Below are 60,948 nucleotides of genomic sequence, written 5' to 3' on the forward strand. Positions count from 1 at the left end.
TACACAAGATGTGCTTTAATTTTTAAATTCTTAAATTTTTAAATTTTTAAATTCTTTTTAAACTGTGTCAACTCCTTTGAAAGTGAAAGTATTTAAGTATTTAAAAATGAAGTCCTGCAACTTCCTATTGTTGTCTCTATTTGTGCCCTTAAAGTCCAAACCTTAATATACAATATCATTTCATATATATTCAAATATTTCATCTCCAGTGATGTCACAGTTTTATGTCATTATTCAGAAGGTTTTATGAATGCATTGTCATCGAACATCTAATTAGTTGAAGCATTTGCTCTGAGAAAAACAAAATAACAACAACAAATATTACTGATTTTATTCCTGATCTAATTTTTTCCTGACTCTATGAGCTGGAATATATGTTGCTTATCATACTGTCATTATACTGAGATTTAGAAAAACAATCTGAATTACATCATTTGCATCACACTAAATCATTAAGAAGCTCCATTTACAATTCCATGCATAACCTCAGTCCAGAACTAACTGAAGAAATTTCAACGGGAAACAAATAGATGACTGTAAATTTTACAATTCTGTAAAATCAATAAATCCAATGAAACATTAAAAATACCTGAACGATGAATGTATAAGGTAAGCAAATCTGATAGAAGTCAAATATACTGACAAGTTGAACATCTAAAATTGAAGATAACGTTTACCTGTTGTTTGGTGCTCTGTTGGATGGGGAAGGCTGAAGAAAATGGATCCTGTGTTTGTGCTCAGGGTGCTTTTATTATCTTTATCTTTGAATTGGTGACGTGCATCATTGCTGCAGTATCACTACATCTATCAGTAGCCTTTAACCTCATTTGACTGGTTGGTCCACTGTTAGATTTCTTGTCAACGTCGTATGAACATTTCCAGGAAATGTAATTTCTTCGCTTTGTAAGTGTGTTCTTTTGTTGGCAGCTCCAAGAATAAGTCCTGATCCTTTTTGGTCTCATTTTTATAATTTTATTGTTGACTTGATCTGATCACAAACAAAATATAACTCAGCTGAGGATCCACACCCCAAGCGGGGAAAATGGATCCCGAACATTGCAATGCACATCACTTTTATAATCCTTGTAAACTGATCTTCAAACTCTGGGCTGAACCCCTCGTGGGTTGGATCACAGAAAATGGACTGGTGTCATCTTACTCTAAAGTTAAGCAGATGAAATTCCTCAACTCAGTGGAAAAAATCCCCATAATGACCATGTTTACCTCTTATCTCTTGTCTTTTACGATCATCTGGGGGCATGTGTATTTAAAAGTGTGTCTAAGATAAAACCTAAGTCCTGTAAACATAAATCTGTCAGTTTAGTATGTGACCAAGATGTGACCTATCCTAAAAGCTTTACGACTGACCAGTGAAACAAAGAAAATCTAGTGACACAAAAGAATCCTGACCAATACTGACTAACATGTGATTAAACCCAAGAATTCAACCATTCAAATTAAAATATTTCAGTTCCCTCCTTTGACATGATTTTATCATGTCAATGACTATATGAAATGTCTGTTTTTGTTATCCCGCCTTTTATGTCTATCATTACTATAACAACCATAAAATTACCTCTATTTATGCCATATGTGTAAGCTGAATTACTTCATAACATACAAACAGCAATTCTTCATAACACAGATGTTACCACCCATAGGTGGGTCGTAGTGTCATTCCGTGGGTGTGTCCTTTTTTTGTGTGTGTGAGTGGATAATATGTTGCAGGTGCCAAGCCGGATGCTCCCCCGTGATTGGAGCAGCAACGGGAGGCAGACCTTTAAAGACCGCGGAGCTGGGCCGGACCGGTGTCGCTCTTCCTCCTCTCCCAACCCTGCCTCCATTCCGCCAGCAGTCCTGTTCAGAAGTAGGGGTGGGCTGCCCTGTTGTGTTATCTCGTTTTCTCCTGTTTTTGGTAGGAAGGTTAGACCTTGTATTTTGGTTTCTTTTATTTTGCAGGTCAGCCTAATTTCTCAGTGCAGTTTTGTTTGTTGTTTTGGCCAGAGCCCACCCTGATAGTTTCAGTTACCTTTCTGTCTAGTTTTCAATATCCTTATGTTACACCTTGTAAAATAAATCACCTTTTTGTTAAACTTGCAAAACCCGTGTCCAGGGTTTTTTTCTCTATGGCTTGGGAGTGAGGAAAAGTGATCAAACTTCATGTTGCACCCTAGGGTCCCCTAGCCGGGGCGTAACACAGATCAATGGAATTTGTGAATAATTGTTATACATTAAAGAATATCACATCATAATATGAGCATATCACTCTTAATCAAGAGTCGATTTTATCCATTATACTAAAAATTTCAAACCATCTATATTCTACTTGTTCACATTTCAGCAATAAACCACATAAATCCTCTAAATCTTACCTCCATACATGTGTGTGTGTGTGTGTGTGTGTGTGTGTGTGTGTGTGTGTGTATATATATATATATATATGAGTATATCTTAGCTTTAGCAGAATATATGAGTAAAGTACTAACCATCCAAATTAAAATAATATTTCAGCTTGTTTCAAATGGTCAGCTCAAAACAAGCTTAAAGCTTCCTCACTAACAGCATTAACCCCTTGTGTTTGGCATGATAGACTCAAACCTTTTGTTCATGTGAAATCTTAGTATCGATGGTAGGGTGTAAACATGTAAATATATTTGTCTTGTTTCATGTATGCACAGAAAAGACCAATAGGACTTGTCCTCCATGGCAACAGATCTCATATTAACTCTTGCACTTCCATGCACCAAAGACTTTTATTTTGCACAATTCAAATTAGCGTTGTTCACTGAAGCATGAAAACTGACCCAGGACACTGGTGTCAATCAAGGGAGAAGTACATGGTCAATAAACACAGATTTTCAAAATGTCTTCGCATTTTGGTTTTATGTTGTTTTTCTGATGTTATGTTATTTTTTTCTGATACACACAGTACATTTAAGCTTTCCTAAGTGATCTCTTGTCTTTTAATATAATACTTTTCTCTACATTTTGCTGTAAGGGACTTTTTCAGCAAAGCATATCATTAGCTGATCATTAAAACAAGCATCTATAACCACTGTCATTTGTCTCAAACTACATATGTTGTGTTTTAGAAGCTTCCCCCCCTTAACAATGGAGCCTCTGAATGTCCAAATGGGTCATATCTGATACCACTGAGAAGCTGAGAAACTGCATTTTCCTTGAATTATTTAAAAGAATTGCTAGAATTTGTGGTTTAAAAATGATTATACATTTTATCTCAGTGGATGCTTGTGGTCACTGGTGGTTTTTAGGTCTTTGAGGGTTAAATTGGATCATCCTGACTCTTCCTGATAGCACTAAAACATCACAAACTGTTCACTTGAGGTTAATCTCATTAATTACACTGGTCTACAATTTTTTAGAAATGATTTGCTTCAGAGATTAAATGTGCTAAATGTTATGTATTTTAATAAGATTAATTGGAAAATAAATGACAAAAGTGCAGGTTTGCTGATGTTTTCAAGCTATATGATTGTTAGTACACATATATATTGGTTTATGTACATTTATATAATAGTTTTATAAATCTTCCACTAAATAGAACCTGTAAAGTGAATGTATTCTAATGTGCAGACAGTGTTTTGAAGTAGCTCTTGTAGCTCTGAGACAAATATTCCTTTTGAGTCAAACCCATTCTCGTTAATTCTTGAATTTCACATTTTGACCCAAGGCTGTATCTTGGAAAGTTCAGCCAACCAGCATTTTTGACTTGATTTTTCTTTATCAGTGACTCTCATGTGGTAAAATTTCATTACTTTTATTCTGGAAGCATTTTCCTTGTAGACCAGTGTTATTAATGAATAATATAATATATATATAATATAATTATTATGTTTATTTTGTTGTTTTACTTGGCATTTTTACTTCACTGTTTTTAACTGTACAGCTGTTTTTATGTCTTTCTAATCTATTGTTTTTTAGTCTATCATTTTTCTTTTTTATTCTTCTGTACGACACTGTTTTTAATTGTACAGCTGTTTCATGTATTTTATTTATTCTTGTATTTTATTCTTTTATTTTGGTTATTCCCCTGTAAATTACTTTGGAAAAAAGCATCTGCCAAATGCATAAATGTAAATGTAATGTAATTTTTAATATGTGAAGAAACACACACAAATATGATTAGTTGCATACACATGAAGCTCAGGTTCCTGCAGAGAAACAGATGTAGACAGTGATGTGTTAGTTTCAGTCCATCAGCAGCGGGGCTTCTCATCCTCAGTACAAGTCTTGGTGTTGAAGAGTCTTTTGAGGAAGAGGAGCTGCAGGTATCCACAGGTGACGATAAGGAGGCAGAGGGCTGCGGACCACCTAGTGATGTACTGCGAGTTGGACAACAACAGGAAGTAGTCGGTGCTCTTCCTCATACGGCCGAAGCTGTAGTAGCGGAACATGTGGAAGACGTAGTTCTCCACTTTATGAGTCGCCTCCTGAACAGACACAGACCCAAAGATAAACGTTAGCATTACAGATACTGTTCAGGAATGTGTGACCAGTGGTTAAAATAACTGACGGATGAGTCAAAAATAAAAACAGGTGTTGGAGTGAACAGCCACTTCAGTACCACACACATGAAATGATCAGAATAACTGAGTTTAGTTACAGCCTCTTCCATCTTAAGAAACAAATCACATCAGATTGTTTGACTGTATCAGTTTCTTATCAGATGAAGAAGGTGTAATTATAACGTCATAGATGATTTTACTTCTCAATAACAGTGAGAAGTGATTAGTTCACTGACAGGGAAAAGTGATGTAAAAACCAACCGTCATCCTGCTGGAACTAACAGGACTAATATCAACCCTTTCATGCATAGTGGTCACTACAGTGGACAGTTATTCTCCATCTGTTCTCTAATATTCATGGGTTTTGTTGTTTTAGTTCAAAATGAGTTAACACAGCGGACACTTTTGCACCATCCCATACACTGACATTCAGACCATTACTGTAACTTTGCTGTTCTTGATAAACCTGATCTGCAGTGACATGTCTGAGTGTAAATCAATTGCTAATAAAAATTGTGCATATGATAAATGTGAGAAAACATCAGATTAGCTGCATTAAAAATGTTTTGATTTTGTATATCACTTTCTGATATTCAGAAATTAAACACATGGTGTCCAGCGGAGTGGACATTTTTGGAACTCCACAAAAAGTATGAAGGTAGATTTGTTTCTTTATTGCTTTAACCAAAAAAATTTTTTTTTTCATTAAAAAAAAAAAAAAAAAAAAAAAATCAATCAATTAAAAAAAAAAAAAAAAAATCACTTCAATCAAAGAAAAAAAGTGTTCAAATATAATTTTTTGGATCGTAACTTTTTTTTTTTTTTTTTTTTTTGCATTCAAACACTTTTTTTTAATTGAATTTTTTTTTTTTTTGTTAAAGCAATAAAGAAACAAATCTACGTTAATAAAAAAAAAACAGGTTTATTAAAAAAATTCAATTGCATTGTTTTTTCATGCCTAAAGAGGAATAAAAACCCTCAGGAAAAAAAAAATCTCAACTAAGATTTTCATAATTCATGCAGGAAAGGGTTAATGCATTCTAACACTATTAATCTTTTTTATTTATATTTGGATTGTAATCAGATTAGATTTAGTACAGTTCTAAAACTAGGTGGACATAAAATATAAAGTGAAATAATTTTTATCCATTTTGGTACTTTTTTTTTAATGTTGCATTGAATTTATTTATTTCTGTTACCTTTCATCCATGAGTTTGATTGTCTTGCAATAACAACTGTATATATTTATGCTAATATTTGAAGTTTTCCCCAATAAAAATAGGTTGAATAAGATGCTGTGATTTGTTTCTTAAGAAACAAATCACATCAGATGGTTTGATTGTATCAGTTTCTTATCAGATGAGGAAGGTGTAATTATAACGTCATGGATGATTTTACTTATCAGTGCCAGTGGGAAGTGATAAATTCACTGACAGGGAAAAGTGATGTAAAAACCATCATCCTGCTGGAACTAACAGGGCTAATATTAATACATTCTAACACTATTAATGTTTTTTATTTATATTTGGATTGTAATCAGATTAGATTTAGTACAACTCTAAAACTAGGTGGGCATAAAATACAAAGTTCAATAATTTTTATCCATTTTTGTATTTTTTTAAATGTTGCATTGAATTTTTTTATTTTCTGTTACCTTTCATCCATGAGTTTGGTTGTCTTGCAACAACATTTGTATATATTTATGCTGATATTTGAAGTTTTCCCCTTTAAAAATAGGTTGAATAAGATGCTGACACCTTCTGTTCCATGTTACTTTTCAATTTCACCATGTCACTAATTGACTTATTGATACTCACGAATATGTTGTGTGTTGCCTTTAATCCATATTGCATCAGTTTCTTCAAGGGGATCGATAAACCCCCAAAATATAATGGTTCCAGTTCTCAGATTTCTTTATTTTTGTGTAAGTTCTCATTTCTCTGGGTTATCATTCATTCTTAGGTTGTTTTCAAAGTTCAACTGGAATGGTTTTGTTTCTGGTGGGAGAACTTCAACTTCAACTTTGACATCAACCTAAAGATGAACCTTCGGTGAGTCCGTTGGATCTGTGCTCACCTCAATGATGCCCAGGGTGTTGTTCAGGTGTTTGCCGGCTTCCTCTTTCTTCTTCTTCTCTTCCTCCTTCTGCTTGTTGGGGTCTTGGTAGCCGTCATAGTAAACACCAAAACTGAGGAAGACCTGCATGGTGCCGAAGTGGTTGTGGAAGTTGCTTAAACACATCTGGTAAAAGCCTGGATGGATACACAACAGAGAAGTTCAGGGAGATTGTGTGAAGGGTTCAAGCTGGTTCAGTGCAACAACAAATTTAACCCTTAGGGGTCCACAGTCACGGCCCCGTGACTGAATCACATGACATTTTCAACATGTTGTAGAGTCGGAAGTCAGTCATGTAGACCACTGGGAATAATTGGATTTGAAAGTGCGGATTTGAAACACTCTCCCACTTTTTTATTTGATGTTGATAGAGCAAATACAACTGGAGATATGACGTTTTGAAACAGGAATAAACAAACGTGAGTAAAAGTATTAATATGAGGTGGGGCAGGCGTTATATTTCTGACCATATCTTCGTCATTTTTTGTCCTTTTTTAAAACGGAAAAAAACTGTCCAAATCTGTGGATTCTAATAAAGAAACTGCATTAGCATTGTAGGTAAGGGAATGACCCCACCTGAACCGGAGGGACAGGGGACTGGGGACCGGGGGGTATGTAAAGATATGCTTATGTCAAATATTTGAGTATAGTTTTCATTTATTACAATTTTGATTTTATATACCTAATATTTTGAACTAATATTCACTTTTAAAGTCTTTGAAAAGGTTCCTTAAGTATCTTTCTGTTATTTATGCAATAAATTATATACATTTTTCAAAATGTATTTTATATTTTTTGTCTGTTTTTTGGCCTTTTATGTTAATATAGTAGTTTAACCCTTTCATGCATAGTGTTCGCTACAGTGGACATCTATTCTTCAGCTGTTCTATTGTATATACATGGGTTTTGTTGTTTCAGTTCCATATCAGCCAACACAGTGGACTCTTATGCATCATTTTATAAACTGCAATGCATACAATTACTGTAACTTTGCTGCTCTTGATAAACTTGATCTGCAGTAACATGGTTTAGAGTAAATTAATTGCTAATTGTTATTAGACTCTAACAGTTTTCTGAAACAATTTTTTATTTTTATTTTTTGGCACATCCTCCTGAGACCCAGAAATGCATTTTGACCTCTGTAGGGGACAAAAATTTGACAGTTTAACTTAAAAAATACTGTCCATTGCAAAGGACATTCCATTAAAAAAAAAAAAAATCAGTAAATAAAAATTATTTTTTAAAATGTATCTGAAAAAACTGTTGCATTATGCATTTTCCAATCAAGACATTTTTTAATGTAAAAAAGCCAAAATTGTCAATTTCCTGGGTCTCAAGAGGATATTATCTTCATGAATTGAGTAATAACTAGTATTAGAGTATGATAAAATGTGAGAAACATCAGATTAGCTACATTAAAAATGTTTTTATTTCATAGTTTTCACACGGTATATCACTTTCTGATGATGAGTTTTTAAATACATGTTTCTTTGCTTCAAAAATTAAACGCATGGTGTCCAGCTGAGTAGACATTTTTGTAACTCCATGAAAAATGGGTTCATAAAAAAATTCAATTGCATCGTTTTTTTAATGCCTAAAGAGGAATAAAAACACTCAAGAAAAAAATATTGACTAAGGTTCTCATAATTCATGCATGAAGGGGTTAAAGTGTAAAAATAATAGGCAGATGATATGGATGAAGTTGTGCTAAAAAAAAAAAAAAGATACCAAACATGGGTATAGTAAGCATTTCTGTATATAGTATATAAAGGCAAAATCAAAAGTACTCAAAAACGGCCAAAATAGGCTCAGACCTCTGAGAGTTAAAGGGTACCTGTAGTGAATTTTCATTGCTAGCTACAGTATTTCAAAAGGTCACGTATAATACAGGGTTATTCAAAAAGAATGAACCGATTTCATGACGCATTGCTTCAGTTCTCAAGGACTGTCATGGAATGAGTCAGTGACCATTTGAAAGAGGAGTTTTCTAAGTTTTGAATGGCTGCCTCGATGACCTTAAACATCGAATAACAACAGCTATCAACTCAATGGATCATGACATGCTGACATGTATCTGGGAGGAATTCTCTTATCACGTTGATGTTGCCCGTGCTGCAGGCAGTGGCCACATTGAATACTTGTAAGACAGGAAGTAAAAAATGACTGTGTGTAGAATACTTGTGACTTGGCTGGAGTTTTGTATTGCTTTTCCTTATTAAAATACTGCATAATGAAATCGGCTCATTCTTTTTGAATAACCTTGTACTAGTGGATCTGCCAGGTAACTTATGTCATAGCCCACTGTCAGGTACGCATGAGCTCTAAGTCACTGCTCCATCAGTCAGACATGGTCAGCAACATGTTGCCTGTTGTGCCGAGGTACGTATCCCCACTGAGAAGTGTTTCCCCTGGCCACGGGAGAAGAATTTCAACTTTTTATCTCATAATTATGATTTACCACCAGGATATTTTTTTGTTCGGTGGCGGAAATACATACACAGGAAGCCTGTTTCCGCCACTGAAAAAAAAAAATCCCCATGGTAAATCATGATTATGAGATTAACAAGTCATAATTATGAGATTAAAAAGTTAAAATTATGAGATAAAAAGCCATAATTATGAGATAAAAAGTTTAAATTATGAGATAAAAAGCCATAATTATGAGATAAAAAGTTTAAATTATGAGATAAAAATTCATAATTATGAGATAAAAAGCTGAAATTATGAGATAAAGAGCTAAAATTATGAGATAAAAAGTTAGAATTATGGGATAAGAAGTCATAATTATGAGATAAAATGTTAAAGTTATGAGATAAAAAGTCAGAATCATGAGATAAAAAGCTGACATTATGAGATAAAAATTCATAATTATGAGATTAGAAGTCAAAATTATGACATAAAAAGTTATAATTATGAAATTAAAAAGTCAAAATTATGAGCTAAAAAGTTGAAATTATGAGATAAAAAGTCGTAATTACGAGATAAAAAAGCTAAAATTATGAGATAAAAAGTTGAAATTATGAGATAAAATGTCATAATTATGAGATAAAAAGTTGAAATTATGAGATAAAAATGTGAAATTATGAGACAAAAAGCAAAAAATTATGAGCTAAAAAGTTGAAATTATGAGATAAAAAGCTAAAATTATGAGATAAAAAGTTGAAATTATGAGATAAAAATTTGAAATTATGAGATAAAAATTTGAAATTATGAGACAAAAAGCAAAAAATTATGAGATAAAAAGTTGAAATTATGAGATAAAAAGTCATAATTATGAGCTAAAAAGTTGAAATTATGAGATAAAAAGCTAAAATTATGAGCTAAAAAGTTGAAATTATGAGATAAGTTGAAATTATGAGATAAAAAGTCATAATTATGAGCTAAAAAGTTGAAATTATGAGATAAAAAGTCATAATTATGAGATAAAAAGTCGAAATTATGAGATAAAAAGCTAAAATTATGAGCTAAAATGTTGAAATTATGAGATTAAAAGTCATAATTATGAGATAAAAAGTCGAAATTATGAGATAAAAAGTCATAATTATGAGCTAAAAAGTTGAAATTATGAGATAAAAAGTTGAAATTATGAGACAAAAAGCTAAAATTAAGAGATAAAAAGTTGAAATTATGAGATTAAAAGTTATAATTATGAGATAAATTGAAATTATGCTCCTGTGGCCAGCAGGGATACGTACCTTGGCACAACACCTCCTTCATGGGCTGTTCCAGCACCAGTAGTGACAAAGTAACGTTGTACTGTCTGATTATCTGGGCTGTGATGGACTGGTCCCTGACCCTGTGCAGCAGACACCAGTCTTAGATGACACATTATCAGCCAGTGCTGGGTCGTGTCTCTAGGACAATGGTGGAATGCAAAACTTACAGCTGCACTCTATGCATGCTATGACTGAGGTTTTACAGTCGTGATGAAAAATTGGTCACGAAAGTCTCCCACACCTTTAATGAGATGAATAAAGATAAAATTATAGATATAGTTTATGGGAGTGAGTCAGTTTGTATTTGACAGACAGTTACAGTACCGGTCTCTTCAGCCTCAAAGTTGATCTGACCCTTGGCGTCGTCCACAGTGGACACCAGCAGACCACCTGGAGCGTTCACTGAGACTGACAGGTGTCTGTCCTGGCCCACACCGGTCACCCACTGAACCTGCAGTCACACACTAGAGCTCATTACACACATGCACACCCAGATCTCCATGTTAACATCACAGAACTAATGTGAAATGTCTGTTAAGTTCACTAAGATAAGATAAGATATGATAAAATTTGATAAAATATGCTAAAATATAAATATAAAACCAAAACTAATCATAAAACACTGGGAGGAAATAATGTTAAAAATATTGTACCTCAGTAATAATATGATAATAGTGAAGTAATACTTTGGTACTTCAGTTATTTACATTATTAGGACTCTGAACAGACGTTATGATATCATTAAGGAAGCAAAAGGAATGTGTTATGTTGTATAAATGTGAGATGTGGGTGTGATTTAATAAGTTTTCTTCTTCCCACTCCTTTTTGAGCGGTACATTTTGAATTTATTTTATTACTAGTGTACATGGCAACTGCTATTTTGTCTTGATTATCTTTATTAATGTGTTTGCTTGGATATTAGTTCCTTGTACAAAAAAAAAAAAAAAAAAGTTTAATTTTTTCTTCTGCTCAAAACAAATGAATGAATGAATGAATGAATGAGATCTCCATGTTAAGATCACAGAAAGAATGTGAAATGCCTGTTAAGTTCACTAAGATAAGATAAGATAAGATAAGATAAGATATATATATAAAACCAAGTCTAATCATAAAACATTGGCAATGAAATAATGTTAAAAATGTTGTACCTCAGTAATAATATGATAATAGTGAGGTAATACTTTGGTATTGCATAGGTAATAATGGAATAACACCATATAATTAGTACAGTAATAACTCAATTTTTGGAGGTAAAAATGGTAACTACCATTTTAAAATAAAATCTAATAAAAAGTCAGCATAAAGCAAAAGTAATTAGGATTAACAATTTACTCATCTTTGATTGATTGATTGATTGATTGATTGATGTATTTATTTCAAACGTGAATGTCAAACAGAAGAAAATAAATAAACAAAACACTTAAACATAAGACATATAATACATATTCGAAAAGGAGTGAGAAGAAGTACAACTTATAAACTCCACCCCTTCTCCTTATATAATTAATAACAATAATAACCTTCCTCGTCTAATCATATCTATACACTATGCCATAATTTGACTGATACTTACTAGTAAATAATTAGGTTTCTGGCTTTATATTATTATGAACAAATATAATATGAATTCCATAAACACATAATACAATAACACATATATGTAAATACATATTCATACACAGATCTATACACACATATACACCTACATGTATACACACACACATACACACCTATACATACATTTACACACACTTACCACATACTTGTACATCTTTATATCACACAGTGAGTGATAAGATAAGATAAGATAAGATAAGATAAGATAAGATAAGATAAGATAAGATAAGATAAGATAAGATTTGATAAAATATGCTAAAATATAAATATAAAACCAAAACTAATCATAAAACATTGGAATGAAATAATGTTAAAAATATTGTACCTCAGTAATAATATGATAATAGTGAGGTAATACTTTGGTACTTTGGTTATTTACATTATTAGGACTCTGAACAGACATTACTATATCAATAAGGAGGCAAAGTTAATGTGTTATGTTGTATAAATGTGAGATGGGGGTGTGATTTAATAAATTTTCTTCTTCCCACTCCTTTTTGAGCAGTACATTTTGAATTTATTTTATTACTAGTGTATATGGCAACTGCTATTGTGTCTTGATCATCTTTATTTATTAATGTGTTTGCTTGGATATTAGTTCCTTGTACACAAAAAAATGTAATTTTTTTCTTCTGCTCAAAACGAATGAATGAATGAATGAATGAGATCTCCATGTTAACATCACAGAAATAATGTGAAATGCCTGTTAAGTTCACTAAGATAAGATAAGATAAGATAAGATAAGATAAGATAAGATGAGATGAGATAAGATAAGATAAGATAAGATAAGATAAGATAAGATAAGATAAGATATAAATATAAAACCAAGTCTAATCATAAAACAGTGGCGATGAAATAGTGTTAAAAAATGTTGTACCTCAGTAATAATATGATAATAGCAAGGTAATACTTTGGTATTGCATAGGTAATAATGGAATAACACCATATTATTACAACAGTAATAACTCAATTTTTGGAGGTAAAAATGGTAATTACCATTTTAAAATAAAATCTAATAAAAAGTCAGCATAAATTAAAAGTAATTAGGATTAACAATTTACTCATCTTTATGATTATTAAATTCAGTCAGTATTAAATTCTCAAACATAACTTCCTTCTTTAGATTATTTCTCAAACTTCACTGAACTAATGTGTGACACTGTTAACCACTAACACTGGATGCAGAGAAAGGCCTGAACACATGACTTCAACACAAACCACTGAAAAATAAGCATTCACTGAGAATTAAAATGTGCATTGTAAGGATGAAATTTATCTCAAGCTTTAAAAAAAATGTTCCTAAAAGAATATTTGCAGTGGAGTTTTAACATGTTTAAAAATAAACAGAAGGCCTGTGTGGTCCAAAAGGTGGACACATGGTATGAGCCATGTGTTTTATTTGAAACCTCTACTGTGATAAATGTGTGTTGGAAGACAAAAAAAAAAATCACACAAAAAGCCTCTTCATCAGTCCTATAGTGTAATATAAAAGCTGTGGGTGTGTCAGTGTTTCATCTCACCATAAAGCTCAGGTAAAATCTTTCTCCTCGATGAGCAAAATGCCAGAAACACTCCAACCCAGCAGCTGGAAGCACCACAGAGAAGTCATACTGGTCTGCACCCCAGAACAGCTCCTGGTCTGTGATGTTTGGGTGGGGGGTGGCCACTGGACCCCCGCTGACCGGACCCCCAAAAACACAAACAAGAAATAATAAACAGGGAATCCCACTCACCATGTCTGGAAATGCAGGTATTCTTCTCTAAACTGAGGTGCAGGTGTAGCATGTGTGTGAATGCAGAGATCTGAAATGATTAACTGGACAAACTGTCGGGCAGTCGGTGGGAAAACTGGACTGAAGTCACAGATGGAGCCCACACGTAGAAAAAAACACAAGAATACATGGAAATGAATACATGGAAATTCAACCACAGTCTACTCAAGTGATCAGCAGCACTGACATGTAATCACATTATATACTGACAGTCAATAGGAACTTTGAGGTAGAAGTGTCTGCATATTTCTTCTTGTAGGGGGTTGGAATTATTCATTGTGGATTTACTGATGACTTAGTGCTCAGGTAGTTGAGATAATGATGAGTTGTCATGTTGTCATGGCTCTTTGCAAAAGTGGACCAAATACACACTGAGCAGTCCTCAGTGGGTATCTGCACAATTTGAGGATTGGTTTTGAAGGCCTATATAAAGGCCCAAAACAGGCCACTATTGTTAGTCCAGTGAACGGCATCATGCCACGTCTATCACCTGAACAACGTCTCCGGGCACTGGGTATGGTGGAGGCCGGTTTGAGCTCCAGTGATATAGCCAGGCCTATGTATGGGCTGTTCCCAACCCACAATCAGAAACCTGGTTGAACGCCACAACACCACAGGCTCTGTTGACGATAGAGCGCGTCCAGGGTGAGAGAGAGAGAGAGTCAACTGCAGACCAGGACCGCTACTGTTGTGACTCTGTGTTTGGCAGGTGGCATTTTCTTTTGTTAAGTTTTTTGTTTTGAAATTATTCTTGAAACTTTAGATTTTTGTTTCTGTATGCCAATATCCTAACCAAATGATTCATAGGAAAAAATTCCAGTTTAGGGTTTCAAAATAAAAATTATGTTAAAAAATATGGTCTCGAAGTTTTCATTGACTGAGTGTATAATAACCCACAATAAACCTAAATGTATGTAATGAATGTAAACGATATTTCATTCTAATTCTAATTCTGTATTTATAGGAATACCAAATTTGTCTTTATGTTTCATTTTTTGCTTGTTTGTGGCCTTTCTTTCTTTCTTTCTTTCTTTCTTTTGTCTGTCTGTCTGTCTTTCTTTCTTTCTTTCTTTCTTTCTCTCTTTCTTTCTCTCTTTCAACTGATCAAGGTGGGGTTGAAGTTTTTCCTCGTCACTCTCACCAGGTGTTTGCTCCTGGAGGGTTCTGTTGGGTTTCTGTGAAATGGTGTCAGAGTCTTGTTTGGACCTGCTCTAAATTTAAAGTTTTAATTGATTATGTTATGATGTTACAAAAAATGTGATTGATTGATTGAATGATTGATTTATTGATTGAATAATTAATCTGTATTACTGACAGAATATATATATATATATATATATATATATATATATATATATATATATATATATATATATATATATATATATATATATATTGGCTAAAATTTGCGTAGAGGTCTTATTTATGTCTTTGTGCATAAGAAATCAATATAAGTGAATCCCCAAAGGAACTTTGTGTTGGTAAATGCAAGTTCTGCAAATTTACAGGATTTCAGTTCTGTTCAACATGTTGATGGTCATATGAACTATGTTTTCAGCTCAAAAATGTCCAATTTCATCACAATTAATGGTATAATTTCATGTCACAAATGGCCAAGTTATATTTGAACTGAATTTACCTGAAAAACAAATATTCTATTCTTTTAGATTCCCCAATTTTTCTTACAAGAGTCTATCCTACATATCACATGTTTTATTTTTACAGGTTGAAACATGGAGTATGGTGCTGATCCATCCTGCTTATGTTATGCAAATACATACATTAAGAATGTCACATGTCACTGAAGTACTGAAAGATGACTAAAATATCTAAGGGTTTAACACTTTCCACTACAAACCACTAAAGAAATGTGTATCTCAGAGCTACCAGATCTACTTCAAAACACTGTCTGCACATTATCCCTTTCATACATAGTGGTCAGTCCAGTGGACAGTTATTCTCCAGCTGTTCTCTTGTATATTCATGGGTTTTGTTGTTTTAGTTCCATATCAGCCGACACAGTGGACACTTTTGCACCATCCCATAATAATACACTGTAATTCATACCGTTACTGTAATGTTGCTGTTCTTGATTAACCTGATCTGCACTAACATGTTTGACTGTAAATCAATTGCTAATAAAAATTGGGAATATGATAAAATGTGAGAAAATATCAGATTAGCTGCGTTAAAAATGTTTTGATTTTATAGTTTTCACACAGTATATCACTTACTAATTTTGCATTCTTTGCTTCAAAAATTAAACACACGGTGTCCAGCGGAATGGACACTTTTGGAACTCCGTGAAAAGTTATGAAGGTAGATTTGTTTCTTTATTGCTTTAACCAAAAAAACAAAACAAAACAAAAAAACAAAACAAAACAAAACAAAAACCAAACCAAAAAAAACAACAAAAAAACAACAAAAAAACAAAAAAACAAAAAAAAACCAAACATATATATATATATATATATATATATATATATATATATATATATATATATATATATATATAAAAATTTTCAATAAAAAAAAAAAATCAATAAAAAAAAAATTTACTTCAAGAAAAAAAACCTTAATCAAAGAAAACAAGTGTTCTAATACAATTTTTTGGATCTTAAATATTTTTTGCATTCATCTAATTTTGTCACTTTTAATTATATTTCTGATTATTTTATTGAATATTTTACCAGTTAAATCACACAAACTTGCTTTATTTGACTTTGTTTTCTAGTAGTGGAATGACTCACAGTACATTTACTGTGCTACAAGTTCAAACCAAAAACAAATATTTTCAAAGAAAATAGTGTTCAAATCCAATTTTTTGGATCTTAAATATATATATATATATTTTTTTTTTGCATTCAACACTTTTTTTCTTTGATTGAAAAGGATTTTTTTTATTGCTAATTTTTTTTTGATTGAAAATATTTTTTATGGTTAGAGAAATAAAGAAACAAATCTACTTTCATAAAGAAAAGGTTCAATAAAAAAATTCACTTGCACTGTTTTTTCATGCCTGAAGAGGAATAAAAACACTCAGGAAAAAACATCTCGACTGAGGTTCTCATAATTCATGCATGAAGGGGTCATAATACATTCACTTTATAGATTGTTTCTAGTGGAAAATGTGTAAATCTTGTATAAATGTACATAAACCTGTCTGTCTGTCTATCTATCTACAATAACACTTAATCATACCCACTGAAAACATTGTGTACACAGTGTAATCAACTAGAAACAAGATGATTAGTTGAAATCATAGGTTTATTGTTGGTTATTCAGGTGTGAATTAAATAAGGCACATTCACATCGTCTTTACACATCCAACCCAGAAAATAAAAACAGTGGTACAAAAATAATTAAGACTTTTGACATCTGATTGAGTTTGACATCGGTTCAGATTCAGTGGTTCTGTGAGTGACGTGGCAAAAGACATGCAACGATTAACAAAACCAAACAAACTGGGCTCACACTGGTGAAAACACACACAGTTCAACTACGGAGTGTAAAAGTGACACTAGTGTAACACTGATGGACACACATACAGTACTGTAGCCGTTTCAGTAAAGTGTCAAATAGCTGTCTTTTACTCTACAGTAAATGTCTTCTGTGGTTTAAAGTCCAAACTTAGGGTTTTGCATGACTTCACTATCTAATACATCTGCACGTTTTACATCACTGCAGGATATTTTTCAAATCGTATCATCAGTTTTCAGAGCGGTCTCTTCATATCTGTGCAGAGGCTTCAACTCAACCATTAATAATATAGATAAACATGATGCATTTAAAGACAGCTGCATATTGCTGCTGTCAGGTGGAAACCTTGTAAGTCCATTTTTGGTCTCTATTGGCCAGTCTTCACATTGGCCTAAAGCACAGGTGTCAAACATGCGGCCCGGGGGACAAATTCGGCCCGGCAAATGGTCCAGTCTGGCCCCTGGAATGAATTTGTGAAATGCAAAAATTACACTGAAGACATTAATCATTTTAGTTCAGGTTCCACATACAGACCAATTTAATCTCAAGTGGGTCGGATCAGTCAAATACTATCATAATAACCTATAAATGATCACAACTCCAAATTTTTGTCTTTGTAAATGTAAACATTTTCATGTCATTTTACTGAATTTACACGAAAATAAACTAACATTTCACAAAAACACGAATAATCTGAACAAATATGAACATTTTAAAATGTCTGAAGTGAAATTTTAACAATATTCTGCCTGTTATTAAATCTTTCGTGTATTTGTTAATCCACTGTGATCTGTAAGTTGCAATTTACACATTTAAATTATAAACTGAGACATAATATTGTTAAAATTGCACTTAGTTTTCTAAAGAAATGTCAGTTTGTTCATGTTATTCACATCTTTTTAAAGGATAGTTGGTAGATGTAAACATTTTCATCGCATAATTTTACTTTTTTCGCTCTAAAACATAGAGGAAAGTTTGGAGTTGACATTATTTATATATTATGTTATTATTTCACTGGTTTGGCCCACTTCAGATGAAATTTGGCTTAATGTGGCCCCTGAACTAAAATGAGTTTGACACCCCTGGCCTAAAGGTTTTAAATATATATATATACACATATTTTTTTGACACTTTTTATTTATAAGTATTTGAATTTTTACAGAACAAGATCATGAAAGTGAGGTCTGGGGATGACAATTATAGCGTTTTAAAAATATTTAACCAATGAAAAGTGTTGAAAATGGCATGTGTCTACATCTCTTAACTCCATTATTATTTAGAATATACATCGTTTTTCCAGTTTCCTGAAAAATAATCATTTTGGACATAAGAGGTTTCTGCCCATCAGCAATGATATATTTAATAATTAAACTTATGCCTAACAAGTCTCTATTGACTGTTTTTATACACTAACTTTGTTTTATATTTAATTACATATTTATTTTTAAATACTTTAGATAATGTAAGCATGTAAATTTATTTTAATTCTTGTCAAAGAAAGGTCTTTTTGTCAATTTGAAGACAAAACTTTCAATGAAACATTTTAAATTCCATTTAATTTTGGAGAATATGCTCACATCAGATATTATATTTTCATTTTAGCATCATTTTCACATTTTTCTCCATTTCACTGTACTCTTAAGTTATGTTTTGCACTTCTGTTTTGTGTGCTGCAGCTGTTCAAGCCAGTAGAAGCCTGTGAAAAGTGACTTTAAATGTCAGAATATTACATACATAATAATTTCAGCATTGTCCTTAGTTATAAAACTTTGCGAATGTGATTTAAACTGCACAGAAAGCAAGGCAAGTTTCAAGTCCCTGTAAGGTAAGAAAAGTGACTGAAAGAAAGAAAATCACTGAAAACTGATGCGTTAGAAAATAGCTGGCAATGATGTAAATGAAAAGATTAGCAAATAAAAGCTAAATATGTCCTAAACCAGCAGTGTGTGTGTGTGTGTGTGTGTGTGTGTGTGTGTGTGTGTGTGTACGTGCATGTGTATTTAACCTGCTCTATGTCTCTGAAGAAACACATTCCACATTCAGGAGAAGGCGAACCTCTCTGAACACACAACACTTCATCAACACCAGGTCATAAATAAAATAAAACTATCCTAATAAAACTAATGACGTAGCATGATGTTAAACGGACGATAAACTCCAAACCAGCCCGATGTAAATCTGTAACACTGAAACCCCGCTAATGTCTAGCATTCAAGTAAATCCAAAACAACATTCTTCAAATGAAGTCTGCGCTAAAGGCGAAAATAAAACGAAACCAATGATCTGACAATGAGGCTGAAGTCAGTTTGCATCCCTTTTTTTTTTTTTTGAAGGCTAGAAAATAAAAGTGCTTCATACTCAGGTGAGGAAAGGGGGAGGAGCTTACAGGTATCGGCAGACGAGAGGGTCTAAACTGGAAAAAAAAAAGTGTTAATCTCTTACTGCTAATATGAGGATTTTAAGCACACATGAAGTGATATTTTAGTACAATCTGTCATCAGACTTCTTAATTAGTTGAAACAGGACTGAGGATTTAACACAACGCAGCAAATTATCCCTTAACCATGTAGGTAAAGTGTAATTCAACCCAGTGTGGGTCTTGTATTAGCGTTTTTTGTTTTGTTTTGAGTGGTTATCCTAGCTTGCTTTTTGTTAACTCCAGCAAATTTTCCTCCTTTTCAAAAATATTAGTGGTAAATAATATCCACTGTAATATTTACAAATATCCCCTACATGTTATAAACTGGTTCTTAAAGAGCATAATTTGACATTACATTGCCTGCAATGTTTTTTGTTACACAAAACATCTTTGACCAGTAGTGTTTTGAAATGACAGACCCTGAAATTCCACTTTTCGGTGTATTTTCTTATTTGAGTCAGAATGATCAGCTCTGGTCGATTCAGATTCGGTTTTGTGCTTCACTGTTTGGATGATGTGCTTTTGTTTTGTCCTTTTTGAGAAACATTGAGTTTTGCTGTTTTTGTAACGTCTACAGGCAGTTTACAACGTGACTGTTTGCTCTTGGTCCTGATCAACGGTGTTTTCATATTGGCGTATTCATTAAATAACAACTGAAACATCAGATGATCATTTTCTCCTCATATCGCTGGAGTGAAAAGAAGGTCTTCTCTGCCTACATGAGTCCAAGTTTGTTTTTTTTTAATCTGCTAAATTAATTTAAATTTTAAATACAATAATTTGGATCTGGTGCTGCCTCTTCTCTCTTGTTTTTTTTTTTAACCATTTATTACAATTTTCCCTGCAAGGTTTTAATTCTTACTACATCGCTTCCACGTATTGTTAACCCAGCTCTTTGATTATTAATAACAGGCAGCAACCCTGAAAAAAAAAACCCAAAAATTCGTCTATCTAGTCCAGTGATCCAGAAAACAACACGTTTCATTTCTAGACTATGATGCATTCTACACCCTACTTCTGAAGTTGATCTTATAAATCTCTTTTGCATCTAACCTGACTATGGGAGCTGTTTAGATCCTGTTCCTGCCACAGACGAACGCTTCACGGTTCATTTGTAAAACTTCTGGAATCACCTTCCCAAAAGAGTCATGGTTCTACTGGTCAGAGTTTGAGTCAGTCACACTTCGAGGTTTGAAAATGCCCAAAAACTGAGCAGTTTCTTTACACGAGCTCCAAAATCTGACCTCATCCCGCACACAGACGTCTACGAAACCCTTCTGCTTCAGTTAGTTAACCCTGGACAGGTGTCTTGTGGGGAGTTGGAGTTGCTCTGATCGTCTCCATCGGTGTAGTTGGGGATGTGGAGGTCGGTGGGACGAGGAGGACACGAGTCTCCGTTTGTGTTTTCTATCTCCTGGACATGAGTCTCACCGTCGTCTGCTTCTCCGTTCAGCGGCTGTAGACCGGGGCTGCTGGTGTCAGACAGGTCAATCGACGCGGAGTCATCGTTCAGCGCGTCGGCGAGGGCGGATTCGACGGCGCCGTCAGCTCGTGAGTGCAGCGAGTTCAAGCTAACGGTACTGGAATTAGACCCGTCAGAAGTCTGTGCTACGCTGGAGTCAGGCTGCGTTTCATCTAAATCCTGGTTCTGTGTGTCGTCACTCACATCCAGATTGTGCGTTTCATCTGTCTGATCAGTTTTTAAAGTGTCTGTGGGAGTGGGAGTGGGCTCCTGCTGCTCTGCTGTGGTTTCTCCAGAGTCCAGAGTGTGACAGCGACCCAGGGGCCGCTCTCTGAGCCGGGGCCCTCCCTCCTGGTTTCCTGAAGGGCAGCTGACCTCCACTGTCTCTCCTCGGCGTAATCTCCTCCTGTCTGAATTCACCTGCAAAGAAAAGGCAAGAGCAGCTCAGAAAGTTATGTAGGGTTAGGGTTAGGTCAGGCTGCAAAGTTGAATGGATATTTTTCAAGTTGTATCATCAGTTTTCAGAGTGGTTACTTCATATCTGTGCAGAGGCTTCAACTCAACTATCAATAATAAAGATAAATATGATGTATTTAACTCTTAAGGGTCCACGGTTACAAACCCGTGACTGAATGACATGACATTTTCAACACGTTGTAGCGTCGGAAGTCGGTCACGTAGACCACTGGAGACAATTGCATTTGAAAGTGCGGACTTAAACACTCTCCCACTTTTTATTTGATGTTGATGGAGCAAATACAACCAGAGATATGACGGTTTGAACTTGGAGCAAACAAATGAGAGTAAAAGTATACAAATGAGGTGAGGCGGGCGTTAGATTTCTGACCATGTCTTCGTCATTTTTTGTCCCTTTTCAAAACAGAAAAAACTGGCCGAATTTACGGATTCTAGTCCACAGACTGCATTAGCATTACACGTAAGGGTGAGGATGACCCCACCTGAACCGGATGCGGAAACCGGGAAGACCGGGGTGGGGGTGGATGAGAAAACTGGACAAAACGCCAATGTACAGACATGCTTTCATTTTGAATATAGTTTTAATTTATTACAATTTTGATTTTATACATCCAATATTTGGAACCAATATTCACAACTCTTTGAAAAGGTTCGTTAAGCATTTTTGTGTTATTTATGAAATTAATTATATAAATTTTTCAAATCGAATTTCATATTTTTAGTATGTTTTTTGGCCTTTTGTGTTACTATGGTAGGTTAAAGTGAAAAAATAATAGGCTGAGGAGACAGATGAAGTTGTGCTGAAAAAAAAAAAAAAGATACCAAACATGGATATAGTAAACATTTCTTTATATAGATATAAAGGCAAAATCAAAAGTACTCAAAAACAGCCAAAAAAGGCTCAGACCCCAAAGGGTTAAAGAAAGCTGCATATATCTAATAATTCAACTTATGTCCATTGAGTTTAACTGTTCTCTAGTGACTGTTTACCCACTAATTTTGTTTTATATTTAATTAGACATTTATCTATAAATAATTTAGATAACACAAGCATGTATGTTTAATTTAACTCTTGCCAAAAGTTAAATCATCTGTTAGTATGACATTTTAAAGATCATTTTGTCACCATTTTATGACAAAACTTTTAATGAAACACTTTTAATGATATCTAATTTTGGAGAATATGTTCGCATCAGATATTATATGTTCATATTATCATTATTTTCACATTTTTTTCCCCACTTCACTGTACATTTAAGAAAGTGAAGATAAGATCAGAGAATTATGATGGAAATTTTTACATTATTTTCAAAGTCAGACTGAAATCTTGATGACAAACTGAAAAATAAAAGTAAATGACAAATGGACCGAATTTTTTAGAATGATGCTGATGAGTAAAAAGCACATTGTTGTCAAAAAATAAAACTATTTAACTGTTTAGTTGAATTTTGGAGCATTTTGTCAAACCTTAGCTCTACTTTGAAATTATCCTCGGCTGCAGTACAATGTTAAAATGCTCATAATAACAACAGTGTAGTCCAGGGATTAAATATTGTATTTCAAAAACCTTAGGACAAGCAAAACAATCAGCAAATTGGAGCAGCAGATGCAATGTTTTTTTCAGATTCTTGAATGGATGTAACTGCAGAGTACTAAATCCTACATTATGCTACGCATCCCATCATGCAGTGGGGTTTTAGAGCCAAAACTTGTGGTTCCATTTCAGATAAAATAGAAACTGCCTTGCATTGTGTAACAGTCTCCCATGTATCGTGAATCATGTTGTGAGCTCCAAATGTGCACGCTATTAATCATGTGATATTTGATACTGAAGACGACTTTAAATCACTGTGCTTCTTGGGTAAATTTGTCAGTTTTAATAAGTATTCAGGATTTCTAATTTGTTTGAAGACATAAACTTAAAATGCATGGAAAATGTGGAGTTTTGGTATAATTTCAGAACAAATTAAAGTGACAGAATTCAGTAATTTCTCTTGGTATTGTGATAGTCCTGGATAAATATAGAACTCCTTCACATTTGAAAGAGTTATTGTGTTTAGAAGACACTTAATGTGTTGAATCTTTAAAGTGTTGTTGCTTCATAAAGTATCAGCAGAGAGTTCACCAGTAAACATTAAGAGAATGCACCTGGTTGAGGTTTGGTGAACGGACAGGTGAGGAACCAGAGGATCCTTTCTTCATCTGATGAATCCTGACAGGACAAAGAAGCTGTAGTTAAACACAGTGAAAGCCACGCAGCTGTTTTATCTGATTCAACAGATAAAACCTGAATACCTGCTGATGGACTGAGCCAGTTTCTGTTTCCTGCCGTTGGCGTGATCCTGCAGCCGCAGACGCTGAACAAACGAATGAGCTGTGAACACAACAAGAACATAAAATCCTTTAATAGAGGATCTCTAGTATGATCTGAATTTCATCAAGAGATTGTTGCTGCAAAAGGCTTCAGATTAAATTATAATACATCAATAAATAATAACGAACAAAAAGGTTCAGATAAAAATCTAAATGAAGAAATGTGTAAGATAAACATCACTATAAACGTAAAGGAAAAGTTTAAAATAAATAACTACTATTCATGGCACCTGATTTAACAACATTAAATAAACCTATCATCATTTTGATGTTTATTACCCAGAGCTCCTTTGGGCACAGAGAGCAGTTTGATTGGTTCAGCATCAGGGGAAAGTCCAGATGCTTTCTGCAGAGCTCTCAGGATCTCTGTGTTCTGCAGCAGGAAACAAAAATAACCATTATACCTCATGTTATTATTTTGGTTTTCATTATAGATTTTTGAGGCCAAATAAAATAATGTTTACTCTCATTCACACAATTTTTACTAAAATGTTAAACTAATTGATTTATAACTTCTACATTAAACCACCAGTTCATGTAAGTTGTATTGTCACAGTTACCAGTTTAACAATACAATATTAAACCTTACATATGCCCACACACCACCACACCTGTATGAAAATAAAGGGATACACAATTATATTTGCTCTAAAGAAAATTATTTTGACCAACACAGGCCCATAAACCTGGCTTACACTTCACAGCAATTGGAGTTTTGTTCTCATTTTCTTTTTATTTTCCACATATTACAAGCACTAAGCATTTTAACTTTTAACTTTATGACTGATTAGCCAGTATTTTGTGTCCGACTTCCTGAATTTTTTTTAACTCTGCCTTTTTTTCAGAGATTTGCAGTGCACTGGGATCAATTCTCTACCATTAAACTGTTATCTTTATTTTAGTTTTTGGCCTTGAAACTCATACTAGTGATGGTAATGTAGAATCTCTATATATTTTGAATATTTCTGATGCTGACTTTGCAGGTCTGTTGTCATGACCATACACACAAAATTTTCTCCCATCCTTTTCAAATCATGATATGGGCATGGTCAAGTGGTTACAGAGGGTAAAAAAATAATTCAGATGATAATGAGTCTGCCTACATTTACCTGGTATATAAGTGTAATACATGGATGGAAAGAGTTTTTCTAGTACTTTGAGGCCCTGCAAAGAAGTTTGTCAATTTCAGCCATTTTCACCAAAATCTGTGAAAAGTATCTGGGTTAAAAAAAAAAAAAAAAAACATTTAAAATTGGCAAATTTTTCAGCATATCAAAAGTTGCCGTTTTCACTTGAGGCTGCCAGAATTAACATTACCATAGTGTCAGGTATGTTGTTGACTGCAACTCCTGCAATTTTAGTTTAAAAAAATTAATTGGTCTAGGATTTGGGGATATCAATATGAAGGAAGTCTGGTTACGTAGGGAAAAGTGATTATAGTTACGTAAAGTAAATTCTCAAGTCCTCGAGGCTGGTAATCAAAATTATCTGTCAAGCACAATTGATTTAATATTAGCCTAATATCATGCTTGGAGTGAATAAATATTAATAATGTTTAAAATCTATAATCATTAAGGTTGAGATATAAACCAGTACTCTCTTGGGCAAGTAAAGTACAAGACAAAAATGGAAATGTGGACGTCAAATATAGTCTTTTAAAACAATGAAAATCAATCGGCTCTCTTTTTTTATAGACATCATTTAGAAACAGTAAAGTTGGTTTTAGAACTCCCAAACAGTTATGTATCAGCTACAAATGACAAAATAAGTCTATCTTAAAGGTTTTTTTTTCCACCCAACATGTTCATAGTCCCCCTGACTGTGCCCTTATGTTTAACGTTCACATTTGATCCTTTATGTGGGTAAAGCATTACCTTGCCGCCCAGTTCATATGCACAGTCCAGTGGAGTCCTCTGCCTCTTGTTCCTCAGACCAGGTGAGGCTCCGCCCCTCAGCAGCGCCTCCACCAGCAGCTGGTGTCCTCCACGCACCGCCTCATGCAGCGCCGTGTTCCCTTGATGGTTTGCTACATTCACCAGTGCGTTGCTCTAAAAACACAAACAGCTCTCATTAGAACTACTTCTATGTGTGTAGCTACAACGTGTTCAAGAGCATGTGTGTTTACCTGTAACAAGGTGGTGGCCGTCTCCAGGTTTCCACGGAGACAGGCCTGTATTAGAGGTGTGTTCCCATATTGATCCTTTTTGTTGAGTTTGGCATTGCACTCCAGCAGAAACCTTACCACCTAAAACACACACATGTACAACACTTTATGTCTTGATCCAACCTAAAAAAAATTAGCATAAGGGCTAATCATTTTGAACTGAATGTGAATCAAACTTAGTAAGTATGATTCTAACCTGGATCCTGTCTGTCATAAGTGTGTCATAAATGGAGCAAACTCTTTGTAGCTAAAATATTTGCAGAGAAGAATGTTTTAAATCAGAAAACAGAAAGCTCTACTGAAGCAACACTGAAGGATACTTGAAAAATGGAGTATGGAATCATATTAGATTTCCTGTAACACTGCACTTAAGAGTTGTGATTTTAATTTTTTGCGACGAGTAATGTTAATGCTAAACTACTACACCACTTTGTGCTATATAGGTCATTCTGAATGTTCTAGTTTTCCTGGTATGAGTCTAAAAAAGTGGAAGTGATGAGAGCCACTTATAAAAACAATGTTTTTTGATTGATTATTTGGAATAAAAACCAATGCTTTACAATAACTGAAATGACAATAATAAAAACAACTGTTTGGTTGTGGGAATTTATTTTATTATTTTTCCAATCTTCAAGTTAACAGACTACAGTAATTTTAATAAGTTGTCTGTACTTGAGTGCTAGATGTGATCTATGAATTTGCCGATACAGATTAATAAATTAATTGGATCAGGATTGGGGCAACAACACTAAAGTGACATAGCCCTAGTCAAAACATACAGTTAAACCAAAAACTTCAAGTTCAGATTGTTCCTTATTTTACAACAAGCTTTTTCAAGCTTTCATCCCCACTGTGCAATAACAAAACCTTTCTTGTATTTCTCTTTTCTGCCTCCAGGTGGCACTGATAAAGCACAGCAACATGAACCAAACAACACAGCAGAGACATGATGAGTGTTGAGGGTGACCCAGTTCTACATGACCTGCTACTGTAAAATTACACCTATCACTACCATGTCATAAAAGCTTAACAGAGCAATGTGACCTGATTTATGCATATGACTCAGCTTATCATATTCATTGCTACTTTGTTTCTTACCTGGATGTGGCTGTTTTGGCTGGCCAGGTGGAGCGGTGTGGCGCTCTGGTTTGTGCGTGCGTTGACGTTAGCGCCGTGGCGTATTAGCAGAGAGACCAGGGCAGAGTGGCCGTGTAAGGCGGCGACATGGAGAGGCGTGAAACCGTCAATATTACTGCTGTTTACATTGAGAGCTCCAGCCTGCAGGACAGACAGCTGAGAGGACAGACAGACAGACAGAGGATCAGATGGAAACACATTACAACAAAGTTATAATAATAATAAATTTTACATATAACGCACTTTTCATTCAGTGAATCTCAGAGTGCTACAATAGAAAAGGACAGATCCCCCCAAGAAAACAAACATCAACAGTTATAAGCCTTTTTAAATAGGTACGTTATCATACACTGTATCACATACTGATACAGATACATGTTACTATGGATACTATATCATATTGCATGAATATACAATAATAACATTTCCCATAACCAGCAGAAGGATGTCTGTCTAATATTTTAATTTCACTAGTCACGATTACTGTCTATGTTCGAATCAAAATCTATCTCCAACTCCGTCCTCAAAAGGGTTGAGTGCCTCGGTTGTCCTGCCCCTTCGGTCTCTTGTCCTTCTTTTTGCCTCGATAAAGGTGAGGCCACTCTATTGGCTGATGTTGTTAAGCCACATCATTTTTGGTCTTCCTCTTCCACTGAGTAGCATTCTTTGTAGGCTGTTCTGTCAAACAATGTGGCCGAAAAATTTGAGTTTTTTTGATTTGTATAGACTTAAGGAGGTGCTGTCTGGTGTTAATTTTCCTGACCTAGTTAGTGACTCTTTCTGTCCAAAAAATCTTCAGGATTTTCCTGTATGTCCTCATCTCACAGGCTCTAATTTGATTTTTCATTTGTTTGGAGATGGTCCATGTATCTTCTCAGTACATTAACTCTTAAGTGCCAGACAGTTAAGGGGCTAATAAGCCTTAAAAGTGCCACAGAATTTGGACGTTTTTCAGTATTTCGCGTTGTTTTTATAATATTTGAAGAATCCTGCAGGAAACCGCTCGGTAACATCCGACCGATTGCTGATTAGATCCAAAACGCACCGGACGCAGCCGATTCATTATTGATCGTAATTTGCATAATTTATTATAATAATAATAATAATAATAATAATAATAATAATAATAATAATCTTTATTTATATAGCACTTTTCATACATTAAAAACTGTAGCACAAAGTGCTTTACATATCAGTTTAAAAATCAGTACCGCCCCCCACCCACCCACTCACCCGCACACACACACACACACACACACACATGCAAACCCACAAGCTCACACATACTTAAGAAGACTGACTGAGCACGGCTAGACCAGAACAAAAATGTACAAGTAAAAGTAAAACATCAATTTAGGAGGCGCTGTCTCAGGGAGCCATCCGCACCAGGAGGCAGCCGCCGACCCCGGCGACCAGGCACCAGCAACACAGCCCCGCATCCCAACTAGTGGGAGAGGGCCAACTGGGACCCCCACCCACCAGAAAGGAGCGGACCCCAGTGAGAGAAGGCGCCACAGCCCCCGGAGTCCACAGCCGCCCCCCGGCATGGAGGGCTCCCTCTGATGAAACACCGGAGAATAAGAAACATTAAAAAGATATAAAAATATTATTCGGTCGTGTGACCTCAAATTCCCGTCTGCTTGGTCTCAAAAGGGGGACACAGAAAGAACGTCATCGAAATGTGAGAAAGAAATGGGGGTGGATGGTTTGTTTGTACACAAATATGGCGTGTTCTCCAAAGCCGATCTGATCGGCCCGTGGCACTTTACAGGTTGTATTCGTAAAGCCGATTTAATCGGCCCATGGCACTGAAAGAGTTAAAGTTGACAAGAGGCAAACTAAAACCTATAATTTACTCCATTGTTAGTTCTTGATCACTTTGACACTACCTTTTTTTTTTTTTTTTTTTTTTTTTTTTTTTAAATCAGGGACTTTCTGGTTTGAGCCAAAGTGTGAAGATTTCCCTGGACCATAGATTAGACCAGACAGACAAATTTTCTGGTTTGGTCAGGATCAAACTGAGCCATTTTTTCAGATCAAAATAAATTAAACATGTAAAGAAAAACAACAGGAAGAAGGAAAAATGAGCTGCAGTAGCACATGGGGAGAGGAGGACACGTTTTTATCGAAATATTGTCCATTAAAAACTTCAAAGTTAATTGTAATATTTGTTAAGTCAAGCAAACTTCTTAAGTGTGTTATGAAAATGCAATGTGAAATCCAAAGTAACCACGTTAACTGTGCAACCTGCAATAACCGTTTACACTGAGCTAAACAAAATTGACCCAAAATGCTTTTGTTTTTTTTCTGAATGTTATCAGACCTTCTGGGTGGGAGCACAGTTTGGACACTGACACAGCGGATGGCAAAGCACAGCCTCAGACCGGATCTCTCCTTCATCCTCATCCTCTTCATCCATCCACTCCAGCAGGTAACGCACCTGCACAAAAACAAAAAAACAGCTGATTCAAGAATGATGACTCACTTTTGGAAATGTGATATGAGTCCTGCTGTTGTAAATTTGTTCTCACCATCTCCACATCTCCATCTGCCACGGCACGTAGAAGTTTCTCTACCTGTTAACATACATAACACACAAATAAAATGAGGAAGGATTTCTTTAGCAGCTCTATTTCTGTTGTTTCTACATTAACGCCACAGAAAGAGACCATGTTCATAGCCAAACCTTGAAACTATACTGGACCATTTCAGGTGTTATAAATGCAGCTTGTATTTATGGAAAAAACACCATTGGCTTCTGTTCGAGTTAATATTCATTTGTCTGTTTCAACTTAAGGTGAAATGTGAAGTATTTCTACTGCATTTAGGGGTGGTGGCTGTAACATCAGGTTGAATTTTTAGCACACTGTATGCATTTTGCAGTTTGTTACCTCTCTGTGCCTAACTCGCTCTCCCTCTGGTTTGGCCTCGGAGCCCAGGGAGGACGTGCTGGAGATGGACGAGCGACGGCTGCTGCAATCTGAGGCCTGAGGGGAGCGACTGGGAGACTGGGAGGAAGAGAAAGACAGAAGGTTATCAAGGCAGGGTGCTTCCTTTCCAAAATCCACCAAGAGCGAAGTCAGCCTTTATTCTGGACTAAATAAGGAACTTTTTCCATCATCACATGATCCCAATTCTGCAAGCTGTGGCATGTGGCCTTCGTTATTTTTATTTTTCAGACATGATATAATATGCACGTCAAACTCACATCAAAACCACTGCCTTTGTGTTGACATCCATTCTGACTTGACTGCAACAACACGAGGATCTGCAAAAAAATAAAGCACAAATCTAAACAAACAGTTGAAAATTAACTGAAATGTTGTCACTATTCCTTTTTTAATGCAGGAAAAAGTTAAGAGACGTTAAAGTACAGAAGTTATTTTACAATTTGTAGCAGTTATTTCATAATTTTAGATGTGTATAAAAGTAAGATGGACTTTTCTGCTTATTCAAGGATATTTTTTCCCTAAATTTCAAATTAAATATTTTTTGGCACACTGATGTCTCAGGGATTTTTTGTATCACATACATTCATCCATCCATCTATTTTCTACCGCTTATCCGATACATCTACCATACATTCACTCATTTGCATTTATAGAGCATTTATTTGCAGAACATAACCAATAGCAAAAAAGAAACATTTTCAGACCTCGATTTATGCAAAGAAAACAACTGTGCATTTAATTTCCAAACAACAATACTGTTTTAACATAAGAGAGATTATAGAAATTGATATTTCCTGGAATAACTCTGATTGTCAATCACAGTTTACTTGGCATGCTCTCTACCAGTCTCTCATACAGCTCTTGGGTACTAGAAAAAAATGTAAGCAGTTCAGCATTGTTTGATGGCTTATGATCATCCATCTTCCACTTGATCACTTTCCAGGGGCTTATTAATAAGTTCCAAGTCTGTAAATTCAGAGTGGTCACATTTTAAGTAGTCAGCTGCTGTCTAACATCTATTTTATCATGATTTCAGCAGATCTGAGGTCAGTTCAAGACCACACAGAGAGCCAAGAGGATCAGTCAGCTCTGTTCCCACGACCTGGCCGCTCAAATACATTCATTTCCTACAAACAGCGTTGGCTGATCAGATTACAAACATTAAGAATGTGTCATTTTAGACGTCCCTTTGATCATCTTTAATGATTTGTGAAAGAGGAGCTTTCGGTCAGTTCCCACATTTAATAACCTTCACCACAAGAAATAACTTCAAAGACAGAAAAGGATGTACCTCAGGAGGTTAAGCAGAGCAACCAAATCTGTGGTGATCTAATGTGTTGCAAATGGATAATATAGTCAGGTGTCATTGTTTGACTGGGAATTAATGGAAAGTGAATGAAATATCGCAGACTAACATGTGACCCCTCTGCTGTCCCTCTAGGCTCTGCTGTCTGTTTTTTACCTTGGAGTTGAGTGCACACTGCAGAGGGGAGTCCTTGTTCTTGTTGAGGATGTCGGTACTCGCACCGTTCTCCAGCAGCACCTGGATTATTCCCTCGTAACCCCAACGGGCCGCCATGTGCAGCGCTGTGTCACCTTTGTCGTTCTGCAGGTCCAGGCGGCACGTCTGGACATCGTAATAAACCAGAGCCTTCACACACTAGTGGAATGAAAATACAACAGTCCTCTGAGATAAAGTAGAAGTATAAAGTGCAAAAAAAGAAAGGCAATACTTAAAAAGTACCTAGATAATTTATAATACAAAATTGAACTGTCTGAGAAACTATGAATTATTAGACATTATTTGGGAGATTTTTCATCTTACATACATAAGAAGTTACAAGTGAAAAAAATTTAATCTAAAAGTAGTACAATTTAAAAATCACATAAAATAGTATTAAAGAATAATCTTTGTATTAGAATGTCCAAGTAAGTAATTCACTCTCTGTTGTAGCCATTAGTGAGGGAAAAAACAGTGTTTGACTCACGTCCTCATGTCCGTACATGCAGGCGAGGTGCAGCGGCGTGTTGCCATTGTTATCCTGAGCATCTGTGTTGGCCTTGTAGTGCAGCAGAAGCAGCTGGAAGAACAGCACTCACTGTAAGTTTTATCCATGATAACTTTAGATACATTATGCATCAAGTAGAGGATTAATGAAGTTTTTGTCTTAGAAAGTCTGAAAATTATACTAAAAAGGTGTTTTGGTCTGTGTTAAACGACTAACATGATTGTCATTTTAGGTCAGTGTTTTCTCCATCTTGTTTTATTTATAAATCATGATAGTTTCACATCCCTGATCATTTCAGTTTCCCTCAAATATTATTCTGAATAGGTGAGTCAAGCCATTTTAAAGACATACTAAGTTGATATAAATCACAACTTTGTTTTGTGCACATATTATGAAAAACATTGACGCAATTGAGTATTTGTAAATCAGGAAAATTAGTGCATTCAGGCAACTAGCATCAATCTCATAAGTTCAATAGTTGTTTTTACTCGCATAAAAAATGAGCTCCTTGTTCAAAGATTTTCTCAAATTGCTGTGAGTGGACATTTATTTGGTAGCAGACATAAAACATAAAATTTCTAGCAGCCCAGTATTTGGGAATGAATACTCCAAGACATGGCATATTGTTTCTGAAATTTCTGTTCAAGCCAGTTGCCTAAAAAAAGTAGTTTTATGACCAAATGATCTGATAAAGAGTTGTAAAGTTAAGGCATGAAATACAAGTCCCTATAATCAAAACCATTACATTTCACAGTTAGAGGTAGGTTCAGATGTTACTTAATGAAATGAAAATGAGTTGTATGTAAAAGTCAAAGTGTTCACCGTGACTCCCTGGTATCCCCGTTGACAGGCCAGGTGCAGCGGTGTGAGGGCGTGGTAGTCTGTGGCGTTTACAGGAGCTCCTTTATGCACCAGCAGGTCAATGAGCTGCGCCTGACCTGAAACACAAACACACATTTTTACATGAGTCAGAGCCTGATCAACTGAAAAGTTTGTGTTTGATCCTTCTGCGAGTTCAGCAGGTGCTCACCACAAATAGCAGCGACGTGCAATGGAGTATAACCACGATCATCTCTGGAGAACGGTGTGACGATAGACGGGTCGTTTAACTTCCTGCAACGAGAAGACAAAACCAGTCAGTCAATTTATCCACCTCCTGAGACCCAGGAAAGTACAAATTTTGGCTTTATTTTTGACTTTTTAAATGAAATAATTTCCTATATTGGAAACATCATGATGCAACAGTTTTCTCAGAAGCATTTTTAAAAATTTTTATGGAATGTCATTTGCGGTGGACATTTTTTTTTTTTTTTATAAAGCTGTGAAACTCTTGTCCACAAAATGGACAGAAAACCCATAGCTGGGTCTTAGGAGGTTATATTAGTGTTATTGAACAGACTGAATTAAAAGTAAACTCATGCTGCATCAAACTAAGGTAAAACTGTAAAAAAACAAATTGAAAACCAAAGCAACTGTAAACTTTCTCTGTGTTCAATGTCTTTCCATTTCATAATAGGATGTAAAATCAAAATCATCAGTTTTTTGTAGTGAAATGTCACATATTTGGCTGTAGTTTTGACAGTTTAGTTCCTTGTCAGCCACCATAAAGCCATGAGGTATGAAAGATTTAACCTGTTATGAATCTCCAAAATCAGGCCTCAATTCCAACTGTAAGTCTATGACATAGTTTGACAATGAAAGTCAGTACTGAAAACATGGAGTAGTATGTGTTGGTATTCACATTCAAGTAGGAAGTGAAACAGCAAACAGCTTTTTTTTTTGTTCCTCGTTCACACCACTGATGCGACAAATTATAGAATAAAGGGGAACTGATCTTAAGTGGAAAAATTAGTAGAAAAGAAAACATTCATGGGGATTTCCGGGAAAATGTTGCAGGTAAGTTCTGTCTCATTTACTGGACAGCTTCATTCATAAGTTTTATTTGCCGTGTGAACATAAGTGTGTTTATAGGAGCACAAAGGGTTTTCTGTACTATTCTAGGATTTAGATGCAGCGTGGTTTTGTGCTGCTCTGTAGAGAAGACATCTCGAACAAGCTCTTAAAATACAGCAATCAGCAGACAAATGTGCAACAAAAAGCTAAAAAAGACCAACGGTCTGAAGACACTTTGGGACTCGATGTTCCAGGTGCTTTATGTGAAAATGTAACTGCAGTGTGAAAATGCTGACCCAGACATCTGGAGGTCACAGAGGTCACAGGAGCAGAGGGGGTGACACATCCGGATGTCCTCATCACTCTCCCCGTCACTCAGCAGACGTTCAACCTCTGCCTCATTTCCATTTGCGATGTGCTGTCACAAACCAAACAGGATAAGTGAATATAATGTTAACGCTTGTTTTATTTTCCTTCATGCTGCTACAGACGCTACAGAACCCACTGGCCAGGAAAAACACTTATTGAAAACCTTTCATCCCCTCTGCAATAGCTGCTCTTAATAGTATAAAATAGACTGGACTGTGTTTTTACGTATTTTATGTGTTTTACTTGCTGTTATCTGTTGTGGTGTTTTTAATGCCTGGGCGTGGTTTTTACTATTTGTATCAGTTGTCGTCCATCTGTCATCTGAAAACAATTTTTCAAAAATCTTCTTTTCCGAAACAGTCAGTCAGAATCACTTAATATTTGTCGTGGAACATCTTTGGGGTAAGGTCTATCAAGTTGGTTCAGCAAATTGGGAAATTTAGATTTTTGAATTTTTTATGAATTTTTGAAATTTTAAAAGTCCCCTTTAGTTTGTAATGGGACAAATTTCAAAGTGCTATAACTTGTATACAGTTGAAGATATTGATATAATTACTATCAGCAATAGATAGGAAGTCACATATGGGCTTTCATTCGGTGCCATGACCTTTGACCTTGAAAGGTCAAACCCAGACCGTAGATTTTGCCTAACCAGCTAAAAACATGTATAAGCAAGAGGAAAAGAAACACAAAAAAAAGTCAGTTCTACAAGAAGGTTTTCTAAAGTCCAAAGTCTGAATTCAAAATTAACAGAATGTGCAATATGATGAAATACACTAGTATCACAACTTGATTGACGACACAACCTTTGACCTAAGATGATCTTGAATGGTTAAACGAATGTCAATTAATGTCTTTCAATATGCCGTTGGACTTGATCCTATGTTTAAATTTTGTCTAAAAGCCATGACAAAAGACAAATGTATCTTTTTTTTTTTTTTTAAATTTGGAACAGTCTGTCTATCTATCTATCTATCTATCTATCTATCTATCTATCTATCTATCTATCTATCTATCTATCTATCTATCTATCTATCTATCTATCTATCTATCTATCTATCTATCTATCTATCCATCCATCCATCCATCCATCCATCCATCCATCCATCCATCCATCCATCCATCCATCCATCCATCCATCCATCCATCCATCCATCCATCCATCCATCCATCCGAGCCCACCTCAAACAGACAGTGGATGGGCGTGGCAGCGCTCTGAGCCAGCAGACTCATCCTCTCTCTGAACAGTGCTTTGTCGTTCAGCTCACCCGTGCCCTGAAGCAAGAAACAACACAAAACAAAAACAGTTTCCTTCACCGCTGTAAACCACCTGACAAACATCCACACTCATGTTCCTGGTTTTGTGTGACCTACAGAGTGTGTGTCCTGCAGCTTCCCCAGGTTGATGTACTCCACTGCAGCCTCGAAGGTGCTCAGACAATAGCTCAGCTCATCCTTACTGGAGTGACTGAAGCAGAAGTTCCTGATGTAGCTCAGGTTCGCCATCCTGAAAACAAAACATTACACTACTTTTTAATATCCATGTTGTGGTCACAGTAACAAAACTTAACAGTGGGTTGACAGTGGAAAACGATGTCCAACAAAAAGCAGACACTGTTCTTTTATTCTCTTTGTAACAGATGATGAATAAGATAAAATGTGATTCAGGAACTTATTTTGACTTTCAGTTTCCGTCCAATTGACTGTTTAGTCGATGAGCAGAAAATGGATGATGGGTAAGAGATAAATTATTTTATTGTAGTTTTGGCCAAATGTTTTGGCAGTGAAACAGATCGACTCTTTGCATCAATTTACCGATAGACATCTCTGAACTTTATAACTGTTCTTTGATGTACCTCAGAAACATAGAAAAAATAAAACAAAAAAACTGCCAATACCTTTTGCCATGACTGTACTTTTGATGATTTCAGATTTTGTACTTCTCTCTGTATTATATCATTATATTTATAACAAACATACATACTTGAAGATAATATGTTATTGTGATGAAGAATAACCTCTGAGCTACATTTAAATCAGTGTATAGTTTTTGTTTTTAAGCCTCAATAATCATTGATTTTCACTGGATTGGGTTGAAATTTGTCCAGACATATATAAATAAATTAATGTAGCTGAAATCCCATTAATAAAATTGTAGTTATTTTTACTAGTATTTTATTCTTTTTTAATCCAGTATTGATTCTGTCTAGTATTAATCTAATTCAATCATACCTAAATATAGCTTTGGAGCTCTGATTGTATCCTTTTCCATTCATTTCCATTTCCAGTAATGTGTTGTCATTTATTTTACATATATGGTATAAACATGTTTAAAAGGTTACATTACTCCATCGTTTAACCACTAGTAGCTAGTTTTTAGCACGTTTCATTGGTTTTAACATTATTGGCTTTATTTCATTGGTAGACATTTTACTGTGTGTTGAAATCAAAGCTTTCCTGCCTGTTACATAGAGTTCAGGAAATGAGAAAGTTACAGCTTTTAATGGCATGGTTTCTGGCAAACTAGATGAGTTCATCTTGTTCAGTGTTTCTGGAAAAGCACACGAACCTTAATTCATCAGTTCATGCACGTATATTATTTAGCAACTTCAAACTTTACTCAACTAACCTGTGACATCATCAACTACTGGGATTAGGTAATAATAGACGTCTAGAGTGTGTGTTGCAAATTACCCCTGAGGAGTGTTGGATGCTCAGTACATATTTCAATGGATTCCAGTGAAAAATGATCAGTTGATGAGTAGAAAAGGACGGACTGTATTTACTTTTCGTTGTCAGCATCATCATTGTATGTAATTTGTATTTTGTTTATTCTTGTAGTCTATTTCTGTCCTTTTAATATAACTATAGAATAGAATAGAATAGAATAGAATAGAATAGAATAGAATAGAATAGAATAGAATAGAATAGATGGAATGAACTGGGCGGTATGAGTGACTTGGTATGGAATGACCCACTTAAGAAAATCGTGAAATCACAAACCACAGGGTTAAAAGTCATAGTAAATCTCCCTTTAAGCTCACCAGTTGGGGATTTCCGTCTTGACCAGCAGATAAAGAATGACAGAGAGCAGGTCGTCTGCAGATACAGCCTCTATACTGACTGCAGAGAGAACACATACACTGTTAGGTCAAATACAAACAGCACATTAAATCATTTTTGTTCCACGGTGTTCTCCTGACACTGTGGGACACACTCCTTCTGTCTGACCCAAATGAGTGAATTATCCTTTCGACAAACATTAATTAGGAGCGGATCGTACCATTCTGCAGACTGACAGCGGGGTTGTTGTGGGCCAATGAGCTCGGATTTCCAAAGCAAACTGGACAAACACATTAGAGGCAGACAGAGCTGATATTGTCCCGTGTGCTGATCTGATTACAGACAGTGAGAGGCTGCTACGAGATCATGCAGAGTTCGTTCTGCCTGTGTGCAGAGGTGAGCAGCTGACAGGATGATTTTTCAGAGAGCGAATGTGCTAGAACTGTGCTGTAACTGGGCCAAACGACAGAAACCCAATACAAACAAATGTACCGTAAAGTGGTACCATGAAAAAAAAAAGTGGTCAAGTTTTGCTTTGGTTGTAATTATTCCTTACACTTAGGGCGTTTTTACACTGGGTATCTGAGTCAGTAATCGAGTACGTTGGACCCTAAAGTCCACCTAATTTTATCAATGTGAATGCAAACGATTTGTGCGTGAGTATTGTACCCGAGTCCAGCTAAGAAGTTAATCCTGGGTACGGACTATGTGGATTCCAGCACGGAACATTATCGTGTGAAGACGATCTGTACCCGAGACCAGAAGTGACCTAATCACCACTCCGACAACGGATATGACCTAATCACTACGAGACCATAGACGGTGCTCCTGTTGTTTCCTGAAAAAGCCTCGGATCTGCGCATCACAGGCTCACCTTATCGACCGAACCACTCAGTGATATATCAGGGACAACGAAGGTCACTCTTCTTCACTTTGCTTCAAACACGCTAACAGATAGAAAAGTACTGCCTGTGAACAGAACAGTCGCTTGGTTTATGACACTTCTGCGTTTATTGGATAGCTACAGAATTCCTTCCACATCGCTACCTACTGTTTCTGCACTAACACCGACTCCTTCTCGGGGGTACGTGCTTGTGAATGTAATATTTGCAGGAAAGGTGTGAACGCATCTAGGTACAGCACAGATCTGGATACCCAGTCTGAAAACGCCCTTAAATACAAGCTCAAATGTAATTATTTCACATTAAACGTCTCCTACTGTGTCAGTGAATAAGTATCCTTCTTTTCTTAACAAGAATTTATCTGAGAAACATTTACAGGAAAAATCACACACTTTATTCACACCTGTTCTGAATATACAACACATCAGCATAAAATAAATGAGCTAGATTAAAAATAAGTGCTTCATATCAAAATTGTCTAGGAAGCATTATGGCGTTTTAAGTATTTTGTCTGTGGACAACTGCCAATAAAATACCATATCATTAGCCTCATAGCATAATTACCTAAGTCATAAAGAATTTGGACAAAAATATTGAGACATGTTCGAATCAGGTGTTTCTTTTCTAACAGGTGTCTGGGATACAAAACAATAATGACAAATGTCATAATATAGTTTTATATTGTAATAAATGTCACACTGATTATTAATACTGATGTATACATCTCAAACCAGCATGAACAGGACATCTTACAGCTGTAGACATAATGTGTCCCAATATTTGTGTCCATATAGATTATAAACATCAATATTTCCTTAAAGTTTAATGGGTGATGTGAAGAAAGTAGATGGTTAGTTGTGGCAGAAAATTATTATTTACAGTTAAAATATTTTAAAAATGTAGTAGAAGAACATTTAATATCACAGTCGTGGATAACACCCCCCCCCCACCCCCCAAAACCAAACAAACAAACAAATAAGTAAGTAAATAAATTAAAAAAAAAAAAAAATAAATCTATGTTGAGAGAAATTAAGTATAAACCATTTCTGAGGTATTTTGAAAGCAAATATAACAATTTAAACAAAACTAACCAATGCAATGATATTTATCCAAATACAAAACTATATAATGACGTGTTGTTATTGTTTTGTATCCTAGACCCCTGCTAGAAAAGAAACACCTGAATTCAACATGTCCAAATGCTTTTGTCCATATCGTGACATATAATGACTTAGGCAGTTATGGCAGCAACATGGTCTGGATCAGAGCTAATGAACAAACTCCACCATCCTGTCCTGTATTTGAAGATTGTACCCTGAAACATTATCAGAAATGAGGCTTTTATTTGAGGAACTACAGGAAACCACATGTTTCACTACTTCCCATGACTTAAATGTCATTTACTGCTCCAGTAAAATTAGCTGAATTATCAGGACTGTTTTCAATAAAAGGTATATATTGAGAAAAAAAAAATTCAAAAGCCACAAATACACCCACAGTGCTCACCGGTGCGTTTAGGGGTCTGAGTGGCAGTCAGGGCGACTCTACGCAGGCAGAGCAGTTTGAGGAGGGGGGAGGTTTGCTGGTTGAGCTGACTCAGCTCTCTCTTGGCTCGAGACAAATTTATACTGCAAACAACCACAATAACAAAACAGATTACAGACCAGAGCGGTGAAACAGCTCTGAACATTCATCAGAGAATTTAATGTATTTTTTACATTTATTCATCAGTTTATATACTGTATATTAAGTATGTAACTTCAAACATCAACAGTAACAAACTAATGATTCGTGATGAGACTTATTCCATTTCAAAACTCCAAATATGACATTTTGTCCATTACAATAAAACAAGTACCGTACTTTCCGGACTATAAGCTGCTACTTTTTTCTTGTTTTGAACCCTGCGGCTTATAGAGGGTATGCACAAACGTCACTTCCCCCCCGGGCCACGCCCCTCTAAGTCAGACTGAGTGGCAAAAACTAACCTGCTCAACATGATAGAGTATAGCAGTAAACACAGCGAGACCGGGAAAATGTGAAATATGAAATTAAATGAAGGACAATTGGACTGGACATGGATCCGTACGAGCTACCAAAGAACAAGTGGTCCATGAACACTGACATGTGACCCGAAATCACGTATCTGGACATCCAGGGTAAGTATCATCGCTATTTTTACCCAAAACAAATATACATGGTTTCATCATTACTGACAACCAGGGTCCAAAACTAGGATCCAGAACCAGCTGATCCAAAGTGCATTTACAATAGACCGTGTACTGACTCCAGTGAATATATGCATGATCTACTGGTACTGAGGAGATTTATGTCTAGTTAATATCAAGTACTTTATACAACACAGATACTACTGCTTTGTACGTGCAGGGTATGACTTTATTCTTGTAAATTATGATATTTTTCCCACCTGTTTTTAAATTATGACATTATTCTTGTAATATTATGGTTTTATTGTTGGAATATGACGACTTTAATCTCATAAACGAATTACATTGTTATGAGGTTTTTTTATAACTATGACTTCATTCTCATAAAATTGTGATTCTTTTTGTATTCGACTTCATTGTCATAAAATTACAGGTTTCATATCGATATTTTATGACTTTATACTTGTAGTGACAAGTGTTTTTATTTTCTTATGTGGCCCTAATACGCCGTAAAGCTTTGTGCTCAAGTACCCCTGTATTTGAAAAACTAGGTTAACCTTAGTTTAAGTTAGTTTACTAATCATGTAGGAGCACAAGGTTCAGAATCACAAAATGAAGACAAAAACCATGAAAGATCTGATCATGAAACCAAGAGCTTTACTAAGAAGTAATGTTAGCCAAAAAAAATACATAATTTAAGGTATGATTTTACCCAAAAATACAGCATAAATTAATGTTACCTGACACCAAACGGGATCCACAGATCCAGGTTTGGTTTCCTGGATTTGTAGATCCATCTGCTTCTCTTTGCTTTGGCTTTCGGTGCCTGTAAAATGATAGCTCCGACTGCTTTTCAAACCTGTTCATGCAATCAATCGCACAACAGCTCTTCCCTATTTTTTTTTTTAATTAAAAATTGTTCCTAAGTTTAGACAGCATTGAATCCACCGCTGCTACACTACTCCCTCTTTCTGCCACTCAGTGGGCGTAGCTGCGGTGACTTCCGCTAGCGGTGACATCACGTGCATACCCTCTATACAGCGATGCAGCTCGAGTATAGATTTATACAAGCTAATAGCCACCAGGGGGTGCTCTAGCAGGAAGCGCAAAAGTGAGACAGACAGGTGGAAGAGGAGATGTGAAGAGAAGTTTTAATCTTAACTTTTAACAATCCCTCAAACAAACCCTCATCATGGAAAAAATGCAAAGAAATGCATATTTTGCAGCTTTTAAGTTAAAAGCAATCGATGTGTCTGTCTAAGAAGGAAATAGAGCTGCAGCACGGAAGTGCCATTGAGCAACAATGGAGGAAAGACGTAGAAAGAGTGTGACGGAGCCTTTGAGGCTGTTCAACTCCAACACTGAAGGAGATGACTGCAGTGGTTTCAGTGAGCAGAAGGAAGATGAAGATGCAGATCAATGACTTGTCTGTTTTTTTGAACCAGCTGTGTTCCTGCCGTTTTACTGCCGTGTTACAGGCACTGTTTGGAAAAAAGCAGTTAAGGTATGGAAATAAATATTTCAATAATCTTTCTGTTTACCATCTTTCTGTGTAAATATCTCATGTCACAACGTGGACACCTGTGCCTTATAGTCAGGTGCAATTTAAGACAGCCGTGGCTTATAGTCAGGTGCGGCTTATATTTTGGTGTGCCTTATAGCCTGGAAAGTATGGTATTCATCCACTATGTGTGACTGTATCAGGTCACCTCCAGTCAAAGAAATTAATGTTCACTATGAAGCAGAGGGTCAAGATGTGTGACCGCTAAAGTGAACTGACCTGAACTCTGGTTTGACTCCCAGGTCTTTCTGCTGCAGCTCCTGTAGACTCCTGGTGATTTTGTTGAAAGCAGCATCCTGTTAGAGATCAGACGAGATCAAATCATGTGTTTAGACTTAGACTAGACTGAAATCAAGTCTAAACCCAATTTCACTGGCAGGAAAACACTCAGAGCCAAAATTTAGTCTGATCATTAGATTTAAAACATCAGTTTTCACCCACTTTGTATCAGAGGCATCAAGCCACAGTGAAAAAGCACTATATTTATTCCTGAAGTGAAAGAACCCCCCCCCCCCATTGGCATGTCTTTAGGTGTAATTCAGTATTTTTGTGTTTTACTGTGTTGTACATGTAGCATTCAACTTGACTTCATCTTTTTTTCACAACACAATTACACTTTGGTCATAGTTTGTCTTTTCTTTGCATTGCATCTGGTTTACGGTCCTTGCATTTGCTTGCCTGCTACTTCATCACTAAGCCAGTCTGTACATGTATTTGACTTTCCAAAGAAGTGCAGTAGAGCAGTGACACCTCTCAGACTTACCTGGCTGGCTTCTAGCGTTCCCACAAAGTTAAAGATTAGATCATGGATACCATGATGAATATACATCTGGGGGAGAAAAAAGCAAATCACAGAGACATAAGAGAGGGTTGATATTATTTGCTCCAGCAGCTCAGCGGCATTAGAAGTAGTCATGAGCCTGACTATGAAGAGAGAAGCAGTATACAAAGCTTTAGCTTATTTTTATCAATATAGGAGGACCCATCTAGAAATGATGGTTGTTTATTCTTTTTCAGTAGCCTAAAGGGTTCTTAATAACTTAATAGATGTTTGTGATGATGAATTTCAAATTAAAACCACAGAATTAATGTACAATCAATATGAAGGAATTACATTTCAATTAAATCTCACTATTTAGTAGAATCTTTTAAGCTTAAAGATGGATTAATTGTTTGGAATGATGTGTTTGTACTGCTCAGTTATCCAGCAGACACACCTTTCTGCAGCCTCGCAGGGTTAATAAGTTTAACATGTAGCAAGAAGTTATTGTGCAATACATCTATGTAAAAGAAGTAAAGCTTCTAAAAGGTGTTTTAATCATGTCTGACACATCCTTCTGTTTGATAACATGGAATTGATGCGATTAATGCTCCACGTCTATGCATCCATAAAATGGACAGACAGATTTTACATAACACTGATTCGACATACCTCCACCGCCTGTTTGAGAAGAGTCATCTGAAGTTCCTGCTTCGCCAGTACTTTCTGTTAAAAACAACATGAGACCATGTAAATGAAGAAAAATGCATTAGTCACAGCACAGGATGTGATGCAACTGCTCCTTGTGCTTGTATTTATTGTGATTAAGCAGAAAATTTACTAGAACTAAGAGAAACACTCTGGGTGGGGAGCTGTGTCTGAACTCCTCAGTCCTGTGGGTCTAACATGTCACTGATTCACAGGAAGTTTGTGTTCAAGTTCAGGAGCTGGATCCTTCAGAGAACATGGCCCATAAAGATGAGTTTGGACATCAGACTGAATCTGTTATTCTCTTTTTTAGAATGAAACTTTGCCTCATACAGCCTTAAACAACTGATGCCTCTGCGGGCCTTTTAACAGCTTGAAAAGTTGTACATTTTCAGGACCTCATAAACATATTATCCTTTAAACTGGTAAAGTGGGACAAATGCCAAAGCTCACAGGATTGTTACGTTGCAGCACATGATGCAACTCTAAACATGTAGTAGCTTAGACCGTTAATTCATGTTATATATGGTAGAGGTTTTACGGGGTACTTCTATAACCCCACTTCAAAAAAAAAAAAAAAAAAAAAAAGATGTAACCCATTATATGTAGAAACATTATTTCCATTCATCTGGAAAAACACCACCAAACAATAGATTGCTGAAGTGGCAGTTCCATTTGGTTCAACATAAATTGTGTTCTTCTAACCCAATACAACAGGTCCGCCAGGTCTAATGGACACTTTTACAGCAAACACTTGAAATAAAACACAAATGCACCCTCTGTAAAAACTTTGATCCATCTCAAAACTGGAGATTATAGCCTTCATCTGTTCTAAAGCAGTACTGATTTACTCCATCCTTTCCGATGCTGCAGCGTATTACACTAAGTGGTGTTTTAATATTCTGTCCCACTAATTTTTATGAATTAGGAGAGACTACATTTTAGGAAGTACAACCTCCCAAACGGCCACAAAATGCACAAACATCACTCCAAAACTAATATAATCAGCCCTATTTATGTATTCCCTGTAGATATTCAACTGGCGCTCATATTATTTTCAGTTACCAAGTAGTTAATGAGTCCTGAATATCTTGAACCGTCCTACAAAAGTGCAACAGTCGACAAGGATTGAAGGAGCTGAGATCAGAGCGTTGAAGATAACTCATTAATGAAGTGTTTATTGCCTTAATTTATTTCTCCGTCTCTTTCTACTCACCAGGCGAGAGTCTCTCAACAGACACTGAAGACATTTAGTGTAGAGACCATTCACCGAGTCCTGAACAGACAGAGACAGAAGGGCTGTAACTCAGCAGATTAAAGGAAACACTTCACAGAAATTGAAAGAAAATGTGTAACTAAAAGGGAAAATGATGAGGACTTTTTAACATAGTAATTTAGCCTAAATACCCACAAAATTCCAAATTTACTGGCAGATCAGGACAGAAGTTAAGTAGTCCATCTCGCCTTCTTTAAGATTTTGTCAAAATGCATATACCTTTATTAGGTGAACAGAATGAACAAGAATAAAACAATAATTTAATCTCTCCATACCCGCCCGACCACTGGCGATCCAGTTGCCATTTTGTATTAAATACATTAATGTTTTTACAATAAAACTTTTGTCAATGTACGCTTGCTATACCTTGTTAGAAAAGTGAGATTCTCTGCAAATGAGTTGCCAAGTTTATTTTATGGTATTCCTGAAGACCAAAACATAGTTGGAGAAAGAATCACCTGGGTAGCAATCGAAGCTAATGGGACTAGTGTATGTAGTTAAAGTTGTATTTTACCACATACTAAAAACAGACGTTTTCTGAAACTAGAGGCTACTATCTTTCAAATGGCATATCACTGATTAATCGAGTCTTGTGGTTCTTCAATTTTAAGCAAAAATTATTAGAATAGGTTGGAAGGGACAGGTTAAAAAAAGAATTTGGACAAAAATAAGAGAAAAAATTATGAAAAAACATAGAAGAAAGGAACAAGACCAATGTAAAGTAAATAAAAAAGAGGAAATTAAATCTTACAATGTGATGTCGGAGTCCCTTCCTCTCCTGCTCTTTAAAGGCCTGGCAGAAACCATGGATGAACTTGTCTAGTTTCTGCGCGTGGCGGCCAAGAAATTCCCTGACTTCCTCCACACTCTTCAGGCAGTATGGCGGCGGCGGACTGAGCTCAGCTGAACTTGGCTCCTCCTCCATGGGCCTGGAGATGCACAAGATGCTGTAGCTCTGCTCCTGGTCATTGTAGAAGGTTTCCTCAAACAAGATGGGGACCGCTGCTGAAGATGGGAAGCTGGATCCCAGCAGGACCTGCCTGTCCTGGATCCGAACATCCTGCACAGCAACAAAACCAACATAAATACACAATATTATACAATTATAAGAAAAGCTAAAAACTGGAAATGAAGACAAATCATGGAACTATATAAAATCAAATACTACTCTGTGTCAGATTGTTATTTTGACTCAATAAACCTATTGGGACAAAAAATGTGTATTAATCTGCTGCTAAAAACAGTTGCCAAAAATTGCATTATTTCCTTCTATTTCTTCCAGACGATACAAGTCTCATGCAAGTAACATTATGTTTATAGGGAATAAATTTCACCACCTATCTCTAGAATGTTTTTTATGAGACCAAAATGTTAAAACCATGAGCCAAAACACCATAAAGTGAAAGCAAAACAAAATTTCAAAGGTACTGCATCATAAAGCTCAGCAAAAGTATAGCTTGGTTGCTGAATTTAACAGGATTTGGTATCTCTCTGAAACATTGGTGATGTCAATTCCAAATGATCAGGAAGCATCGTGTTTCCTCCTTTCACAGAAAAACCTGTCTGAGCAAAAAAAATGCATAACCGAAACATTGGTACATGTTTATTAATGAGCTTATTAACTGTTACAGTAACTGATAGCGTCACATATTTATGTTATTCTTATGCTGGTGTATACAGTGTAAACAGCCCAGTAAAAATGGAAACAAAATGAATTCTATTAGGATTTATTCAGCTAAACAGAGTACAAACTGTCAAATTCCTGCAGAGTTTCAATGGTGATATTGTTGAATATGTAAAACAGACCTTTCCATCTGTAGTCTGGTATCCGTCCTCTGTGGGCTGAAGGACGTAGCTGTCAAACTGAGAGTCTGAGAAGCTGCTGACAGTCAAACTTCCACAACAAGGCACCAGAACCTGCAGAAGTTCAGCCACGTGGAACAGAAACACTATTAGGTCTTTCACTTTTGATTGATGTAAGCAGTGATGTAGGTGGCTGGGATGCATATGTATAAGTCACAAACAGTAAATTCTGGTCATGAATCAGATCTGTTTTTATGCTGATGCTCTGAACCGAGTGTCGTGCAGATGTTTGACTTGTAACTCATTTTCCAGGTCAGCAGTCTGCTGTTAAATGTGTCTTAGTAACTGTAATCCAGTTAGTTGTATTTTCCTATGTTTTGCTGATGATTTGATGGCATCTGGATCATCTGAGTTTCCAGATGAGTCAGAGCAAGTGCTGGCAAATTTTTCAGACATCTGATTCTCATTTCATAGCATATTGACAAGTTAAAACATGTTTTTAGAGCATTTATTTATTTATTTATTTTTTTATATTTATGAACTTTTGCAGTGGCTGTATTTCCTCTCAGGTTGGGCAGTTGAAGTTGCATCTGACTGTCTACAAAGAAAACATAATCATGCTATGACAAGCTTATCTAATAAAAGAAACAGTAGCGTAATAGTGATGACTTCAGATGTTACCTGATTCAATTTGAACAAATAAGTGCAGTGTGTGTGTGACGAGGGGGAAAAAGAGGAAAAGGAGGCTGAGAGCATAAAAACGACAAAAGATAGATGCTAAACAGAAAACTTGACCTGATACTGAAGAGTGGTGGTTAAACATTTAGTCTCACTTTAACCAGTTAAGAACTGGGTCATTTGTTTCTAGTTGTTTCAATGTAACGCAAAACAGTGGATTAGCTGATAGCAGCAGTTTTATTCATATAAAACCAAGTAATGATCAGAAAACAGCAAAGGTAAGACAAAATTCATAATCATTACTTCATATTGCAACCTTTATTTTGGCTCTTCTTTAGCTCATTCAGTAAGTTCTAGCAGTAGAGAAATAATACTTGTACTGTTGGATCTGCTTAGTGCTATGTTAGCACTGACATTCGCTGGTCTGGGACAGTTAGCTTGCTTTAGACATTTGCCCATTTAAGTGCTTGCTGTTTCGATTATGTTCTGTTTTGAAAAAATTGGTTTTATTGAGCTTTTAACTGATGTTCGTCTGGTTACGTGGATGTGTGGAATCTGTACACCACTACAAGTGTCATTTAGCATTATGACGGAAAGACAGACGGAACTTTGGCTGCCCCAAGTACCTGTGTAAGAGGTTAAAAATGAGCCTGATCCAGTCACATCCATGTCCTTGTAAGAAGATTTTAACATGTATGAATCTAATCCTAGCTCATTTGCAGACAGACTATACTTCTTATGTTCTCTCATCTATGATAAAATCACCTCACAGGTGTTCTCACTCAAATATTCTGGTGTTTTTATTGCTAGCTCACTGACCTAGATCACACATGTTGATAGTCTGTTTGGCCGATAACAAAACTGTTTCAACTTGTTGAATCAGAAGCTCAGACATTCAGTCTTCCATCTTTTATCAGGCGATCTTTGAGAGTCTGATTAGATACAGCATCACAGCCAGGTTTGGAAACTTCTCTGTGAAACTGAAGTCAAATACAACTGCATTGCCCGCACAATTTATGCTCCTGACAAAATAATGACAAGACAATAACGAGATAATTACCTTCTTATTATCATTACCATCTCATGTGCATTCGAGTAAGTACCAGTCAGTGCCATGGAAGAGCCATTTGAAGACATTTACAGACTCTTTTATCTTTACGTTACTAAATATTTTAATTGACCACAGACGGAATATGGATGGAATCAACATGAAAACCAACAGAGCTTCATTCTTACTTACAATGTTCATCAACAATTTTAGACTGGTAGTGCCTCTCTCTGTACTTTATTATAGGCTTTTACCCTCTGCCACACTGGCAACAGGGAACACATTATGTTTATCTTTGTTTTCTGCCTTTTTGTAGTGCGTGTTTCTTTTTCTCCATCACTGTTTTATCCTGTCTCTAACAATTATGACATTTTGATGAATGTAGCATCAGTGGAGGTCTGATCCAAACTTTCTACAATATAGGTCAATAAAGTGAATCTTAGTCTTGATTTCATGGTACTTCAATGTCATTATTTTTGACAGTTCAACTGCAATACAGTCTCTTTTAGTTGTCGTCCATTTGTTCGCTGCTCTGTACAGCACTTTGCATTGGTTTAAATGTTGACCTTGACCTTTTGGCAGTGAGTTTGTACCTCCAGCAGCTACTAATAGCATAATGCAGCTTGAATGTGTGAAACAATATGAAACTAACAGACTGTGGTTCATTCCTCTCTTCTCACTTAGTGCACTGTTCTTAGGCAGACCTGTAGCCCCTCTGAGAGACAGAACTTGGGGGAAAGTGCAAATTAAAACATATAGACCCCTCTTTCCTAATCAGCTGTCTACCAGACACACAGAGCAGGAAGGAAGAGAGGATGGAGGAAGCATTCATTTTCCTGGTATAACAATTCCACAGACTTGTGCAATGGTGTGGGTGAGTTTATATGAGTTTATGTTCACTTTGAACCAAAATGACAGTAAGAACCTTTAAAACATATTGTTTTCATTTTTCCCTTGCTAGTGGTGGTCACACTCTCATTCAATTGACTGATCTCCCGCTTTCATTAAGTGAAGAGGAGGGGCCGCAGAAACATTGCTCTCAATCACCCAAATAGAGAGCTGAAGTCCCACCCCTTCCAGTGTGCCTCATGGGACCTGACTGGATAAATCATCAACATCTCGCCATGACTACAGGCATAATTTTTTGATCTGATTTGTTTATTCAAAAGGGAATTTAATGTTGGGGGAAAAAAACAAACAAAAACAACAGCTCAGTGGACTGCATCTCATCATAACGTTAGCTGCCTTGGTACATTTATTTCAATCTCAGAGTGAGGTGAAAAAGTATTAAAAGAGGTGAAAATTGCTACAAGTCTGGTTATGTTGAAACTCCAGAAACATTTTCAGTGATTCATGGAGGGATTCAGTTAAGATGACATCACCTCCACAACTGACTGACTTGTAGGTTTTCTATTTACGTGCTTTAAAAGTCTGATAATTCAATAATTTAACACAAACTGAGATTTTCTTGACTTGTAAAATTATATGTTAAATTGACAAACATTATAGATGTAAATGACAGAATAATTCAAAGGGAATGGAAAAATGTCTCCTCTCTTGCAATTGACTGTAACACATTGTTTTCTCCAAAATGAGGTCCCATGAGGCAAAGCTGGACGGTGCGGGACTTCACTCTTTATAGGAGGAACCACATGTGACTCACGATGCCATGGAGCTCTGCCACTCGGCTGCAGAGGTCTGGTCTCTGCTTCTCCAAAGCCAAGTAGAAAGGATTCTTCAGGATGTTCTCATCATATACAGCCATAAGGAGCTGGAGGTCTGGATCCTGTACAGGAGGGAGACACCAGCAATAAATATTTAACATGAGGAAATAGTGAGTTTAATCGAAGAAATACACCATATTTGATTTTGTTAAAGCAGTAAAGTAGACCTCACATGTTCTGCTTATTATCTTTCATTCATGTCATACTGGCCTATATTGCATCTAAATACTGCCTCTGTCTTTAAGTTCTTACTCCTATATATTACTTGTATATAGGTGCAAATGTGTTGATATGAGGATGGATGGAAATAAGGCGACAAAAAAACCCAAGAAGGAACAGTTAACTGACATAAAGTATTATGCACATTCTGCAGGAAGGAGTTTCTTTTCATCAAAGCACTTCCATCTTAAAATACCGCATTAACGCAAAGCATACATTAGTCTGGGATTCTGCTAACACTTCAGCTAACGCGTCACCCAGCTTGTGACAAACACGTTAAGTGCATATATATATATATATATATATATTCCCTTCTTTCTTGAGTCTGTTTGCTCATGCAAAATGAAATGCCATTAATATAGATTAAAAATGAGTGATATTTAATTGTGATTGATTGAAATTAATCCACAGCAACCCTGCAATTAATCTGATTAAAAATTTTGATTGTTTGGCAGCACTACATTAGCCTAAATGTTTTCTTTAGTGCAGAGGAGACTAAAAGGGTTAAAAAGAGTATACATAAATAAAAAAGAGAGACTGAGGGACACTGAATGAAAGACTTTTGAATATAATAAACTTAAATTGTAAGATAAGATTAAATGAAAACAAAATACCAAACTAAGTAGCAAAAGAGAGACAGAGAACAATAGACCTGCTTATATGAAAAACAATCTCCCCCAAGTCTCCAAAATCAACAACTTTATTGTTTATAACTTAATAAATAATATATTAAGAACAGAATTTTTATGATTTGCTCTTTGCGACAGTAAAGCTGGTTAACTTCATGCCTGTCAACTATGACATATGTGCAAAGGTTTCTGCACTATTAGTCTTCCAAAGATGGCATCAGTAAAGAAAAATAAATGAATTCACAATGCACAACAACACTGGAGTACTGTCAACCAGTGAAATACAGTTGACTGCTGCTGTTTGAAAGTAAAAATAAAGCTCCGCAAAGAAGATCTCATGATACTTCGTAATTTAATTCTTACATATTTAATCAGAGAAACATGAATGAATGCTGGAAAATATTTTAATCAACTTACAATCAAATCAATGAATCAGATTAGCAGCTTTGACAGGGGATAAAAAGGTCCTGGATATTTTCCAGTCTTGGGGACTTAACGGGGAAGTAATGAATAAAATAATCAAAATATCATTATTACTATTTCCTACTTACCTGACACCTAAATACATATTGTTTTCCTAAACTGCTGTCACAGTCATCAGTATCTCCTCTCTTTATATGTCTTTTAAGCTCACTGGGAACGTCATGATATCGCCAGTGTGTGATAATCAACCACTAGGGGGCCAAAACTGAACCATAAAAACAAACCATTTTATATATTTCATATGGAATTACCATTTTACATGAATAAACTTCAGTTCATCTGGGTCCGGCCTGAGCTGAATGCTTGTACTGACATTAAAGCACCCACGCAAACAACCATCCATAATATTAATGCATCAAATCATTTTCTCAAGTGTTGAAAATGTAACAGGATGTCAAGGTTTTTCATAATGTTCATAACATCATTCGTTCAGACACAAGACTTGTAACATTAAATCGTGATAGGAGAAGTTTGCGTGTCCGCTGTTGCCATGTGATGTGAACGTCACCCAGTGTAACGTCACATGACAACATTAATTATTGAAAAATCAGTTATAGAAGGAACTTGACAAAAGATAAATCAAAACATGAGTTGTTTTCTTCTTTGCACAGTACATCTGAACAATCCATCATAAAATTATAGAAACTACAATATCTGCAAAATCCATATCTTTTAGATGACAATAAAATGTGTCTGCACAAACCATTATAGGCTAAATGAATCAGTGTGGTGTTTGAGATGCCCTCACATACAGTTATATTCTTTGGGGGTAAGGAAACACATTTGTTACCTATAAACTCAAACAAAACTCTGCATTATTACTTTTATATTTTTTCAGTGAAATTCAAATGAAAAACATTACTATACCAACTAATGATCGCACATCTGTTGAAATAACCAGGATTTTTTTCATTCTTTCGTATCATTCAGCCCTACCACACACAGTCCCCCGATATTAGAAAAAAAAGACCTTGTAATATTTCTTTTTTGGGATATATATTATGGCAGAAGAAAAATACAGTTGAAAAATGACCAGTTGTCTTATATAACTGTATGTGGAAAGAACTAATCCTACTTGAATGACTGGGGAATTTTTCCATTAAAAAAAAGAAGAAAATTACTTGTGCAAGCATTCTCTGCCTGCAAACCATGCTTCATTCAGCTTCATTCCAAGTACCTAGTATTTCTGTAGCTGAAATGATTCTAAGAAATTAACATTAGTTGTTTGTTTTGCAACCAGATCTCCCTTTTTATTTCTTATTCTGTCTCTTACCTATTTTTACTGTACGTGGGATAATTTGCTGCACTTAACACTGCATGTGCAATGTGACTATTACACACATTACGGTGATGCTGAAGCAATAATGCAGCCCCATCACACTGGAAAAAATGCTGCTCATATGCTGCTTATATGATGGATGTTAAAGCCTCAGAACAATGTAAAGTCCAATGAGGCATTTATAATAATCTGTGGTATTTTGGTGTGGTAACATCACTCTGATGAAAACATCCAGTGACAATGCTTTTATTTTTGAGGCAGAGTTGAATTTCACTGTGATGGACCAAGGTAACACAATCAATAACACAACCAGAGTCTAAAACACAAGTTTCTTCACTCTGCTCTCTACTAAGATCGGATTTCAGTGAAGGTAAAATAAATGACTTTCATTTTTCACAGTTCAAAGCTTTAACCATATCTCACAAACGTCACAATGTAGAAGAAATACTTTTGTTGTAAAACTATACATCATCACTAAGAGCGTGCATGCACAATAGTTGAATCATGGTGACATGCAATAAGGAAAGAGAATTCAATTCAACCACAGTTAGAAAGTAAGTGAGGAACAGGACAAAAACACCAAAGGCAAGATCTTGTTACCAAAGAAAAAGCCATGTCAGATGAACGGAATTACTTCAGCAGCAAAAAGGAAAACAGATACGTTGTTGTCTGTGCCTTCAAGAGGTCTTCCCAAACAAAACTTCCTTTTGCATATTCCATGATTTCAGTCACATGGGCAAAGATAAAGTTCAATACAGATAAAGAAAAAGCTCAGTTCAAGGAAGGGGTGGGCATTAAAAGTATATCAGTGAAGTTCTTCTACAGAAACAAAGTGATAATGAACAGACAGACATGCTGCTACCTGCCAGGGAGATAAAAAAAAAAAAAAAAAAGGAACAGTGCTGCTGTATCTCAGCGGCATGTTCTATCAAGAATCAGTAACAAAATGAATTTGCAAGGTTGTCAGGTTCTGCTGCTATATTAGAATCCTGTGATTAGAATCCTCCACTAATTAAATGAAAGACCATATATGACTTCCTATCAGCGCTCAATAGTAAATAAATTGATATCTCTAACCACTTCCATATTAAGAGCCTTTAATATATGGCTGATTATAAGAAAAGGGAAATTTTGAATAATTGAAAAATTCATCAAAAATTTAAATTTCTCAAAACTGTGAACAAACTTTGTAGATAATGTCCCAAGGCAGATGCATATAAAACTTCAAATGAATCTGATCTGTAGTTTCAGAGAAGATGTTTGGAGAAATTGCTAACGAAGACAATGACGATGCCAGACACAGCGCCTTCACAATAGCTCACTGGCTGTGCTAGAATTGGCTCAAAAGGGTACTCAGAGGGGGAAAAAAAACCCTCCTTTTTTTTTTTTTTTGGCTTTCCTTTAATTATTCTTTTATTTTCTATACAAATGCACCCCTAGAAAATTACCATAATCGTTCTACAATGACCAATTCTTTTCAAAGACAATTATTCAAGTCCAACAATCCAAACAGGATATAGGCTAGGCCATTTAACGGAAAATAAAATATTGCAACAATACATAATCACGCAACCCAAAATTTCCACCTTGCACACCATTATTAACTATATCCTGCTTATTGCTCATAACAAGATAAAACTCCTACTAAAAAATACCAAATGCCATAAAGGCAGATTTGTAAACACTACACAGACAGTATATATGTCTAGACATCAGTAAAAATGAAGTATTCTCTAGCAAAGAAGAATATTTTCACTGTCAGTTAATCATTTATTATTAATTGATCATTTCTGTGAAACACCAGAAACCTGTGAAATGTCATTATTCTGAAACTAAACAGTCCAACTGACATTATCCAAAATGAAAAATAAAGGATTCTCACATAAGCTTCATAAATGTCATGAATGATTACGTCTATATCCAAACCTCTGCTCATCACTGACCTCAGTGCTCAGTTTCATCCTCTCAGCTCCAGTACAAACCAGCGACAGACAACGGAAGCACCTCCGCAAATAAAGGAGCTACACACTGAGACAGACTTACCGCCCGACAGAACTCACGTCAGCCGGCTCAGCTGGAGGGGAGCTGAGGAATGAGTCATGTGACCCCCGTGGTCCTCGTGACCCACCAGCATGAAGCTAACAGCGAACTCAGAGGAATGTCTGTACCCCCCGAGCCAAACACACCGTCACATTTAACACAGATTCATTCAGTGAAAACGTCTAATGTGGGTGAAACTGCAGAGGGACATAAGGTCAGACGTCTATACACATCACCACAAGCATAAAACCATCAACAGTTTCACTTTGAAACAAAAAACATTCACACTTCCTTTTAGTGCTGCAACACAAAACACAATCAACCATAACTTGTAGAGTAAAAATGGGAAATACTCTGTGGTTTCAGTTCTCAGATATGAGGTTGTGCTATTGAATCATTAAATTGTTATTAGTCAAACAAGACATCACAAGACAGCATCCTGGGAAAACAGTAATTCTATTTTTTATATTTTCTATTTAAAAGGAAGACTAATTGACACATCCACATCAGCAAATATGGTTGTGTGATGTCATTTCATATCCAATGATAGTGATACATATCAAAATATATCAAAACATCTGTAAACCCAAAGAATCAAGTTTAAAATGATGACTTAGTAAGGCCTATTTTTATTAGAATTTCTATACTTGACAAGTAAAAGATGCTGATTCATACTTTGCTAATTGTTGTCCTTCTATTTAGAAATTTTGTGCAAATTTTCAATTGGCATGTAATGAAATATAAGAAAAATGTAATCAAAAACACTTTTCAACTCCCATTAGGGATGAAATAAGTGATTTGATTTGATTTAATATAAAACAACATATATATTCTTATTGTCAAAGAATCTATACTGTCACATTGCAAAGCCCTATATGATCGTATTTTGATTGTCTCCCTAACACTAAGGTAGAATCCAACCATCCTGCAGAAGAAACTCATTTCACAGCTTGTATACACAATATTATTCCTTCAATTAGTACAGGGGTGTCAAAGTCATTTTAGTTCTAGGGCCACATTCAGCCCAGTATGATCACCAGTGGGTCGGACCAGGAAAATAAAAACATAACAACCTATAAATAATGACAACTGAAAACTTTTCTCTATGTTTTAAAGTGAAAAAAGTAAAAGTATGTTCTACAAATGTTTACATCTACAAACTATCCTTTAGAAAAATGCTAATAACACAAACAACCTGAAATACCTTTTGCTTACGTAAGTGCAATTTTAACAATATTATTTCTCAGTTTATCATTTACACATGTACATTACGAGTTACAGATCATAGTGAATTTACAAATACACAAAACATTTAGTAACAGGCAGAATATTGGTAAAATTGCATTTACTTTTCTTAAGGCATTTCAGGTTGTTCTTAATCATTTTGGTTCTTCATGATTTTTGTTAGATGATAGATTGTTAATGTCAACATTTTCGTGTAATTTTAATTTTTTTTTTACACTCAAACAAGAAGAAAAATGTGGAGTTTTCAGTATTTATAGATTATTATGATAGTACTAGTGCATTGACGCATGGGGATTAATGCCAATATCTAGGGACTGACGTTAGTAGCTAAATGCATTGTTCCTGTTTTTAACTTCATTTCCTGTCATGCAGAATGGTACTGCGCTTCTGGTCATCTGTCGTGGGCATAGCAACATGATTGTAAGACTACTGTATTACAAATTTACTAATATCTCCCAAAATATAGGTCCTATCAACTCGCCGAGATATTTAATGTAGAGATGGGACTATTTTTCAACTGTAGGTACCAAATTGGACAGTTAAAAACATCTCAGTTTCTCAAAACTGTGCAGATTAGAGCTGCACAATGTATCGTTTGAGCATCATCATCACAATGTACATGTGCGCAACAGTCACATCACAGGTCCTGCAATGTAGGAGGCAAATGAACTCAATGCGTTCTCATCTAATTTCAACCTGGGTACCTGACACACACTGCGCACAGCGATCCACCAATCACAATTTTTCTTAATCAGTTTGCCAAAGCAGACCACGCACCTGCACATGGAGTGAGTCACTGGTAACAACACTGAAAAATGAGCAACAAACAAGAGAAAATCCCCAAAAATGAAGACTTGGTGCCAAAAAGAAAAGCAACGTCAGTTATCTGGAAATATTCCAGCTACAAGAAGGATGACACTGAAACATGTGTTCATTGTCGACAGGCGCAATGAGAGAATACACAACTAGCTAATTTGTTTGACCATTTACGCCGGCACCGCACAGCTATTATATCCTCCTGAGTATTTTTTCATATCGCAATATATATCGCAGGGTTAAAAAAAAAAGTCACAATGCCAGTTTTTCCAATATCGTGAAGCCCTAGTGCAGATACACACACACAAGCGCGTGGTCAGACCTTCCAGTATTATGATATAGATTTTACTGGTCTGACCCACTTTAGATCATATTGGTCTGTATGTGGAATGTGAACTACCTATGTACTCTTATATTTCACAAATTTATCCCACGAGCTGAACCGGACCCTTTGGCGGGACTGTTTTGGCCCGTGGACCATATGCTTGACACCCCTGAATTAGTACAAACAGCTTGGTAAATCTACTGAGATAAAACAGTAAACTGACCCAGAACAGACTGGTACAACATGAGCATCATTGTGACACTGCTCCGATTCAACCAAATAAACAAACTAATATGAAACAATATACGTTTTTCTCTCACCACCCAGTGTATATTGTCATATTACACAGCTCTGTTAACAATGGCTCTCATGTGCACTGTAGGGCTGGATGGTATAGTGGCTGACCCAGTTTTTCATTTCCCATACACCATGTTGTTTCGTTTACCACTTTATCATAGCATAGATGAAACAGCAGCCGTAATGCTTCAGGCAAAGGTTGAAACACAAGCAATTTCCTATATTAAATTTTCAGTGTTAGTTAAGGAAGGATTTTGGAGCGTTTAGTATTGATTTTTTAAGTTTTGCATAGTAAATTCTCTTAAAATACCTCAGCATTTTGTGAAACATGTCCTGGTAATACAGATAAGACAATAGTAAAAGCTGTCTCTCGTATCAGTGCTTGATATTTTCAGAGGTATTTATGACCTTCTAGTGCTGTTCAACAGTGTTGCTTAAGTTCTACAATATATGTATATTTATTCATATTTAGTTAATGTATCATATATTTCAGTTGTGAGTATACACTTAAGGTATTTTTGTTGCAAAGTTTGTAGTGATGTGACTTTATGTGTTTAACTCAGGAAATGCATTTAGTCTGTTGGAGTACCAAAACCACACACCACAAATTAACTGAAATGCGAAAATACATGTTTTTAGGATGAATACAAAGACCAGATTGTAACAGAGATAAAATGACGTCCTGCTGCGAAAGAAGACACCCCTCGTGTCTCCTGGTTTCACCGGATCAATACAAATCTTTCAGGAGCTGAATGCTAAAACCGCAGCAAAGAGGATTCAGGGTCTGAACGTGACCATCATATCACAGCTTTTTAACCTCAGGGCTGCACACATGATGCAGCCTGAACTTAACTATTTGGTGTACATCTGAGTAGACTTAGGACTAGAAGACCTGCAAATAACTTAATCAGCTCTCAACGGCACATGAGAGTAAACAGAGTACAGAACCACTGGGAAAGAAACAAAAGTAACTGGCAAAACAAGAATGTAGCAAGCCATAGTAGTATGTTTGAGAAGAAATGAAAGTGAAAGTACTAACATCACACAGTGAAAATGCTCCTGCATAAGTAAATGTTCCCATTCAAAACCCATAGTGATGCAAATATGAACTATAATAACTTTAAAATGTCAAATGTAGCAGCAGTCATTGTGTAATAAAGTAGTCCCGATCATTGTGTTTTTTTCTTTCTTTCTTTCACTTCTGCATTAATGTGTGTTAGATTTTACTGCTGTAGATGCTGAGCTCATTTTAACTATTCTATATACACGACTATACAGTTAAATCAACAGTGATGTATCATATTCTACACAATCTACAAAAAAGTTTACTGAGCTTAAGAAGTAGGAGCATTTGATACATAATCCATGAAGGAGTATTCCATCCTTCCTTGACAAAAATAAATTAATAAATTAAAATGGTAGCAAGACACTGAGATGACTAGAAACAAAAGAAATTTAAAAAAGAGAATAGTTTTGTATTGAGATGTTGTAGAGTACAAGTTAAACAATGAGAATACTCAGATCAAATACCTGAAGTGTGTACTTTAACCCTTTCATGTATACTAGTCACTACAGTGGACAGCTATTCTACAGCTGATCTCGTATATATTCATGGATTTGTTTGTTTGTTTTTGCACATATATTTATTAAAGTTTTAAGACACTACATATCTTTTCTGGCATGAATTGGTAACATTGTGTAGATCTCCCCTGAACATACTCTCACCCCCAGAACCACAAGTCCCCCCCCCCCCCCCCCAGTTTTCACACAATTTATCTGTAAAATACGTTTCTTCATTTCAAAAATTAAATGCAAGGTGTCCAGCTGAATGGACATTTTTGCAACTTCATGTAAAATAGGTTCATAAGGTCATTTTTAATTATTATTATTATTAGTAGTAGTAGTATGTCTTTTTTAACTTTATTTTTGTTTTTTATATAGTATGTATGTATGTATGTATGTATGTATTTATCATAAGAACATTTTCCATTGCATTGTTTTTTTCATGCCTAAATAAGAATAAAAACACTCAGCAAAAAAAAAAAAAAAAAAAAAAAAAAATCTTGATTAAGGTTCTCATAATTCGTGCACGAAAGGGTTAAACAGTAAAAATAGCCCAGTGAAACATTCCCAACACATTTCCCCCACATTTCCTTTTCTGTCACTTCAGCATCAGAACAAGAGACAAAAGACACAATGTAAGACACTAAGGGAAATAAAAACAGGTGTTTCCTGGTACATGGGTGCACGAACTAATAGATCCTGACTTGAATCCTACATCATCTTTTACTCCATCCTAAATATTTGACTTGATTCTTATTCACGGTTTTGTTTATTATCTTTATACATTTTCGACAGGACATATATCGAATATATGTATATATAGGTCACATGTAGTGATGAAAAATGAACGATGAATACAATCTTTATGTGTTTATCTTGAAGGAGCCATTGCTAACTTAATAATTCCACGTTTCTGGATAAATTAATTTAGCTGTTAGCTTGGCATTTTAGAGCTTTTAAAACACAATATACAAGTTAGGGGTTATTTCGCTAGAATAGCTAGAGTACCTCACGTTAGCAGTAGCTATTAGTCCTTATATGAGAGAATTTTATTTCATTTTCTAACGTGACTCAACCTATTATAACTATTTGAAATTGTGGCAGAGACTAGGAAACATATTACACGAACCAAGATGCTAAATTTCAGCTAGCGTTAACAGTTAGCATTAGTGCAGTGGGGATTCAGATGGCCAGTGTTAGCTAGCTGATTAACATTTTGGTAGGGCTAACTAATCCGAGTGTGCGCTAATCCAGAAACTAATAAAGTGACAGTCAGATGGTATTTTACCGGTTATCAGAGAGTCCCTCAGGTCATCCAGGCTTTGGCATGGCAGTCACAAACACCTTCAGCAGTCTGTCATCAGCTGTTTACTGTGATCAGCTGGAGGACCTTAGCCTTCTGTCCGCCGGGTTGCCAGACATCAGAGCAAAAACACGTAAATTAACCAAAAAGATAAAAGCTCTTTTGGCAGGAGAATGCGCTCCGGCAAAATTAAAAAACAAAAAACAAAAACGTAACCGTCTAAATTGACTTCTAAGCAGTTGTAGTCAAACCCACATGGAGTAAAAGAGGACCTGTATGTGACTGGTTCAGATCTAGTTAATGATAAACTAGTGACCCAGAGGTACTGTTCTAACGACAGTCTCACACTGCCCCCTATCGGCCAGTAGAGTGTAGTTCACTAGGAGGTCAACAGCAACAGAAACAGCAAGTCAGTAGTAGTAGTTAAAATAACTAAAATACATGATTTTATACCAAGACTCTTATAAGAATACCAAAAATACTGATATTTATTAACAGAAGCCAAATGTCTACCTAATCAGTCTGGGTTTTATGTACCGTTACAGCTGTATGGATTTGGAAATAAGTCTTAGACCACA

General features: G+C 35.7%; 2 protein-coding genes across 3 annotated transcripts; both read right to left on the minus strand.

Moving 5' to 3' along the window:
- Positions 1–4,129: 4,129 nt before the first annotated feature.
- On the minus strand, positions 4,130–13,720 carry LOC115421314 (transmembrane emp24 domain-containing protein 6-like). Its single transcript, XM_030137132.1, has 4 exons — positions 13,495–13,720; positions 10,682–10,808; positions 6,603–6,778; positions 4,130–4,451 (listed from the first exon to the last, which is right to left on the minus strand). Exons 1-4 carry the CDS (start codon positions 13,708–13,710, stop codon positions 4,218–4,220), a joined length of 753 nt encoding a protein of 250 aa, XP_029992992.1. The 5' UTR covers positions 13,711–13,720; the 3' UTR covers positions 4,130–4,217.
- A 5,795-nt stretch (positions 13,721–19,515) lies between these two features.
- ankrd27 (ankyrin repeat domain 27 (VPS9 domain)) lies at positions 19,516–60,692 on the minus strand. Of its 2 annotated transcripts, none has more exons than XM_030136405.1 (28): positions 60,356–60,692; positions 50,111–50,233; positions 46,725–46,835; positions 45,670–45,978; positions 44,859–44,918; positions 43,607–43,660; positions 42,938–43,003; positions 42,394–42,470; positions 39,952–40,073; positions 37,525–37,603; positions 35,855–35,987; positions 35,663–35,755; positions 34,408–34,529; positions 33,249–33,331; positions 33,041–33,156; positions 32,198–32,290; positions 31,672–31,869; positions 30,467–30,526; positions 30,150–30,266; positions 29,790–29,834; positions 29,582–29,698; positions 27,220–27,414; positions 26,083–26,202; positions 25,832–26,005; positions 24,237–24,330; positions 23,880–23,958; positions 23,733–23,796; positions 19,516–21,527 (listed from the first exon to the last, which is right to left on the minus strand). In XM_030136405.1, the coding sequence occupies exons 2-28, from the start codon at positions 50,210–50,212 to the stop codon at positions 20,928–20,930; spliced, it is 3,483 nt and encodes a 1,160-aa protein (XP_029992265.1). In that variant the 5' UTR covers positions 50,213–50,233; positions 60,356–60,692; the 3' UTR covers positions 19,516–20,927. The 2 variants fall into 2 exon arrangements, with proteins under 2 accessions (XP_029992265.1, XP_029992264.1); XM_030136404.1 differs by having other exon boundaries at positions 39,943–40,073.
- Between the last annotated feature and the right edge of the window lie 256 nt (positions 60,693–60,948).

Source organism: Sphaeramia orbicularis, chromosome 6 (assembly GCF_902148855.1).
Source record: "Sphaeramia orbicularis chromosome 6, fSphaOr1.1, whole genome shotgun sequence".
NCBI lineage: Eukaryota > Metazoa > Chordata > Actinopteri > Kurtiformes > Apogonidae > Sphaeramia > Sphaeramia orbicularis.

Coding starts and splice junctions, on each gene's coding strand:
- LOC115421314 (XM_030137132.1), bottom strand. CDS start 13,710: ATGGTGAGTGGGATTCCCTGTTTATTATTTCTTGTTTGTGTTTTTGGG. Junction 6,779..10,681: donor CTTTGAGGCTGAAGAGACCG/GTACTGTAACTG, acceptor GTATCCATCCAG/GCTTTTACCAGATGTGTTTA. Junction 4,452..6,602: donor ACACCCTGGGCATCATTGAG/GTGAGCACAGAT, acceptor GTGTCTGTTCAG/GAGGCGACTCATAAAGTGGA.
- ankrd27 (XM_030136404.1), bottom strand. CDS start 50,212: ATGGCTGTATATGATGAGAACATCCTGAAGAATCCTTTCTACTTGGCT. Junction 45,979..46,724: donor ACCAGACTACAGATGGAAAG/GTCTGTTTTACA, acceptor GTTGCTGTGCAG/GATGTTCGGATCCAGGACAG. Junction 33,157..33,248: donor GCACGTCGCTGCTATTTGTG/GTGAGCACCTGC, acceptor TTTGTGTTTCAG/GTCAGGCGCAGCTCATTGAC.